This window comes from Coptis chinensis, chromosome 5 (assembly GCF_015680905.1).
Source record: "Coptis chinensis isolate HL-2020 chromosome 5, ASM1568090v1, whole genome shotgun sequence".
Taxonomy (NCBI): Eukaryota; Viridiplantae; Streptophyta; class Magnoliopsida; order Ranunculales; family Ranunculaceae; genus Coptis; species Coptis chinensis.
In genome coordinates, this window is record NC_141460.1 from 19,080,328 (window position 1) to 19,145,829 (window position 65,502).

The following is a 65,502-nucleotide window of genomic DNA, read 5'->3' on the forward strand; positions in this document are numbered from 1 at the left end:
AGCTTAGCTTTTTGTTAATGGTAGTTAGTTAGACCTAAAACAATATAGATAATTCTAGATCTAGTTTAATTAATTAAATTAAGTTTTAGTTCCATTTTCAATTCTTGTTTTAGATTAAGTCTTTGAATCATTGTTCTTGATTGATTAGATAAATAAAATAGTTATTTTATCAATTTCGAATTGTGTTATTTCAATCTATTAGATCTAGTTTTAATTATTGTTGGTTACTATTTCTTAGTTGTTAATTAGAATTTAATTATCGTTTAGTTTAGATTAGTAAATTTTGAATATTTGATAATATGTTTAGTTTAGATTCATATGGGAATGATTGCGGAATGATTCAAGGCTAAAACCTCCATTAGAGGGGTTGATGAAGCGTTGATGAAAACTTAGTGGTATAGTGTAGAAGCATTGTAGAATCTATTCCAATCTAGAAGGTCGTGATTCGCCATGAGAATGGGTGGATGACCTCACATGCTAGTTAGTATTCGGTAGAAATGCCATGAACACTAAGGATTAGAACTCGAATTCTTGCCGTAAGAACGTGAGAATCGAGATACAAGAATCTATACTAGGTTATTAAGTTGGATTCGAGGTGGATTCAATTCCCCTCTAATCCTTTATCTAGATTAAAAAACAATCGTATTTCCATAGCATTCATAGTTAAATTCACATAATCAATTTCATATTGTATCGTAGTATAACACCCTTCGTAAAGCTCTCATTAGACTTAAGACCGACTAATTATATTAGAAAACATTCCATGCTAGAGCACTAGGAGTGGAACGAATTTGTTACTCCACTCTATTTCGATAGATTCGAGAGTAGAAACTTTGATAAAAATAGACACGTAGATAGTTTTAGTTTACTTACGTTTTGAGTTCATCGTTCATTTCGTAGGTAGACTATTCAATTTTTATCTTTTATCAATTAGGTTCAATAAAGAGCTAACACGAAAGTTTCCTAAGATCATCTGTTATGGTTTGTTTTCAACTTAGCTTTAGAAATCATAGTTTTTGTACGAGTTATCTTTATAACATCTCTAAATAGTTTTTAAAAAATTAGAGGATATAAAAAATGAAAATCTTACGTCCCAGAGTAACCAAAATGATACTGGATAAACGTATGATTTTATTCTATTGTATAAACCCTCTATATGGTTAGAGATACATTTAGATTGAGAAAAACAACCTTAAAACACACACACACACACACACACACACACACACACACACACACACACACACATATTTCATATGTGTCTATATAGATAGTTGTTTACATACTTTACATTTCGCACTTTTAACTTCTTCAATTGTTAGTGTAATAATAATCATGTATGCATGTTTAGTGTTTGTATGAGGAATTTGGTATATGAGTAGAAGGTAATACAAGTACATCATGCCAAATTTTGAATTTCTGCATTATATATGTTTTTGCAAAAATAAATACAAAAACCCAAAAATTTCATGGTAGAATAATTACGTAACTTACTATTTAGATAAATCGTGTATTTCTTGTTCTATATCCAACAACCCACGCTCCAAACTTGTTTGGGGGTGGTAAATATTTAGCGAAGAACAAAGTACTGGTGTACTACTATTTTTGCTCATGTTCCCATGATAATCTCTTTCCTTATCACTTCATACTTTGAGGACAAAACATATATTTATATTTGGGGGTGGTATAGTAACATTTCTGCAAAAACTAAAAATTTCTTATATTAGGTATATTAGTATATTTCTTTCTTTCTTAAAATATTTTCGAAAAGACCACAAAAATAGTTTTTTGTTTAGTACAAAAAAAATCTTGTTTCCTTTTTCTATGATGAATACATGGTCTAGAAGTCTCAATATAGCAATAGAGTAAGGATTCGTTTTTCGAACTTAGACTAGTATACATACAATAGTACGTTTCTGCATCTTTTCATGAATGACATGCATAAGCATCATTGATTGTATATAGCAATAAGTTTCTGAGACCAAGGTTAGAACAATTAAGTTCCATATCTTGTAAGAATCTAGCTAAAAGCCTCAACTGTATGTTTATTGAGTGATGACACAAAGGATGTCCGGATAGAAAGACCACACGTCCACTTGCTTGATCACCATGCCATATCCTAGGAGAGAATTTTGGCCCTTTTTGGATCGATATAACCAGCTAAATGCTAAAAAAATTAATTTTTCCTCTAGTTTCCCCCCTTTTGAGCATTCAAAAATTCAATAAACCTTTTTATTCTTCGCCATCAAATCTTTCACCCATTGTTACACACAATAAAAAGCTTACCCAGCTGATGAGTTGAGAATTAGATGAACAGTAAAAAGAGAAGAGGAGACCTTGTACAAAAACAGAACAGTTAGTTACTTTGAAAAGAAAAGAAAATAAATATTCATATAAAAAATTGAAACTCCCCTGAAAGTTCAAAATCAAATGGAGTCAATTTCAAAAAAAAAAACAAAAGCAAAGTTAGAACTCCCAAAAATCAACATCATATGGAGTTACAAAGCCAAAGGGCTAAAGAATGAATCACAATTCGAAAGCAAAGAACAAAACGAGGTTCTTCTCTAGTTACAAGTATCTTGAAGACCCAATTTCTCAACTTATCATATTTTATTTTTCCTTCCATTTTTATTTCTAACCCACCGCCTTAGCCTTGTAACTCCTAATAAAAAACCTCTAGCTCGACTAGGAATAGGATGGTGTGATAGTAAGTGGCAATTGTGATCAATCGACCCTGATTTTCCTTGGACGTCATTTGTGTATGTGAGGAATATAAGTGCTCTTGCATTTAAGAGAATGAAACTTAAGTGAATCTATTAGAGAGTTTGTGTTTTAACACATCCCTGTGAGAACCTACCTTAAGGACGCTCCCCAAATGTTTCGGAAACAACTTTGCTTTTGCATTTCATTGCTCATGCTTGCGCATTTATCTTTAGATGATTAAATTATTGTACATATATTATCCTAAGTTCAAATGAGCTTGTCCTTGTTCGATCACCCGCTAATGAGATGTACGAACTTCTTAGAATAAATAAGAAGACAAGACCCTTTGTGCTAGATAGAGAAAGTTTGTGAGTACCTTATTTGGAAAACTCACACGAGGCTTAATCTCGTCCATGAGGGAATTCCTAATAGTTTAAGGCCTTATTGGATACGGTCAATGCAGTCAAACTCTGCAAAACGAGAATAGTATAATAAACACATATTTGACTTATTATGTTCTTATTTCTCATATTTGCTTGGGGACAAGAAAAATACTGTTTGGGGTACTTGATCAGACCTCAAATATGCATTTTTATTCTCTTATAATATCTGCTTCAATTTAGTCAAATTATATGATCAATAATATAGAAAACTCATGTTCTTATTATTTTTCCAGGATACAAGCCTATTCTGGACCAAATATGTAACACCCTCATTTTATTAAATGTCTAACATTAATTATTTTGCAAAATAATAATAATAATAATATAATATTAACTAAGTCTTAAGTTAAGTGAAGTGAATATGTATGTTTGACTTTATGAAAAAAAAGAGAGGAAAAATAGTTTGTTTGGTTTGAAAATGATTTAATAGGAAAGTTTTTAAGTTTTAAAAATAAAGTGTAGAGATTTTACTAATAAGGAAACATGGAGAGAATAATTTCGTAATTTATGGGAGAAAATATGGAAAGTTTCTTAAAGTAAAATATGGCAGAGAATTCTTTAGAATGGGATGGTTTATAAAAAATGGAGGATTTTTAAGAAAACTATTTTTTTTTTTACTTAGAACTAGACAAGTTAAAACAAAGAAGAACGGAGACATGGATCATGCGTCTTTTAGCTGGCTCAGAATCAATTTTCTTTCATATTCTATCTGCTCTGTTTCGGAGATACGAAAGGTGAGTAGTTATGTTGCTATTTCATCGAATCTATAGTTTTACAGTTTTGTGTATACATACAATTTCAATATCTGTCCAAGGTTTCTGCCCATTTTTACTGCTCATTCTCCTTGTTATTATTTAGCATCTTGTTGTATTGTTTAACTCTGTTGAACCTATTGTATTGTTAAACTCTGTAATTGAAATTGAACTGTCGAAGCTTTATGGGCCGTTAATGGCGACGCAAGCCCAACAGAATGAATCGTCCTCTATATGATTTGAACTTGTGTAATGTGTATCTTGTTGTTGTTTGGGTTGTTGGTTGATTTGGGTGGATACTGTTGAAGCTTTGAAAAGGCAGTAATGGCATCGGACGTGATTATGAGGAGTGAGGATTGTGGGGTTTGTGAGCATACCCAAAGGTTTGGTTTTGATGGGGATCAAAACCTAACCGGTTAGGGGTGTTTGGTGGTTGGCACGCAGGGGTGCTGTGAAGCTCCAAAAATTTTGTTAATGGCGGTCGATCGAGATCTATGGTTGGGGGAGTGATTTCAAAAGTTATGAATTTGAGTTTTTTCGTTAATTAAAGTTGTGGGGTTTTTCACCCTAACTAATTTCGATTGGTTTTTGTATGGTGGTGTGTGGAGGTTTGTGGTGGCTGGAATCAAGCTGCTGGTGATGGGAAGGAGATGACAGAGAGAGATATCCAGTGCTCCCGGTCGGTGTTTAAAAGTTATTAGATCTGTTGGTAATTAGTTGGGCTTGGGCCAAAATTTATCTTTTGTTTTTGGGCCGATTTTAAAAATTTTATGTGGGCTGGTCCATAGTATTTTAAGTGGATCACATAGTATTCTAAGATCTGTTTCAGTTAGATATTTCAAGTTGGGCCAAATCAGTTTATGGGTCGGGTTAAGGCTTAAGTTATTGAACCGGGTCAGTTTAGCCAAGTCGATTAGGACCATGGTTTGAACTATTTTTTAAATATGGGTTTGGATGAGGACCGGTTTGGTTTACCACCGGTCTAGGACTGTTGACTGTTGGGCTTGACCTGTTGACCAGTCAACCCTTTGACTGTTGACCGTTAACTATTGACTGTTTATTGTGTTACATTTTGATATATTAAATTTTATGGACTAATCCTATGGTAGAATGTTATGGAAGCTTGTATAAACTTGTTTGTCAGTATCTTATATAGATTTGACATTGATCTTATGTAACTATTGACACGTGAAGAGAGGGAAATTTTAAGATGCATAGATGCATACATTTGAATAAATTATGTAACGAAAATCCTAGAACCTAGCTACCACAACTCATGTGATTAACCCCTGTGTAGGGCGTGTGTAATTCAATTGGCCCTTCTGGTGTTTCAGTAAATCTGAATGGCCCTTCTGGTGTAGTCAAATAGTGGCTTGATTATCTTGTTCACAAAATTAGAACAAGACACGCGATATTTTATGCCGAATAGTGGCAGTACCCACATAATGGCAGTCGTGTGGGGGTTACCTGGTATGCGATATCGTGCTTAAGGTAACTATGCACGGAGTGGTTCATTATGTGAGGGGAGGTATGTGGATGTACATGTTCGGCGTTAGGGAGTGATTGTGGTAGCCAGGGAAACTAGGTAAGACATAGAGACGACGTGATTCTAGAGACACTTGAAGAAACTTTAAACAATAATTGTGATGATATATCAAAGTGTACGTTAAATCTATAATAAATGATTTATTGTAAGTTATGTTGCATTCATAATGGTTTTGCAAAAGGGTGGGTTGAATTAATTATTTATACAAGTGTGACCCACCCTGTGATTACACCAGAGTAAGTATAAAGTAAGTTCTAGTTTTGTTATTTTATTATTAGATGTAGTTGATTTAGTATGGTTTGAAGCTAAGGTGCCTCAGTGGAGGAACTAAATGCCTTATTATTGTTGAATTGAAACCTAAGGCGCCTCAGTGGAGAAACTACCTGCCTTAATTAGTGTATTTAAGAATATTGTATTAGTTGTTGGAAGTTAAGGCGCCTCGGTGGAGGAACTAACTGCCTTATGGTTTGTTTATATATATGTATAAGTATATTTTATATTTTAGGGCTACTCATTCCAGCATTGTTTATAATGTTGACCCGATTTGCATGTTTGCTTATCAGGTGTATTCATAAAATGAACCCAGTTGAAAAGTCTTTATAGGATTAGTGTTGAAGAAGGTTGGTTGCTGCTTGTGGTTTGCGTTAGCGTCTCATTACAGGATATGTTTTGTTTTCCCTTGAGGTGCAATAGATTTTCAGTTGAGACAAAGTTTTTTGTATTTTCAGTTGTAATTATAATTAAAGAGTTGTTGAAAGGAAATTTGTAATGTAATCATATTTGTGAATTTTTGGTAATGAAGAGGACTTTGGTTTATTTAAAAATTTTGTTGGTTTCAAATTATTAGAATAGTTAAACAGGTTATGAGTTTTTGGAAGTTAATAATGCAGCACATCTTGAAAATTGAAGAGTCAGGAACAAATATTATTTTTTCCGATTTTGTCAAAATTCGGGGTGTGACAAAATATCCCAAAAGACGTGTTCTAGAGCCAAAATGAGACAAAAGGAGCCTAAAAGGGACCTCATGGAACAACTGAGAAAAAGTGCCAAAAAGTTAATAGTCAAGGTCAAAGTCAACTCAAGGGCCCAAAAACTCAAAGCTCAGGAAATACTCCAAGGCTTCAAAGACCAATGGCTCAACCCTTTCCAAGGCAATGGCTAAGCACCTAAAGCTTCAAAAGACCAAAGTCTCAAACTTCTAAAGACATGGGCTTAGGCCCAAAAGCTTGGCTCTATCCACTCAACTCTAGAAGGCACAAGAAGGTTTTAGATTAGGTTGCTTAATGAATAAACAAAAGAGGATCGGTAAACTTGTACATCTCTACACATATATAAGTGTAGATATTTCCCACTAAGCCTTATGCCCTAGGAGTAGTGTAAATTAATTAGAAGTATGAAAAAATAGATAAATGTTTTTAGGGTTAGTTAGACTTACCACCTTTTTCAAAAAATATTAGTGATACCCCCCTATTTGAGTGATCCAACGGTCGATTTCTTCAAAAAAAAAAAAAAAAAAATTCATCTCAGAATGGATTGGATCTTGCATTGGTATCACTAATATTTTGAGGGGGGGTAACACTAATTGCAACTAGTCATGGGGGGTAAGTCTAACTAACCCATGTTTTTATTTAGTTTTTATTATTGGTTTCCATTTTCATTGTTTTCAATCCTCAAGCTTTATTGAATCAAGTTAATTTTCTTCCATTCAAAGTGTTTAAACTTGTCTTTCAACAAACTAGTTCTTCAAAACATCTTCTTATTCATTCATTCAACACCCAAAAGTTAGTTATACCCATTTGAATCAATCAAATGAGTATAACTTGCTAACTAAGCTATCTTTACATATCAATATGTACATGTTTTACACTTAACCAACTCAAGTATTCATGTTTTAATCCTTAAAAATGTTAATAACTAGTTGTTGTCTACATCTTCATACACTGAAAGCTTACTAATAGGAAATGAAAAGTTAAGAAAATGTTTAGTTTTTCTCTATCATACTTCTTCTCTTCAAAGATCTAATATGAAAAACTTCAAAACCCACTTACTCATACTTCACTTATCTATAAAATAGGCTGATCAATAATGCAAACAATCTGAAAGGACATGAACTTCATTAAGAAGTATTCAAACACTTTAGTCTAGAAATTCGCTGAACAAAATCAAAGACGACATTAGGGAATATAATAAATACACTCTAGTGTTATGGTCATTTGTTATTCACATTACAACGGTGCCCATGTTTTCTTCTCCACATCCGTGAAGACAATGCAAATACACAGACACATTTCACCAAAGCTTTTCTTATATTCTTAAGCTAGCATTAGCTAATAACCAGCAATACAATTTCGGTTTAAATCAGCCGGCCAACAACAAATAACTTAAATTTAAATTCCACCCACATATACTGGAATGTGAAAACAACACAATACCCTCACCCAAAAAGGTCACCACCTTAATCAAACTTTAAGAGTCGTTGTAATGAAAATAATGCATAATATAATGAAATTATGTATTTCACATGAATAAAGGTTATTTTTATTAATAGATATAAAAGGAGAAGCCCTTACTTAAATCATGAAGAGATACATTGCTAACGTTTTCTCCAGTTTCAATCAAAAAGGCTTTTCTTGCAATGAGCAACTTGAGGTATCAGTTCAAAAAATCTCACACCATCAGAGGCATATTTTAGACAAATAAATTTATTTATGAGAAACATAAACTATCCACATGAACAATTGTTGAAGACTAATAAAGCAAACACTTAAGTTCAAGGTAGAAAAAAATAAGTGCTCTCTGAATATTTCTTCTACAGCTGTGGCAAAAAAGAAAATGAAAAAGAAACTCAGAGGACTAACATCTTGTATGCATATATGAACAAATTAATTTTCTCCATCGACAAATCTAGGTATGCAAGCATCCAGTGAGTCTTATGTCCTAGTAAAACCTATTGAGCATGGACGAACCATAGTATACAAAATATCCGAGCTCTGTTAAGAAATAAGGATGCTTGAATTTCTAAGATAATGAAAAAAGTGAAGCTAGATACAAATGGTATCGAGATTAAAGCATGCCTATGGCTTTGTCAGTTTGAGAGAAGAGGCACCACAATTGAACAACTTGCATTTAAGTGAATTTCAGTCGTTTTACGCTTGCATTAGTGATCTCCTGGATATATACACGAAGATAACATATAGATAATAACATACCATCACGAAGAATACATCCTTGGCACATTTTCGCTTCACCATTAATTTAGGCTATTAGCTATTGGAAAAGCTAATTTAACACAATATAAGGTGACAAAAATACAGCTCCAAAAATCAATTTATAACATTTTGAGCATTTCGAGTATTTACTAAGAACAATGTGAAGTATACTTTGACCATCAAATAGCGAATACAAATTTCTTTATAGGCTAAAATGATGGAACATCCCTTTCATATTTTTTTATAAAAAATATATCATATAACTTTACAAAATCCTAACAAATCACAGTCTCACAATTTTTTTTCTTTAAGTAATGCTTGATATATTAAGTGCACCTTTATAAGAAAATGAAATATATGTGACCTTCCTCAATAAAACTTTATTAAGAAAACCAAATATATTTATTTGATCGAGAGAGCAAACCGAAACAACTGAATAGTGGATTTTGTTTTGGACGGCAATGAAGAAGACAAAGTAATCTAACCTCTTCTAATGTCGAAGCAATCCTTTGAAAGCGCAAGAGGATTCTTTAGAGATGTTGAGGAATGATTGGAGAAGAACAAACAGATCATAAAAAGTTAATCTTGGAAAAATTAATATATAATTATTCAAGGTGTTACTAACCTACACAAGAAGGCGTCTCCGAGCCATTATTATTCTTCCCCTTCAAATAACTTAACACATACACAATCTCTCTTATCTCTCTATGTGTTTATCTACAAGCTATAATAGTAAGTAATGGAGAGTAAATGATGTTTATTAAATTCTCTGTCTATGCTCCAGTAACATCAATATAATAAAAGAAAATTACATAAAACAAAGGTAAAGAAATAAAATCAAGAGTAAAAAGCGAGAACAGAGCTATACTTGGTTTTGAAATTGAAATTCATAGAGATGTCCACGTCTAACTTTGTCGGAAGAATGGGAAAGATGTGCACCGTTCAGTTCAATGGTAGGTGCTAGATGTGAGAAAAAAAAACTAAGAAGGAAGAAGGGAGAGATTGAGATGAAGTTATTGGAAGAGAAAAGGATAATATTTAAGAAGAATGATAGAAAATGGGGTTTAGGAAGAGAAAGAGATTTTTAATCTGCCACTAATTAATGTTGGTATGTATTTATAGTGCGTCCAATTCAAATGATGTGTGGATTTGGTTTTGTTATTCACCAACACATGAAATGACCAATTACTCCTGTTCAAAGTGCCTACACAATACTTTAATTTAAGGACAATATGGGTACAAGACAATTCACAAAAGCAAAAAAGACCAAGTAATCCTTCTAAATAGTATTTGGGTGTTGTTATTTAATTAGTCATTTAGGGGTATTATGGTAAGAAAAATACCCCGATGAATTTAAGAGCCTAGGTTAATTATAATAGAAGCTAATAATAGAGATAATCATTAAGTGCTATTGAAAAGATATTAATTTCTTCTCATTCGCATCAACTCATTTGCTATTTGGTTATGAAAAGTGACCATGTAAACTTTGTCTGCTTGTGTAAATAAAGCTGGAGCGGCTTGTGCATCACCAGCTTCATCAAATTCGCCAGCTTCTCCTAGAGGAGCCATTTCTTCTCCATGTTGCATTACTACGTCATTGTTGACGCTTACCCTTTTATTCTCATATTTCTTGAACAACTCATCATTTAGTGTAACTCGACGGAGGGAATTGTGTAAAGCCATACATGCTATTCCAATATTCCTTTGAGTTGGAAAGCTATAAGGAGGCATACTTTTCAATATCAGAAAGCAAGCCTTTAAAACACCAAATGCCCTTTCAATTACATTTCGTAACTTTGCATGACAAAGGTTGTACCTTTCCTCCTTTGTCCTCCACGTGCAAAATCAACTAACCAATATCGAGTGTTACGAAATGGAGTCATGAAATACCAAGTGTGTGTAGGCTGCGTCACACAAATAACAATACATATTTATAACAATTTCAAAAGAAAAGAAATATATATATATATATATATATATATATATAATATATATATATATATATATATATATATATATATAAGTAGCTTCTAATATACACAACAAATATACAACTAAATTAAAGAAAAATGAATTACCTCGTGGAGGAATTGGAAACTTCATATTTGGATCGCGCACAACCTCACTCAAAAGCCTTGAGTCATGGGCCACTCCTTCCCATCTGGCGACAACATAGATGAACTTCATGTCGAAATTGTTGGGTCATGGGACGTTACATAGAACGCAGCGGATTAAAAAATAAACAGCCTATGTAAACAACCCCAAAGCTAAAACATATCTTTTTACACATATAGTGTATGCTTTGAACATGTATGTAATAGAATATAGAATCATCAGTAAGAAAACTTACTTTTGAAGCGTGCTTTATCAAATAATCTCCTTGCTAAGCCTTTTGATTAATCCATCCAAAGATCCTTGACAATGTTTCTCCAAGCCAACAATATCTTCTAGTAAGCAAGAACTCAAGAGTATCTCGCTCTAATACATTCTGCCTTTCACTTCGCCGAATTGTTTCCCTATTTGTAGAATTGTCGTACAAGATAAAAAAAACCCCACATTTATCTTCCCATTTGTTTCTCATCCACTACCCATGTAGGTGCATGGATAAGTTATATAACCTCCCACTTCTATCTAGAGAAAATAAGAACAAAACTTCTATCTTTTGTTTCCCACGTGACGGATACAAAATAATAGGGATAGATAGTGTGGGTACATACTCTTGATACTAAATAACATCATATGCCATTTTATTCGGTGAGCCACAACCTATAATGAAAGGATAACATCATATGCCATCTATAAGATTGTATAAGAGAATATACTATAATTGTAGCTAGTGGAGCACATCATCAGATTACTTAGGGATACTTAATTACGGGCTAATCTTAGGCTAACCAATTGATCAATTAATCAATAAGCTTAGAGCTACGAGTGATGTGAGATAGCCATATCGCAACATAATTCCCAAATTAAGTATTACCTATAGCATAGGCCCTTCTGATCAGTCCCCAAATGTGCATTTTATTACCTTTACAATACTTCAAATATGCTATTCTTATTCTTAATGAACAAACAACATATAGCTTTCGCTACCATTTGTAGGATACATGCCATTTAGGATGTATATTCCTAAAACGTGCATTTTAGCGCAAAAGAGATTGCTATTGACGCTGCTTGGGAATATTCCAGTTTAGGAGCAAAAATCCAAGGAAAAGTCAACGGTCTAAGTCAAACTTTGAAGGACTCAAAGCCAAAACCTGAAGATTCAAAGACTTAAAGCCAAATCAAGAATTCAATTAGATGGGCTTAAGTCAGAAGCCCACAAAGCTTAATCTTATCCTCAAGAAGGGGCAAATATGTAATTGATGTCCTATATAAATCAAAGAGATGTAGAGAATTAGTTATCCAATGTTTTAGGGTCCAAACCATTTGGTTTGTTAGGAGTAGTGTAACCTAAATTTACATTTAAGTCATTTAATTAAAAGTCTTTTTATTTTCTTTTATTTGCTTTATTTCAATTTCCATTGTTGTCTTTAAGTTCTTATTTCAAGTTCAATCAAGTTTTCATTCTCTACAAGTTCTTTTCATCAAAGTTCTTTTTATCAAGTTTTTATTCTCTACAAAGTATTCTAAGTTATTCAACCTTGTTTTCATTGTTAGTTCATTTCCTTCACAACCCACATCCAAGTTGTGTTCATTTGACAAGTTCAAATGGAACAACTTGGTGATTTAGATACCTTTTCAAAAACCAATTTCATTTCATGTTTTAATCTAAACAAACAAGTTACAAAACAAGTTTTAATCCTTCTACATTTTTACAAACAAGAGTTTTACATTTAGTAATCACTTAGAACAAGTTAAAGAAAGAGTAGAAAGGTTTAGAGAGAGATTTTTCAAACCATCAAACCATTCCTACAAACAAAGGATTTAAGATGAACAACAAAATCCAATCCCACTATTCTAACAACTTCAAATGGTGCCACCGTCATGGATCCAAATGGAAAGAGGAATATGGACAAAAAAATCACTCTTTGAACTCTTCTTCTCAATCTTATTTTAAAATTTTTCAAATTTTTTTTCCTTTATTTCGTTACTGATGTTTCTTTTTTATGTATTTCCAGTACACTTCTGAGCAAACGGATTCGAGAGGATTCACCGGAGATTGCTGGAGAAAAATGAGCGCAAACGGAGCAAATTAACCCGTGCTTCACCTGTCACCCACGCGCCTGCGTGAGACATGCTTCCGCACCTATTAGACACGCTCCCGCGTAAGACACTCGCCCGCACTTCATTCACCCGTGCCCGCACCTCGTTAACCCGCGTCGCACCTTGATTTTCTCCAGTAAAGATTATGTTCGATCAGAATCTTCATATGTAAGGGATCTATAATTTCCCCTAGTTATTTTAATTTAACTGTTAGTAGATAAAAAGTAGATAGATTTGTAAAGTTTGAGTAAAAAAAAAAAAAAAAAACAGAAAAAAATTAGTTTATTTTCACTATTTGATAAATGTTAGATTTTTAGGATAATATCATATTTTAACATTATCTTTATTATGTTTTTTATTTTTTATTTTTTTAGTCTAAAAATAATAATAAAATAAAAATTAGGGTAAATACAAAATAGTTTAAGTTTGAAAGGTTAGTCTTTTGGTTTAAGTTTACTTACCAAGAGTTGGGGATTCAACTAACTTGGACCGGTTGGATTTGCGAGGCGAGTAGTGTAATATCACGCTCGCACATCTCAACCCAACTTGGGGGTTGGAGTTCCAATCTTTGACGAACACTTTCCAAGATTTTACATATTTTGTTTAAGTAATAATTAGTGAATAATTAATTAGCTAAATGTAGTTATTTTTCGTGTTTACCGCTTGCATAGTTTTAAGCCCACGAAGGCAACTTTGTTTTAGGCCCACGAAGGCAACCAATTGTATCTTATTGGCTTTGCCATATTTCAACCCGACTTGTGGGTCTTAGATAGATTAAACTTGTAACCATAAGGAAAAGCTCGAATGGTGGGTTGACACGCAAGACACCAAACACTTCTTCAACCCCACCACGTTGCCTTCACCCCAAGGGTCGTGTACGCACACTTGGGGTGGTACTTTCTAAACCTCCTCACTATAAAGTGTAAGAGGATACTTGTATATTACTAAGCATGCGTGCATGATTGTGTGATTTACGTTTCAGTCTCGTCTTTACATTAACGCTAAGGCTAAACCCAAGCCCTAAAGAACAAAAAGTGGGATTAAGCCCCACTTTAGAATGGACGTTGTGTGAACTGTTTGTTACATAGACTTAACTAAAAAGATAAAATCAATCAAGAAGAGCCAATCTAGTCACGTCCATCTAGACAAATATTTAGCACAAACAGAGAGAGTAGTGAGCTACCAGATTCCCATAGACTAACCACCTTACTCACTCCCCTCCCTCAGAAATACCGTGAGTGAGATTCCTGGTGGCACACCATCTGGTGAAGTAACGGTGTTCTCCCTCGACGTATGTAGTTCCCAAAACCCAGTTTTGTGCCAACTATTCGATTCGAACAGGGCATAGTTTCTAATCTATATACATTGCATGCAAACTTTTCAAAAACTTCAAGGTCACAAATGAATTTCTACAGATTGTGCATCATTCTTTTTTGAGCATACATGGCTTAATAATATGCATTGCAACCATCATGGAATTACAATGCAAACCCAGAACCATGTTCTTTCTGTGGTAGTTCGTATCATTGGGCATCTTAATGCACATCATATACCGAGTTCGAGCCTCCTATGGAATATTCTTACGATTATGAACCTCAATTTTCAAATTTTCCTAGTACCCAATACAACCCAGAGTTTTCTAATCATGCAAACAATTCATGGAGTTCCATCAAAGATAGTCAACCACCATTCATGTATCTATATGGTCAGTCAGAGTGTGGTTTCACGCAAAGCCCATTAACATTCACATGACCATTCATGTCAAATTCATTTCCAACTTCACCATCTATCACAAATTAACTTTATCAGGCAATGGTCGAGCAAACAATTCAAATACAATAAATAGCAAAGACCTTCTGTTCTCTCCAATCTATTTCAATCAATACCACGTCTGAGACTAATGTTCTTCCCACCAGTTCAAAAACCAACCAACAAGAGGAATAAGGTGTTGCTATAACAAAACCAATTGCTAAAGCTCATCCTGATATTTATGACCAATTAAAACCACACCACCATCCACTTGACTATCGTGCGAATTCCAGTTCTTATGGTGATTACATGCCTAAAGTTACAGTTTCTCCTATTTGTCTTAGTACACCCATGGATGAGAACACTCTGGCAGAAGAAACTCTAGAACATGTGTTGGAAAGTAGCTCAACAAACTTAGACGATGACATTGAGAAAATTTATAAAGTTCTAGATAAAGAGGATAAAGAAAATAAAGTGCCTGGAGAAGAAGATATAAATTATATAGTGGAAAATAGATCTAATTTTAGTTTGGTCGTTAAAGACTTATCGATGGAATATATTTGTGACATCCTTAATATTGCCGATATGAACCACAAATTTGTGGAAATGCCAAAGCTAGATGAAGAGTTCTCTGAGTCCTCGAGATCATATGAAGAACCACCACCCAACCATCATTCCCCTGAGTTAACACCTCTCGAAAGCCAACCTCCATTCATCATAAATCCACAAATTTCTGAAGACTACACCACTAAACCATTTCAAAGAAACCTCAAGCTCGCACTTAAGCCAATTGCCTTTGAAATCCTTTATAATTTTCTAAACCTTCCCAGTAAAGAGACTTTGCCCAACATACAAACTCCCGAGACTATCATTCCAGTTGAGAAGAGCCCTGCATTGATTGAAGTGCCAGAAAAAGAGCATACGATGATCCCTTTATCCAAGTGGTTGAAAAACCCAGTTTGCAATATGTTGCATCATCTAAGCCTCATAAAGAACAACTACTACCACACTCACACTCTCTTGGATAATTCAAATATGATGGGTTACTACATAAATTACATGATGTGTTACATAAGCTTTCTTTTATCATTCTGCATTGTACACTCCAAATGCATCATTTCATTCTGTTTGGGGGTATATGCTCTACTATGTTTTTCTATAAATATCCCCAACTGTTTAGACTATTAGTATATAGTTAACAACATATCATCTATCTCATATGTATAGTCTTGGGGAATCTGACTAAAATGACCCCCCATATATAGTCTTGAATATCTAACTATAAAAAATTCATATTATGTTTTCTCGATGCATTCCATGAGAGTGCATCATTAAGGTAACCAAACCACTCCACTTGGAGTGTGTGGTTGTAAATGCCAGAGCCTTAAGTCCACGTATACCTTGCATATTCATTGTTAGCACTTTTACTCGTAGTTTGAGTAGTGTACCCCTATGGAGCAAGTATGCATTTTCTTTTTCTTTCTTTTACACTTCTTTTTAGAATAGATTTTCTATTCATGTCATTTACAATTCCTGTCTTTAATTTCATTTCCCTATTTTCTGTTTTTACATAAGCATTTTTCTTTCAATCTCACCTTCGACGCTGAGTAGTCTTTCCTCTATAAAGAAGAGATGTGAAACAAAGCAGAGGGAGATGGTGATTGAGTGAAGGTAACTTATGGTTGCTTTTCATGGTTGCTTAGCGTGCTTCGTCTTATATAGGCATGCCAAACCATGGGATGGTTGGCAACTTGAGCCCTTTTATTTCAAATTTTTTTTCCTTCTGTGGGTGATTTCTAGTTGTTTCGAGTTTTGTCTTACAATCTAGTTGGAATGGCTTTAACAAGGGCTAACTAGAGAGTAGGAGAGGAAAGACTAGATTATCTAGAAATAGAGTTAGTCCTCTTCACTAGATTTGCCTACTTGCAAAACAATTGGGAAGATCTAGGGAGGCCAAACCATGGGATGGTTCGCAATTTGAATCGCTTAATTTCAAACATTTTTTTCATTCTATTGGGAGGATCATTTTTCATCATAGTGATGATTCTTAGTAGTTTTCTCTTTTTCTGTTATTGTTTCTGTCATTCAGTGCGACCAAATAGTGAGTGAGTAATGGGGACCAAAGGTTGGGTGAATGAATGTAAGATAACTTAAGTTACTTTTATGATCCAGTGCTCAAATGTTTTGCCGCTTTTAGTTAAAACAAGACAGGCGAAATTCATCTTATCTTCTCAACTCTCATATTCCTTCCTTTTCGGGTAAAATCCTTCACTGACTAACAGTGTAAGTTCTGGAAAGCATAAGGAATTCTCCCTTTTCGGTCAAATCCTCCACTGAGAACAGTGTTGAGTTTGAAAAAGGAGCTATTATATATTTCTCCATTATTTATGTCCTGTTCCTTCTTAGGTAAAATCCTCCACTGCCAACAGTGTTGAATTCTAAAAAGAACAACAAAGAATGGACCGTTATGAATTCGAGTGTCCGTTCAATGGTAGCAGAATTTGTCAAGCTCCTTCACAAACTGCCCAGGGGCATGCCATTGGAAAGGAACAAAATACTACAAACCAGGTTGCAACACAAAGCAACACCAGGAAAATTTCTTATGTTGAGGCAGTACAACAATCCACACAGCAACAGGTGGAAATTCAAGAGCTTCCAACCCCAGAGAAGATGGGGGACTATCGAGCTATTATAATCCCAAAAAAAGCATATGAGAAAGGTTTGCTCTACTGCAAATTCTGTCTGGTCGGTCGAATTTATCTGTAGAAAATACCAATTGAAAAAGTGCGTGAGATTGCAAGGAAAATGTGGCAACCTTCTGGGGAGTAGCTTTTAACTCCCATAGGCAAAGGATACCTTTTTCTGCGCTTTTCCAATGCTGAGGATCTTAACAGGGTTTGGGCGAAAGGAGCTTGGGACTTTGACAAAAGTCCCATGAGAATAAGTCAGTGGACACCGAACTTTTGTCCGGATAGCCAGAGGCAGTCTCATGCTTTAGTTTGGTTTCGATTTCCAGGACTTGGACAAGAATTCTAGGAACCGGAAACCCTTATGTCCATTGCACGAGGGATAGGGTATCCAATGCAGATTGATGAGAAAACATTTAACTGAGAATACGGTTATTATGCAAAAATTCTGGTGGATGTGGATTTATCAGAACCCATACCTGATAAGATATATGTCAAAACCAAGATGGTGAAGTTTTGGCAAACTGTGGAGATAGGGAAGCTGCCAAAGATGTGTACACACTGCAAAATTGTAGGGCATCTGGTTACAAAATGTAGGAAACTCAAAAGAGATATACAAACTACTAGGGGGAAAGAAAACAAAGATAAGGAAGTCATGGTAGACCTTACACCTGATGTAGACCCTCTAGGAGAGAAACCTAGAATGAGAAGAGGTCGGAAATAGACCCAAGTTGAAACTAGAAAGCATGAGGAGACAATATGGAGGCCAAAACCCTCTGAACCTTTTGTGGAAGCTCAAACTCATAATAGATTCGAGAGTCTAGATGTTGAGGAAATTATTAACATAGAAGAGCAGGAGCACTTTACAGAGAAAGCTTTGGAATCAAATGGCAGGACAAGCAAAGAAGGGGAAACTGCTCAGGCAGTAGAAAAGGATCAGGGTACTCATTCTCTAGTCCAGGAGAGAAGTGCAGAATCAGTGAGGGAGGAGACTACCTTTCCCTTGGAGAAAAGCACAGAGAATAATAGTGCAGTTTGTGAGCCATATTCATGACCACGAACATCACAGGTAAGAGGAGCGATAGAGAGACAAGTGGGCCTCAGATGGTATTGGGCCCAATAGATGGGCCCAAAGAGACAAGCAGGCCTCGTATGGTATTGGGCCCAAGAGACGGGCCCAAAGAGAAAGGCCCAATGACTTGGACCTAAAGGGGGATGAGGAGAGAGAGGAAAAGAAATGGAAGGCAGTGAAAGGAGGGAGGAAGGACGAACAGTGAGGGGACATCCAAGATTAGAAGGTATGAATCGGGTTCATACAATGGCGCCGTCTGTGGGGATCGAAGGATAACCAGAAGTTGCAAGTTTAATAAGTATTATAGAGAGAAAGTTTATTGGTTTCGTTCCAGTAAATTAGATCACGCATAGCATAACATAGCAGAGTGGTAGTAGCGCACGGCGTCTCGTATGTTTTGGATCTAAGAAAAACTTTTAGATTCTATGTATGGCAGAAATTTTTGGATTTGCTTGGACCAAAAATGGGTGGACAAGAAGGTGAAATGGGTCGGGCTCAACCCATTCCAGTTCTGCTGGTTCGTTCCTATTCGGTATCTGCAACCTGCGGTCCATCCTCACCGTGTTGCACTATGCTAGTTGATTTGGAGGTTTTGTTTCATGGGTGAAAAAGAACTGAATGGAACTTCTAATGCCCAGGAAACCACTATGAAAGCAAACCCCTTATTGCTCTTATCTTCTATGAAGTCTCTGGAGGACCTTTTGGGGTTGAAGATTCAGTCAAGGCAGGAGGGGGTCCCCTTTTATCGTTGCTTGGTTTTTTAATTTTTCCTCTACTTTGGAGTGTTCCAGAAGCCTTAGTTATAGCGAACGTGCTACAAGATTTCCAAAAATGGCGGGTATGTTCTCTGGATTTCAGCAGCGTTTGGGCCCTTTTAGGGTTTTTAGGAAGGATTCTGGAGGTGGTTCGGTGGAGTTCTGGATAATGCACTTTACCACATTTTGTTTCTAGATTACTTGAAACGTTCTTTCCCAATTTTCAACCGGTTGATTGCTCGAATTCTAGCTTTGTTGGGACTTACTGTGTCTTTGACATATTTGAATTATAGAGGACTCAATATTGTTGGGTTACAGTTGTTTCCCTTGCCACCTTCTCACTTTTGCCATTTTTAGTAATGGGACTTCTTTCAATTCCTCGAATAAGTCCTAAAAAATGGGTAGTCATTGATTTCAATAAGAGGGATTGGAGGGGATACTTTAATAGTATGTTTTAGAACTTAAATTACTGGGATAAAGCAAGTACATTGACAGGGGAGGTACAAAATCCAAGCTAGATATTTCCAAAAGCCTTTCTTGGGGTTGTGGTTTTGGTGGTTTTATCATATTTGATTCCACTCCTAGCAGGCCCTGGAGCTTTGGACACTGGAGCGACTGAGTGGAGTGATAGTTATTTTGCGGAAGTAGGGATGTTAGTAGGTGGATTCTGGCTTAAGAGGTGGATCCAAGCAGCTGTAGCAATGTCTAACTTGTGGTTATTTGAGGCAGAGATGAGTAGTGACGCCTTCCAGCTTCTTGGGATGAGTGAGATGGGAATGCTCCCAGTTATCTTTGCTTTAAGATCAAAATACCCCACCATCAGCATCCTGTGTTCTGCGACTGGGGTCATCTTCTTATCATGGATGAGCTTTCAAGAAATTATAGAATTTTTTAATTTCCTCTATTCAATTGGTATGCTACTTGAGTTTGCCGCGTTCATTAAATTGAGAATAAAGAGACCTGAACTTCATAGACCCTACAAAGTTCCATTATAGACGTTTGGGGTTACAATTGCTCGATCTTCAAAGTGTCAGAGTGAGTGGTTGATGAATTGCTTGGATGAGAGAAACATTGGCTGGAAATGCAACAATGGCGCTTCAAGTTCGAAATGATTAGAGTGGTGGATCAGTTCGAGATAGCAGAGTGGGAGCCGATGGCTATTATTGCTGTCATGTTCACTGCCCTTTTTACTACTCCGCAGCATGGAAGATGCAGTCACGACTATTTGAATGTTTGTGGGTTTGTAATAGATACCTCAATTTGTAAAGCATTTATTGATATGTACTCAAAGTATGGTAGGATAGATTTTGCAAGGGAGGTTTTTAACAGGATGCCAAAGCGTGATATCATCTCGTGGAATGCTATGATAGCTGGGTATGGAATTCATGGTCGTGGTAGGGAGGCACTCTTGTTATTCAACGATTTGCAGAATGAGGGTCCAAAGCTAAACTATGTTACTTTCATATGTCTCCTATCAGCTTGCAGCCACTCAGGCCTTGTTCCCCTCCTAGCTTAAGCAATACGAAACAGCACGTCCTCTCGATGTTTCTCGATTTATCTTTATGATGTGTTCCTGACTTTGCTTATTTTTTTCTTTGCCTTTCATGACAACAAGTGGGAGAATGGTTTGAGAATTACGTAGCTTCATATACTATGGTACTTTTATGCCTTTTGTGTAGTGTGCAGTTACATAGCTTACAAGATCAGACAAGTACGAGCGGAATTACATCTCCATTGTCAACTTGGGGGCAAGCTGAGTGGCCCGGGTAAACTCAGCGGCCTCCAACATCTCCAGTGTCAACTTGGGGGCAAGCTGAGTGGCCCGGGCAAACTCAGCGGCCTCCAACATCTCCAAGGTCAACTTGGGGGAAAGCTGAGTGGCCCTGGCAAACTCAACGGCCTCCAACATCTCCACGGTCAACTTGGGGGCAAGCTGAGTGGCCCGGGCAAACTCAGCGGCCTCCAACATCTCCACGGTCAACTTGGGGGCAAGCTGAGTTGCCCGGGCAAACTCAGCGGCCTCCAACATCTCCATAGTCAATTCTGGGACAAACTAAGCTACCCTCAACATCTCTATGGCAGCGGGAGGGGTAAGTCCACTGATAAAAGTGATTTTACGTATTCTAACTATCTATGCGTAAACACAAATAATCAATTTACGTAAATACGTGTTTATATCAATATTCCTACTCTCAATAACGAAGTAATATATTAGAGTCAGGATTTGTTCCACTCTTAAACCCTCAAGGCTTAATTAGAATTCAACTACTCGACACAAGGAACAATGGTGAACAATGAGAGTAGTGTGTGATGTGAAATTTCTAATATCATTATACTATCATTTCTATATGAAATTGAATACAACATAATCTAAAGATTCTAATTTTATGAAATTTAACTAAACAATAATCCAACCCAACATCAATAACTACGAAATGACTAACAACCAAGAAATGAAATTAGATCTAAGCAATAGATAAATGACAAAATCGAATTTGATCAATAATAAACTACTTTATTTATCTAATGAAGCAATAACAATATTTTAATACTTTAAATTAAAACAAGGGAAATGAAAACTAATTAAAATGGAGATTTAATTCTAGATCTAAAAATTATTCTAGATCTATCTTTTTCTAACCCTAAACTCCATTAACATTAGCTTCCTAACCTAACTTATTTTCTAACCTAACTATCTACCATTAACAAAGAGCTAAGCTTTTGTTTTTATATGTTCAGATCCAAAAATCGTGCATGGGCTTGGAGCCACATTTTGGGCCAGAGAATCAGGCCCAAAACCCAATACTTTTAGTCCAAAAAGGCCTCTTCAGCTGCAGTTGACTTCGACAGACTTTTTGTCCACTTCTGCTCCTCTTATTGGGCTAAGGCTTAGACTATTGGAAATCTCTTTTCAAGCCGGTCGTTTTGTCGTAAGGTATGCCCAATTCCGAGGTCTGAGTCCAAAGATATGGTCTTCGGAAGTTCTGTTGACTTTGTGCCTTTATTTTTACGCCCGCGTGGACTTTGACTTTTCATCTTTTGACCGGCTTTTCTGAGGCTTTGTCTTCTTGGAAATTGGCCTTTAATCACAGAACTCCTTAGCAACCGACCTTTGCTCCTTTATCTCGCTAAAGTGACACATTTCTCGCACATAATGGACTTTGAAGCCCGAAATGCATAAAACACGTGTCAGTATTAACTCTTACTTATTATTCACATAATTGGTCTAAAAGTACGATTGTTAAGGGGTTAAAACTACAGTTTTGGGCTCTTATCAAACCACCCCCAAACAGCATTTTGCTTCTCCTCAAGCAAATATGAGAAATTAGAATAAGTGACAAAAAATGGAGTTCTAACTACTCTCGTTTCACTGAGTGCGATTGCATTGACCATATGCAACAAGGCCTTAAACCACTAGGAATTCCCTAGTGGACGAGTTATAGCCTCGTGAGAGTTTTCCAGTGAAGGTACTCACAAACTTCATCTATACTACAACGACTAAGAAATAAAACTATTGTTCCTCATTCATGTCTCAACTATCTATACATCTCACTAGCAATTGAAAAAGAGTAACCAAGTCAAAAACCTAAACTAATATATGCATAATAATCAATCATCTATGATACAAATATATATACTATGAGTAATATTATGAAATGTCTAGCAGGTTCGTTTCTGAAAACTCGGAATAGCGTCCTTAAGTAGGTCCTCACATAAATGTCAAGACAAAAACCACTCTGATTTTTCCGCTCAAGTTTAAGCTACTCCGATTGTGCGGTGGGCACACTTTACCTTACAATCTCAATGACAAACAAGGAAGCCGGAGTCGATCAAACACATCTGCCACTTACTATCATACTAACCTATTCCTAATTGAGCTAGAGGTCTTTATTAGGTGTTGCGGGGATTAGGAGATGGTTTAAGAAGGAAGAAAATGGATATTCAAAAGGACAAGTCTGAGATAATAGAGTTTTCATATTATGTAACTTAGAGAAAACCTTGTTATTTTCTTTTTCTTCTGTACTTTGTTTCCATCCTTAGCCATATTTTTCTTTTTCTTTTCTTTGGCTTTTGACTCCCTTTTATTCTATTTTTGGAGTTTTTATTTATTTCTCTTTTTTTCTTTTCCTTGGATGGAAACTTCTTTTCTTTTTCTGAAGCAACTAACTAATTTTTGTTTACACAGGTTTTTCTTTTCTTCTTTCTTCACTCATTCTATTCTCAGACTTATTCTTGATTGGGTAAGTTGAATTTTTTTATTTTGTTTTGTTTTTGTAACAGGGTAAAGAAATTGTAGTTTATGGAAGGCTAAAGAAAGGCTCAGAGGGGTGACTAGTGGAAAATAATTCATAGGTTTGAATTTATGGCTATATCGATCCAAAGAGGGCCTAAATTCTTGCTTAGGATATGGCATAGTGATCAAGCAAGTGGACGTGTGATTTCTCTATCCGGATTTTACTTCTCTCTTGTGTCATTTCTCAAATGTTTCGCTCATATAAGGCTTTAGGCTATATTCTCACAGGATTTGTAGAATAAGTACTCTAGCCTAGATTTGAGAAACTTATCGCTAACAATCATAGATACTCATGTAATATATTTATAGATAGATGCAAAGATTATTACGTACATATTAACCTAAGTTTCTAACAATTATTCGATGCAAAAGCTACATTGAGACTTCTAGATTGTTAAGAGCATAGAGAAAGAAAACAATACCAATATTCCTAAGTGTATAGCATAAACTTATTTATTTATATTTTTGAAATTTTTAACTTGAAAACAAATGCATATTATACATATCTATATCCTAACGGATGCCTTAATTACACATGTTTCTATGCCCCCTAAAACAAGAAGCATGCTTTGTCCTCAAAGCATTTAAATAAAGAGGGTAGAAAAATACCATGGAAACGCGTGAAATTCTGGAACATCCGCAAAACAAGGTTAGAACATACAAATATAGGAAATAAAAACCGACGCGAACTCTATAAGAGTTAAAGCCCATTATGGGGTTAAGCAATTAAATTGCTTGGGACATAGCGGACACTAACTGAAACTAAAAGCTTACCTCCACTCTGGCGTTTTTCGTCATCCTTCCTTCTATAAAGAAGTGAGGTTCCTTCAAGATCTTGCCATGCCATTATAATTTTCCAAGCTTGCCGCCATTTATCATCTACGGATGCTAACTTTGTTAAGCGCCACTTGGTGGGATGGGGTGTAAGGTGCAACCTCGATGAGGTTGTATCCTCCACCCTTGCCAAGTCATTGCACGGAAAGATCGGATAATACAATTGGTGGGTCTCACAATTTCGACCCCAACCCAATCGTGAAGCGGGCACAAAAATAGGAAAGAAAAGAAACATAGCATAATACGGCAACTAAAAACAGGCATAAGAAGTTACTTATGCCTCATGCTATGGGCTCATGCTAAACTAGACATCAAGGTTCTGGGAAGGTCATGGCACATACGTCCCGTGGCTAAAGCAAGGAAGACGCTGCAAGTGGCATCATTCATAGAAGAAAAAACGCCATTCCCCTAAAATGTTTAGCATGATCCAAAACATAACAGTTCCTATGTTCATGGACAGGCTACCAAGGGCGACGTTATATTCGGGTTGGTCCCCGATACGGAAAATGCCTGCCCCATAAGCCTCATGCAAAAAGTCATAAGTGTAGACATGCATATTATCTACCTAATAGCATCATGGGTCTTGTATTTCAGCGGGCATGGCAAGTCCAAGAACAAATACTAGCAAGAACCATAAGCGGTTCCCAGCCTACGTGTGTGATCACCTCGCGAAACCAAGCACCATAAGTAGTGCTTTGAAACAAATCTTTGAAAGACTGTTTCGGTATTATTGTAGGAGATGTCATCTCAACACTACGCTCTGGAACAGCTGCAAATCACCCGGGAACAACCCGCAGAAAACTGGAATTTTCCGTGTTCACAAAAGGCGGTAGCAGGTGCGCTTCCACTTGGCTGGTCGCTCTCGAGGTTTTGGAGTTACACGGTGTTTGGCGCCGAGTCATACTCAAGTCAGGGGGTCGCGCTCGAGGTTTTGGAATTCCAGTGTTTGGCCGAAGTCGCCGCCACCTTACGCTGAAAAGCGCGCGCCTCTGTACAAAATTTCGACAAATGTGGGAAAGCTGAAGGCGCTCCTCAAGCGCTTGCTCCGAGTCTTGAAGATCGAAAAATGAGACGAAACGTGGGAAACGTGGGAGTGAAAGGTGAGAGATGGAAGTTAGGTGTAGTGTGGGTTGTGAGTGTAGAATGAATGAAGTTTTTATAGGTTTTGAATTGTTAAAACGAATCGGTAGGTTGCCAAAAGCTTTAAGGCAATTTCAGGAAACAATAAAATTTCCAACCCGAAAACGGAAACAACTCATATTCTTGATTCTATAACAACCCTAATATCTTTTATACTGGATTTAGACTAGTAAGTTTTAAACTCTCTTAGATTTCATCCTACAACCACATCTAATCATAGGTATGCCAATGACGACAATATTCTCAACCTTCACTCCAAAACAAACTCTAAAATGGAGGATCTTCTACAAATCATGATAGAATAAATAATACCACCCCCAAACAATTCGGGAATGTGGGATTAACAATAAAATCCATGCACAATTTGAAAAGAACAACATTATATTAAAATTCAAATTCAAACAACATTTAACTACCAAATTCAAAGTTAACTACGGAATTTAACAACGTAACATCCTATCTACTAAAAATAATAAAAACAACATCAAAACAACAAACAAGGAGAAATCTAGCTACTCTTAAAGGGAGCGAGGTGGGGATGAGAATAGGAAGTTTAGTGATCAAGCATGGAAAAACCAAACACTTTACCCCAAACAAATTTTTGAAAACAGGTTTGTAAAATTTGTTTTAAAACGTAAGGTCTTTTTAAAGTCGATTCCCTAGACTTAAAAGTGATATATATGTATTTACATGCAGTTTCCCATATATCAATAATCTAAACAATTGTGGATCTTTCCATAAATATTTAACATGGAATGCACCACCAAACAGAATTAAACTCCAAAACTTTCTCTCTGACCTGAACTTAGTTGAATAAGAAGGTGTCAAGTGAATGATCGTGAGTAAATGAATGGTTTTGGAAAATAGTTGGAATGTGGATAAGTGTTAGAAGAAAAGGGTGGGAAGAATGATTGGATTTTATGAGGGATTAACTCAGGTGGATGGTGGTAGGGTGGTGCTCTAGGTAGTGCTTGAGAAGGTGGATCATCACAGCTCTTAGAAACTCGTCGAATTCCTCATCTAGGTTGTTCGTGATCCATATAATTATGGTATTCATCTCCATCTTTGAGGAATTCATCTATCTCGTCTATTGTGAGGTTTAGTCCATCTCTTCTATGGTCAGAAGGTAGGGTTGAAAATTCTTTCTCTAGTTCAGTTATGTTCAAAGATTCAAAATTGTGATCTTTGTCTTCTTCCATAAGAGGGATATGTACTAGTGTAGGGACGACATCGTCGGAAGCACTACTGTGATATACAAAACTCTCAATAGACTTAACTTCACCTTCTACATGAAAATCTAGTTGTTCATGCGGTGTTTTATCCCTATACCTAATATGAGGGGGAACATATTTGTTAACCGTTGCTTTATCTTTTATCACTTTCCAAATAGGTTTCCATATTGGAACCTCTACAGGTGTAGGGTCTTCAATTTCTATGACCGTATTTGGTATGGTATCATTTATAGTTTCTTGGGTGATCTTTAGGCATAGTCACTTGGTTATCAACTACTCTCCCCGAACGAAGGGTAGTGATCACCTGTAGGTCCCCTTGGTTTATATTACCATTACACTGAATACTTTTTATTTCGAAGGCGGTGTTCGTTAACTTAGGATTAGGCACTGCTTGACTTGGAAACACGCCGGTTGGGTTATTATTTTGGTTAGAAGACATGTCAATAACCTTTTGGCGCAAAGATTGCATCATTTGCATCGTTTGTTTCATCATATTAGAGTTTTGATCATGCTGATCTTTCATCAAGTTGGAGTTTTGTTGCATAATTTGATTTTGTTTCTCCAACAAGGTCACTACTACTTTGTTTGTAGATGGTTGTATTGGAATTAAAGCTTGTTGAGCGTTCATGTCTTGATGTTGATAGTTTTGGGTTATGGATACTAAACCTCTATTCTGGTCACCTAAGTTCCCTTGTCCTTGATGTTGAGTTAACTGGTTGAAGTGTGATGGTTGTGGTGGTGTTTGTGCATAGACAAGAGGACAATAGAAGTCGGAATGCTCAAGACTACGACAGATATTACAACGAGTAGAGTAAAGGTTCATGACTGGAGTGGGTTGTTGTTGAACAAAGATGGCATCTACCTTTTTAGTGAGGGCATCGATAAGAGTTTTAAGCTCGGGATCATGTTTAACCTCAAGAGAAAAAGGAGAGGAGCGGGAGGAATCGTTATCTCCCCAATTGTTGTTCTTCTTAGATTGATCTTCTAAGAATTTATAAGCCTCCAAGGCTCCTTTACTAAGAAAACTACCCCCAGTCTTGATATCTAGAACCTCCTTATGATAATGTGAAAGCCCTTTGAAGAAAGCACGAACAAGCGTGTCTTTCGCAAGATTATGATGCGGGCATTCAATGAGAAGATCAGTGAAACGATTCCAGGCCTCTGAAAAGGATTCATGAGGATTCTGGCTGAAGAAATGAATCTTGTGAAGCATTTCATCTGTCTTTAATGGTGGGTAAAATTGTTCCATGAACAATTGAACAAGTTGAGCCCATGAGTCCATAGAGTTTGGCGTTTGGGCAGTTAACCAAGACGCCGCCTTATCGGCTAAGGTGAAAGGGAATACCCTCAGTTTAATTTGTTCCGCACCAACCGTAGGATGATGGAATGTTGTTATGACTTGTTCAACCCTACGCATGTGCTGATAAGGTTTTTCATGGTCTAAACCATGAAAAACGGGTAACAAATTAAAAATATTTGGGGGGATTTGGAAATCCCCCACTAGGTCTGCAAGAACGATGCACGACTTAGGGCCATCGTTTAGGGCTTTATAAAAATCAGAGAGAGGAGTCTCTTGTTCTTTAGCCATTGATGCAAGTGTAGTGTGTGAAATTCTAGATAGGCGTGTTGTATTTATTTCTACGAAAAACAAGCCTGATTATATTAGAATTAAAACTCCTCTGACAGAAGAGGCGAGGAGTGGAAGAAGGAGTACCTGAATGCCTCCTTGCTACACGTTTGAATAGCGTCTTGTATACTCGATCTCAGTGTATTTAATAAGTTAGAAACACTGAGTAACTTGAAGAAATAAAAATTTGCATTTACCTATGAAAATTGGGCTGTTCACACTGAATTTTCCTTCGAGGGCGCGGGTGCCCTCTGTTTTGTCGAATGTCCAGTGTTTTGGGCGCGGGTCGCGCTCCAGGGTTTTCAAGTTTTAGGCCTTTTATCGTACTCCAAAAAGTTTGAAATTTTTACAGTAATTTGCTAAGACATCTATCAAGTAGCCTGTAAAATTTCAGATCAATCGGAGCTATGAAACTCCCTCTACTGCCCTGCAAAGTTTGCAAAACAGTTTTCGGATACAATACAAACAACCGAATGGTTAACCCAGCAAAACAAAGCCAAAAATTTCCAAATTTTTACTGGAGACTCCTGACAGATCCTTCTTGTTCCTGTAAAACTTTTAGAGCAATTGGAGTTCTACAACCTCTCCTTATCGGCTGGTGTTCCAGATGATAAGTGTTTGCAACACTGCAGAAACACACTGGAAACACTCTACTATTTCGGTGGTCAAAACAAATAAAAAACTCGTAAAATTTTTACTACAAACTCCTGACTTAGGATAGATACTCCTGTAAAAATTATAGAATTTTTAGAACTCCCTAAGTAACCTTACTCGCCTGTTTTTCAAGAATATACGGTGTGAAAACTGAAATGCAGCACTGTAAAGATCGTATTTTTTTCACAAGGTAAAACAACTTTGAAAAATCTGAAAATATTCCAGTAAATCAACAACACATTAATTATTATTTATGAAAATTTTCAGAATTTTCGAAAATTTAGAAATACCTTCACCGCAGTGTTTTTTCTGTGAATGTGAATCCTATGCCTAAACTGAAGCGATTGAAGCAGTTCGAAAATTCAAGAAATAAGAATGAAAAATTAAAAGGGTGGGTGGGTAGAGAATGGGGATTGCCCTTGGATTCAAGCAATTGAATTCTTGTCATGAACGAGACTAAGATGGCAGCCATTTGGGATAAAAGTGATTTTTCGATTCTAACTATCTATGCGTAAACACAAATAATCAATTTACGTAAATACGTGTTTATATCAATATTCCTACTCTCAATAACGAAGTAATATATTAAAGTCAGGATTCGTTCCACTCTTAAACCCTCAAGACTTAATTAGAATTCAACTACTCGATACAATGAACAATGGTGAACAATGAGAGTAGTGTGTGATGTGAAATTTCTAATATCATTATACTATCATTTCTATATGAAATTGAATACAACATAATCTAAAGATTCTAATTTTATGAAATTTAACTAAACAATAATCCAACCCAACATCAATAACTACGAAATGACTAACAACCAAGAAATGAAATTAGATTTAAGTAATAGATAAATGACAAAATCGAATTTGATCAATAATAAACTACTTTATTTATCTAATGAAGCAATAACAATATTTTAATACTTTAAATTAAAACAAGGGAAATGAAAACTAATTAAAATGGAGATTTAATTCTAGATCTAAAAATTATTCTAGATCTATCTTTTTCTAACCCTAAACTCCATTAACATTAGCTTCCTAACCTAACTTATTTTCTAACCTAACTATCTACCATTAACAAAGAGCTAAGCTTTTGTTTTTATATGTTCAGATCCAAAAATTGTGCATGGGCTTGGAGCCACGTTTTGGGCAAGAGAATCAGGCCCAAAACCCAATACTTTTAGTCCAAAAAGGCCTCTTCAGCTACAGTTGACTTCGACATAATTTTTGTCCACTTCTGCTCCTCTGATTGGGCTAAGGCTTAGACCATTGGAAAGCTCTTTCCGAGCCGGTCGTTTTGACGTAAGGTATGCCCAATTCCGAGGTCTGAGTCCAAAGATATGGTCTTTGGAAGTTCTGTTGACTTTGTGCAATTTTGTTTACGCCGCGTGGACTTTGACTTTTCATCTTTTGACCGGGCTTTACAGAGGCTTTGTCTTCTTGGAAATTGGCCTTTAATCACAGAACTCCTTAGCAACCGACCTTTACTCCTTTATCTCGCTAAAGTGGCACATTTCTGCACATAATGGACTTTGAAGCCTGAAATGCATAAAAACACGTAATCAGTATTAACTCTTACTTATTATTCACATAATTGGTCTAAAAGTACGATTGTTAAGGGGTTAAAACTACAGTTTTGAGCTCTTATCATCCACCGTGGACGATGAGGTCCGAGTTCAACTTGGGGGCAAACTGAGCTGCCTCCATCATCTCCAGGGCAGCGGCTCTTTGTGTTAGGTGGGGTTCCGGATTCGTGGACCACAACTCTCTATACCTACCATCACCGCCCAAAGGATGGAGCCAGCATAGATGATGGGTTGTTTATTGTGGTTTATCAATCATCCCGTTTCATATTCTAATGGTACGGTATGTACAGGAGTTTACAACTTGTTGTTTATGGCTTTTATAGCTAGGGTGTTAGGTTGTTCATGGCTATTGATAAATTTTATTTGTGGCGTTGAATATATATGGAACCTAGTATATTTTGAGTCTGGTAGCCGAGTGGCTTCCCTACATAGGTACCCACCTCGTAGAGTTTTATGTTTAAGATGTGGATTGTTGTTTTATTTCCCAACCACATGCATATGCTGGAGTGTGCTTGGTGTGATATGGGGGATATGTTCAATGTTGGACCCTTACATATGTCGGTTACAAATAGGCAGATGCAGGAATTGCAAGATGAGAATGAGTGGCGCTATAAGGTTATTAGGTTTATGAAATGCTGAAAATTCAGAAGAGATGTTGCCAAATTTTTTCTAGAAAGGTCACGTCTTAGGTATATTTGTTTGAGTTTTGGAGTGCTACCAGTCAAGTTCTTCTCGGGTCCGCCGTCTTCATCGACAGACCCGAGAGGGGGCATCTGTGTGAGCCATATTCATGACCACGAACATCACAACTAAGAGGAGCATTAGAGAGACAAGTGGGCCTCGGATGGTATTGGGCCCAAGAGATGGGCCCAAAGAGAAAGGGCCCAGTAACTTTGACTTAAAGGGGGATGAGGAGAGAGAGGAAAAGGGGGGGGGGGGAAAGAAATGGAGGGCAGTGAAAGGACGGAGGAAGAACGGATAGTGAAGGGACATCCAAGATTAGAGGGTATGAATCGGGTTCATACAGCGACAGAAGCACACATCCTCATTAACACAGGCAAAAGTTCACCCTCTCGAGTGAATGATACTTCTACTGAGAAAAGCTTGGCTGAGATTGAAGAAGAGACAATTGCTACTATGAGTCCTACATCCATTAGTAGTAGCTCAAGTATTTTGGCTCCGGAAGTCTCTCCTGGGAAGAAACTTGCAGACTCATAAGCGGAAAAAATTCTAAAATATATAGGGGCCTTGACCACTCATGAGGAAGAGAGACCCCTGGATCTAGAAATCTCAGCACCTTCCAGATGGGCAGATTCGACAGAGGAAGTGGAACTAGAGGAACAAGGTAAAAACGTTGAAGGTCCAATGTCAGCTACTCGGGAAGGACAAGGACATAATACCAACAGTGGATTGAAACCATAGTGGCAGCTTCAGTAGCTGACTCCCCCATCCACTAGGTCCAGATCAAGGTCAAGGATTGGAAAGAGGGTGAATTAAAGGTGTTAAACCTTTCTATTCAATAAAACTCCAATATTCGCAATGAGGTGCATCTTTTGGAATATTAGAGGTTTCGGAAATGACAAAATGCAGAATCGATTATCGAAGTTAATCAATAAATGGGATCCTAATATTTTTAGCATAGCTAAACCAAAGATCAATCCTCAGGATATGTCTATGTCTTTTCTCCAATCACAAGGACTGAGTACAAATTTTCATCATAACTCAGAACAAAGTCAGGTTCCTAATCTATGGCTGTTTTGGAAGTCATCTATCACTCCTCCTAACCTCTTACATTGCTCATAGCAACATCTCACAGTGGAGGTAAAGGGTGCTCTTATCACAATAATCCATGCCCATTGTATATATATACAAAGGAGGCAACTATAGGCAGAATTACAGCATATCAGTATTGCTAATATCCTATGGGTCTTACTAGGGGACTTCAATGATTATTTGAGTTACTCTAAAAAGGAAGGGGGTAACAGACCATCAGCAGCGGTCATGAATGACTTTCGAGAATGTGTTAGTAATTCCCATCTTATGGAAGTCCCTTGCAATGGATTTCACCACACATGGTGGAATAAACAGGTGGGGAGATTTAAAATTGTGGGAAAACTGGATAGAATGTTTTGTAATGTTCTATGGAGTTCCAAATACCCAGGATGGAACTACAAAGCTTGCAACAAAGTTTGTTCGGATCATTCTCCTTTAGTGGGGTGCAGCATAGATATTTCGAAACCCAAGAATATACCATTCAAATTCTTTAATATGTGGTGTTCTTATCCTTCCTTCAGAGACGTTTGTCCAACAGAGTTGGGAAGCTCCTATCCTAGGACACTCGATTTTTGTTCTGACCCAAAAGTTGAAGAGATTAAAAGGGGCTCTGAAGAGATGGAACATAGAAGTATATGGCAACATCAAAGCTAAGGTGGAAGAGGAATCACGGATACTAGAACAGATGCAAGAACAATTTGATCAAGGAAACATGTCCGAGGTTTTCACTATGCAAATGCTGGATCAAGAAAACAAAGTGGAGGGGTTGCTGGAGCAAGAACAACGATTTTGGAGGCAGAAATCGAGATCAAAATGGGATAACGATTATGATAGAAGTACGAAATTCTTTCATGCATGCCCAAGCCAGTCTCAATAGAAGTAAATCAATGATCACCGAAATGAAAAATAATGAAGGGATTACTATGGACTCTCAAAAAGAGATTGGAGAATTCTTGGTCAAACATTATTCAGAGAAATTCAAAAAAGTTGAGCATGACATCAACTGGGACCTTATTCACACAATGCCTCAACTCATCTCTGAAACAGACAATGTATCTCTTTCAGCACTGCTAATAGCTCAAGAAGTCAAAGCAGCAATTTTTCATCTTAATGCAGATAGTTCTCCAGGGCCAGACGGCTTCACTAGGTTCTTCTTCCATCACTGCTGGGACATAGTGGAACATGATCTAGTAAGGGCGATAAGCTATTTTTTCATGAGGTTTAGATTACCCATTGGTTTTAATTCTAACTTCATAGTTTTAATTCCAAAAGAAAAAAATGCAAATCAGGTGAATAAATATAGACCTATATGCCTTTCTAATTTTGTTTACAAGGTGATCACTAAGCTTCTTGCTACAAGATTAAGTCCACTGGCAGAACGGATTATCAGTAAGGAGCAATATGGATTCATTCCGAACAGAAACTCACAGCAAGCTATTGGTTTAGCCTTGAAACTAATCAGTGAACTTCAAACTCCCAGACACAAAGGTAGCATTGCCATAAAGATTGATATCTCTCAAACCTTTGACACAATGGATTGAGAATTCTTATGGGCAGTACTCTAGTAATTGGGATTCTGCGAGACATGGATATAATGGCTTAAAGGTGCATTTGCAACCAATTCTTTATTTATCATGCTCAATGGAGTCCCCCAAGGTTATTTTACAGCATAAAGAGGTCTTAAGTAGGGTGACCCCCTCTCTCCCATGTTATTTGCTCTGGCCGAAGATTGTTTAAGTAGAAATATCAGCCAACTGGTTCATGAGAAGAAGCTACTTTTAATGGTGGTGAATGTGAAATATTGTAGCCCTTCGCATCTTATGTTTGCGGATGATGTGTTCTTATTCAGCAATGCTCACTTGAAATGCATCAAGCAACTAGTTAAGACTTTGAACAGTTATCAGGACTCCTCTGGACAGCTCATCAACAAGGACAAATACAAGCTCTTTCTCAGTCCTATGAACAATAAAAGAAATGCCCTTATTCAAGGGACTCTGAACATCAATGAAGGTACCCTACTAGAAAAATATCTTGGGGTACCTCTCATCAAGGGGAAAGTAACTAAAACGACTCTAACTCCTTTGGTGGATAAAATCAGAAAAAGAGTCTCAGGGTGGGCTGGGAAACTGCTATCATTCAGAGGAAGGGCCGTGTTGGCAAGACAGGTTCTCAACAGTATCCCTGTTCACAACATGGCCATTTACAAATGGCCAATCTCAGTGATAAAAGAATGTGAAACCATTATCTGGAACTTTATATGGAGTGGCAATCCAGCGGAAAGGAAGGAAATCACGGTCTCTTGGGATAAATCATGCAAACCAATTGAAGAAAGAGGTTTAGGGATCAGGCAACTCAAAGATATTAACCTCTCTATGCTTATGAAATAAGCCTGGTGCTTGCTCACAGAGGAAGGGGATTGGTCAATGTTCATGAGAGGTAAATATATAAATAGAGCTGGTGGATGGTCCAACTACAAAACCTCAACAGTCTGGAAAGGAATCAAATGGGCTTTTACCGAAATGTCCCCTCTACATGGACGGGTGGTTGGTAATGGAGAATCTATTAATCTTTGGAGGGAGAATTAGTTAATGCAAAAGCCAATTTGTGAGTATTTCCAAGAGGAAAGAAAGGAAATCATGAAATTTCAATCAAGACTCTGTGAATATATTCAAGATGATAGATGGTAGTTCTCTACTGAAATGACTCAAGTACTACAGCAGTTTGGAATTGAAATTTCTTCAATACCACAGCCGAATAGCTCTAAAGAAGATTCCAAAATCTGGATAGCTTCTACTACAGGGCAATTCACAGTGTTAGTGGCACATGAAGCAATCATGAAAAAAGTCGCCAAACCACCATGGTGTCCATTCATTTAGAATACTAAAGTCATTCCCAGAACACAAGGAATCGCATGGAAGCTTACACATGGGGCAGCTCATACTGATGATCAGCTACAGCGAAGGAAAATTCAGCTCGCCTCACGATGTTGCATTTGTCTAAACCAAGCGGGATCTCTGGCTCATGTCCTACTCCAATGCTCTTTCGCTAAGAAAGTATGGAGATATGCAAGGGAAATCTTCAACATTTAGAATGAGCTGGAATCTTTTAATGATGTGCAACAACAGAGTAAGCACTATAGTTCACTGATATTGGACATGTGGAAAGAATGCTCTTTGACAGCCATGGTAAACCTCTGGAAGAATAGGAACAAGGTGTTGTATGATGCTAAGGAGTCAAGTTTCAAGAAAGTGACCTTTTTTATCAGGAGAGCAACAATAAGAGCCCACCACAAGTCATCAGGTCAAATAGAGAATTCAGTACATGATCTCAAGGTACTGAAATGCTTTAATCTTCAACACAAACTCTGCAAATCCCCCAAAATCTTTGAATGTTATTGGCTCTTACCTACTCCGGGAATTCTTAAGATTAACATTGACGGATGCTCGAGGGGAAATCCAGGGAGGTCGGGATGGGGTTTGGTCCTCAGAAATTATAAGGGGAATTTTCTTGGTGCAGCAGCAGGTGGAATGGGCATAACGACTAACTACTTGGTTGAAACCATGGCAATTGTGCAAGCCATTAAAAAAGCTTTGGAAATGGGTTGGAGATATATATGGGTGGAATGTGATTCCTCCTCGGTGGTTAAAGCTTTCCAGAATAATACTGTGCATTGGAGATTCAAGCATATGTGGTGAAGGATGGAGGATGCAGCTGCATGGATCAATGTCACTTCAATATGGAGAGAGACTAACTTGGGAGCTGATAGCTGTGCGCGACATGGAGCTGCTCTTCTTCAAGGAGAAAGTATGTGGTGGGACTCTAGACCTCCTTTCATGAAGAATTTAGAGAACCACTATACTATCTATTTCAGATTTCTCAACTAAAGTCTCTTGTACTAGGAAAGATACACATTTGTTGTTGTTACCTTTCCTTAGCTACTCTTTTCTAATTAATTTTCATTTCCATGTAACACTTATTCTTTTATTATTAATCAATTACCTTTTAGTAAAAAAAAAAAGTAATTTAGGAACATTAAAGCCAAAAAGAAAAACCCTTCTCTCACCCTTTCTTAAATATTTGTTTTTCCCCATTCTCATAATAGAAGATTCTTAATACAACACTAGTCATGTGATTTTCTATAACACAGGCAAGGGATTCCACATAAACCAACCCTTAGAAGTATGCAATCTCTATTTTTCTAAGGGCGGTTTGAGGATCAGTTATGTGTTACTAAGGGTCACCCATATCACCATGATATTCGTACAAGATATCTTAAGTCTTGTACAGTAAATCCCCCAACACACATAACTGAAGCCACAGTCTGACTGGATTAGGTTAAATAAAGAGCCCACATGAAAATTGCCTAAGATCACCTGTTATGGTTTGTTTTTCAAACTTAGCTTTTGAAATCACAGCTTTTGTATGAGTTATCTTTAAAACATATCTACATAGTTTTTCAAAAACTTGAAGATATAAAAATTTAAAATCTTACATCCCAGAGTAACCAAAATGATACTAGATAAAAGTATGACTTTATTCTCTTGTATAAACCCTCTATATGGTTAGCGATAAATTTAGATTGAGAAAAACAACCCAAAACACACACACACACACACACACACACACACACACACACACACACACACACACACACACACATTTCATATAGATAGTTGTTTACATACTTGCATTTCCCATCTTTTTATTTCTTAACTTATAAGTATAATTCTGCATGCATGTTAAATATTTTAGAGTAGAATAATTACATAAATCCCTAGGATAATTAACTCATGTACATCTTGTTCTATATCTATCAACCTACTCTCCAAACTTGTTTGGGGGTGGTATATTTCCATCACGAAGAACAGAGTACAGGTTACTACCATTTTTGCTCATGTTCCTATGGTAATCTCCATCCTTTTTTTCATACTTTGAGGACAAAACATATTTATGATTGGGGGTGGTATAATAACATTCTGCAAAAACTAGGCATTTATTATATAGCAATCCTTATATTAGATATACTAAGTATACTTTTATATTTCTTTATTTCTTAAAATATTTTGAATAAACCTAAAATATTTTTTCTGTTTAGTACTAAACGTCTTGTCTTCCTTTTTCTATGATGAACAAATTGTTTAGAAGTCTCATTACAGTAATAGAGTAAAGATTCGTTCTTCGAACTCAGATTAATATACATACAATAGTTTCTACATCTTTTTATGAATGGCATGCATCAGCATTTGATTATATATAGCAGTGAGTTTTCGAGACCAAGGTTAGAACATTTAAGTTCCATATTCTGTAAGAATCTAGCCAAAAGCCTCATCTGAATGATTATTGAGTGATGACACAAAGGATGTCCGGATAGAGAGATAATACGTCCGTTTGCTTGATCATCACACCATATCCTAGGAGAGAATTTAGGCCCTTTTTGGATTGATATAGCCAAATAAACGTTAAAAACCCAGAAAGATAGTTTTTCCTCTAGTTACCCCCTTTGAGCCTTCACCAATTTCTAAAAACCTTTTTATTTCTTCGCTATCAATCCCTGAACTGTTACTACACACAATAAAAAATGTATCCAGCTGACGGGTTGATAACTGGATGAAATGTAAAAAGGGAAGAGAAGGCCTTGTACAAAAACAGAATAGTTAAAAGCTTCAAAAAGAAAAGATTCAAAAATAAAAATCTCCCAAAAGTTCAAAATCAAAAGGAATCGATTTCAAAATAAACAAAAGCAAAGTTAGAACTCCCAAAAATCAAAATCATATAGAGTCACAAAGCCAAATGGCTAAATAATGAATCACAAATTCAGAAGCAAAAGAACAAAACGAGGTTTTTCTCTAGTTACAAATATCCTGAAGATCCAATTTCTCAACTTATCAGAGTTTGTTTTCCCTTCATTTTTATTTCTAAACCATTATCTTAGCCCCGTAATTCATAATAAAAGACCTCTAGCTCAACTAGAAATAGGATGGTGTGATAGTAAGTGGATATTGTGATCAATTGGCCCCGATTTCTTTGGATGTCATTCGTGTATGTGAGGAATATAAGTGTCCTCTTCAGTTGAGAAAATGAAACTTGAGTGAATCTATCAGAGAGTTGGGATTGCAACACACCCTTGTGAGAACCCACCTTAAGAACGCTCTCCAAAAGTTTCGGAAACGACTATGCTTTTGCATTTCACCGCTCATGTTTTGCACGTTTATCTTTAGATGATTAAATTATTGTGTATATGTTATTCAGAGTTCAAAGGAGTTTTTCTTTATTCCTCCACTAACGAGATGTATAGACTTCTGAGAATAACAAGGAGACAACACCCTTTGTAATAGATAGAGGAAGTATGTGAGTACCTTCTATGGAAAACTCTCACGAGGCTTAAGCTCATCTACTAGGGAATTCCTAGTGTTTTAAGGTCTTGTTGCATATGGTCAATGCAAGTGCACTCCGCAAAACGAAACTAGTATAATAAATCACACATTTGTGATCTTAGTTTTTTCTCTCTCATCTTTTGCTTGAGGACAAAGAAAATGTTGTTTGGGGGTAGTTGATCAGTCCCTAAATGTGCATTTTATTACCTTTACAATGCTTCAAATATGCCCTTCTTATGCTTAATGAACATACAACTTATAGCTTTTGCTACCGTTTGTAAGATACATGCCATTTAGGACGTATATTCCTAAAACGTGTATTTTAGTGCAAAAAGGATTGCTATTGTCGCTGCTTGAATTGGGAAGATTCCAATTTAGGAGCAAAAGTCCAAGGAAAAGTCAACGGTCCAAGTCAACTGTCAAAGTCAAACTCTAAAGGACTCAAAGCCAAAACCTGAAGACTTAAGGACTTAAAGCCAAATCAAGAATTCAATTAGATGTGCTTAAGTAAAAAACCCACAAAGCTTAATTTTATCCTCAAGAAGGGGGAAATATGTAATTAAAGGACTCAAAGCCAAAACCTGAAGACTTAAGGACTTAAAGCCAAATCAAGAATTCAATTAGATGTGCTTAAGTCAAAAGCCCACAAATCTTAATTTTATCCTCAAGAAGGGGCAAATATGTAATTGGTGTCCTATATAAACCAAATAGATGTAAAGAATTAGTTATCCAATGTTTTAAGGTCCAAACCATTTGGTTTGTTAGGAGTAGTGTAACCTAAATTTACATTTAAGTCATTTAATTAAAAGTCTTTTTATTTTCTTTTATTTGCTTCATTTCAATTTCAATTGTTGTCTTCAAGTTCTTATTTCAAGTTTAATCAAGTTTTCATTCTCTACAAGTTCTTTTTATCAAGTTTTTATTCTCTACAAAGTATTCTAAGTTATTCAACCTTGTTTTCATTATTAGTTCATTTCATTGACAACCCACATCCAAGTTGTCTTCATTTGACAAGTTCAAATGGAGACAACTTGGTGATTTAGATACCTTTTCAAAAACCAATTTCATTCCATGTTTTAATCTAAACAAACAAGTTACAAAGCAAGTTTTAATCCTTCTACATTTTTACAAACAAGAGTTTTACATTTACTAATCACTTAGAACAAGTTAAAGAAAGAGTAGAAAGGTTTAGAGAGATTTTTCAAACCATCAAACCATTCCTCCAAACAAAGGATTTAAGATGAACAACAAAATCTAATCCCACTATTCTAACAACTTCACCTTCCACAAAATATTTCTTTTATGAGAATAAATTCCTACCAACCTCAATATCTCTTATAGACCTTTCGGGATTCAAATCACTGTCGAACCCATAGTCTATAGAATGTCATTTGGATTCTTAAAATAATGTTATCAAATAAGAAACCCTTTCTCATAAAAGATTTACCCTATAAGCAAAAACATTTTGATACTTTTAATATTATGTATAATAGTTTTAGAAAAACTATGAAAACATTTAACCTGCAGGACTATTTGATAATTGATAACATCTATTCATTTCCGAATTGTAGATATTCTCCCATTTAGTATGGGCATGGATCTCTTGTTGGAGTTTCATTGTTACTCAAATAACTCATCTACTATTCAATATAAACCATTTAATGATTCCCATTTTTGGATTCAATATGATTTAATCAAGATAATAGACTACTATTTAGTGACTAATAAAATCCTCAAGTCTAAGGACTTATTGACTAATATTTTGTGTGTTAAAGATATCTCTTCTTGACAGTAAGTTTAACAAAGACATTTTTCACTTGCAATCGGTTAGTGTACATTTAAGCACCCACGTGTTGATGAGTAGTACTCTTCCTACATAGGTTGAGATATAACTATTTTTCAATAATGATAATCATCTAACACCATGGAAGCCATATAAATAGAGTGCCCAACTCTATCCAAAGTTGTGACACTTTTAGGCATAAGAATCTGGTAGGCTAAATCTCCCGTATTAGCTTAATGCTAACTACTTAGCCATCCTTTAATATACCTAGGGACCTTAATGGTATCATATACCTCATTGAACATCTTATATTCAATAGAAATGGTCATTACCCTTTTAAGGATGATCTAATCAAACAATAACTAAATATGATGTCACACTATTTTATTTATTATAAAACAATTACAAACTAAAATGATTTTTCAGGGCATAAACTCTAACAGAAATCGCATACTCCAAATACATTTTGCCAACATTCTTTACCACCTCTTCCACGAAATACAATTTCCTAGCTTCTTAGGTGGAACCACTGCTAGAATGAGGGTGCCATCCAATGCTACGACTTCACCCTTGAACGACCCTTCTCTAAGATGATGGTGATTTTTTATTTCACCATTGGCTCGGTCCACAAAGGTAGCACTATCAATTCTTTTGAAAATTTTAGCATTTCCCATAGAATTTCATGAAAATACTTACTAATAGTATGCCCTGAATGCTAAAAAATCCACTTCAAATATATGCTGGTTCGAGCAATTATGAGTAATAGTTAAAAGAAAAATCATCATCTTCTCTTCCACGACGAGGTGCTTACTATTAGTTAAGTATCCTCTCTGACGAAAATGATTGCACAGTTATATGAAAGGTTGCTTCTCCGATCCATCTGGCCTAAAAGAAGGGGCGCCATATTGGCACCCCACTTTATGGGATTGACACCCCTTTCGCAAAAAGTAAAACAATAATGGTTATTTCTTATATGTCCTTTTACACCCCACATGCCCGATAGTTCTACTACATCGGGTTGCCGTGAGATCCCATATCCCACGGCAGGAAGTTGCCGCGAGATCGCACAATCCATGACATCGGGTTGCTGCGAGATCCCATATCCCATGGCAGGGAGTTGCCACTGAACATTTTTTTTTGTGTTTTTTTTTTTTTCACTTCAAATTTTGCGTATTGAATGCACACGACATATGGATACCTCATTTTATTCTTTAAAGCTTCTTTATAGATTCCAAGAGCAACACCAAAACTATGACAAAAAAATGTACAATCGAGGCATAATTTTGCTATCTCGCGGCAAATATATTTCATATGCTATAAGAAAATTTTGTGATCAAATTAATGAAGAAGAGTTTTTGATAATTAACACAAGCAAAAACTCCATTTTAGTGAACACAACCATCTCGCGACAACTAACTTTTTTTACTGTGGCTATTAAAAAAATTTAAAAGAAAAAATGACCCACGGCAACCACCTTTCATGGGATATAGGATTTTGCGGCAATCCGATGCCGTGGATTGTGCAATCTCGTGGCAGCTTCTTGTCGTAAGTGTTTTTTATGTGATTAATGGAGGGGTGTTAGTACCTTTGAATTGGTCAAAGGGGTGCCAATTCTAAAAAGTGGGGTGTCAATACCGCGACCCTAAAAGAATGGAAAAGTTGTGTTGAAGGGCCATCCAAGAGTTATTTTAAAGCTTGACCGTTTATTGTGGAGACACACAATTTTTGTCGAAGTCTGCGTTGTCGAGGAACTTTTACCTTAAGGCTAACACTAGTAGTAACATAATTAACAACAAAGAATCCTCACAATTGTCCATGGTCCCTGCATATCACATTGTTATTTCATTAAGCAAAACAAATAAGTTCTCATAGATAACCAAAAAGAACTGACTTCATATAAATTATCCAACAACCAAATTATGGTAAGTATAAAAATTAGCTATGCACCAAGCTTATAAAATAGCATCCATTTAATTATTCAATTATTGACTACAACCTAAATACTATGTGTCCATCACAAATAAAACTAACTACCAATCCGAAAATGGAATTCTAATTATTAAAACCAACAAATAAAGAAAAGGAAGGACAAACATTTTGCACAAAAACCTTCCGATATTCTGTATTGTTACAGAACTTCAACAAACATTTTTGGTGAACATCTACGGGCAAGTCCTCAAATTCGCAATTTTTCAAAAGACCAAGGGTCTCCAAGCATCTTAGTGTCGAATAATTATCCATCTCGGCCTTTTCAGCTAGTAAAGCCTCCCTCTAAGCATTCGTACTTTTATGTTGATCTTTGATAAGCTCGATCAACAACTTCTTTTATATATGGATCAAGTGTATATGAAATTATTTTATGCTTCTTCTACTTACTTTTTGCAATTAGCTTATCCACTTGTTCTCCAATGGGAGTGTTGTTGTTAAATTTTATTTCATTCCAATAGGAATTACCTTCATTAGTGGGATGATCTTTTGATTCACCAATGTTGATAGTTTGAATTGTAGCATCACTATCAGTGGGCATGCCATCCGTAGCAGGCCGGAGTTAGTTTACTCTCACCATTTGACAAAGTAGCTTCAAACAAGTTATACAACTCTTGTGCGTGGGGTAGTGGAGTAGTGGGGTTTTCCTATATTTTTCGGCCTCGGGATGCCTCTGGTAGTCAAAATGATCAATGTTAAACATCAATAATTAAATTACATTTGAAAGAATAAGTGCTTGCCTTGATGATTTCATCCTACTTTTCTTGTGGCCAATCCAGTTCTCCAGTTACTGCGTTGAAACCATGCCCACTCCTTCCAATGCAAGCCACCCAAGCATTATACATTTTCTTCAAGTGGTTCCAATGATTTTTAAGAAACTTTTGATCAAATTCAATTTCACGAGTCGAATACATCGTACTGAGTTCTTCCTTTAAACGGTTCCACAATACATCCATAAGGGATGTTCCTTTATATCCCACTCGTACGTGCTGCCTCCTAAATTTTTTTAATGAAATCAACATTAAGCCCAGAGATTTCTTCCCATCGTTTTTTGGTTTTTTGAGATGACATGATCTATAAAAAAGACATAATAAATAAAAACCCAAAAATAAACATGATAAAAAGTAATGACAATAAAAATGTTCGGTAAAATTATCAAAAAAAAAAAAAAAATGCACCTAGCTTCATATACACAATAGACTACTATATATATCAAAAAAGTATCACAAAGAGCATAGCAAGGAAAATGTTATATATGTACATGCATAGTCAACTGTAACTAACGCATAACACCTCTAAAGCTTTACATCATTTTGTGTTTGATTATCTTCCAGTTTACAACACCCAAGGTTTTAAAAGTACAACAACTCATAAAAAAAAAAATCACTACTATATATCGCATAAAAAATGAGAAGAAGCAAAACAAATAAAAAGATAACTAGAAGAAACCATCACCTTCTTAGCCGTATCCACTTTCTAGTAAGAACCCTAAACCATTCAAGGAATAAGTTTAATGGTTTTTATGTGTCCATAGGTAGTTATATAATTTTATGTCTAATCCCTACTTATAAGTTGGCATATGTAGGATTTTCTCGGTTACAACTTTCGGCCATACTTATAAGTTTTTTTGACCGTTGGCTACTTATAAGTGGGAAAAAACAAATGGGTAAAAACAAGTGGTCCACCACTTATAAGTACTTATAAGCGGTCTAGCACTTGTAAGTAGGAAAAACAAACACCCCCTAACCCCTAAGTTATAGAGTTTATATAGAGAGGAATTTTATTATGTGCTTTACTTTTTTTTTTTTTCGTTGTAACTTTTTATAAATATTGTCTCATTGATTACAGATATTGACTTTAATTACTTTCAAAAGTAATTTTGTTTCTAAATCATTATGCCCATTATCAAATTCATAAGCAAAAAATTATCCAACTTATACATTACGAAATGTTGTTATTGAAGTTTAATTTTAATCATGCGAAGTCCGTGTACTTGCACAGTACACTAGTTTAGATTTAAGTCAAAAAATTAAGGGTTAACGAGTATCCCCTCCCCCGCCTAAATGGGAAATTAGGGTCTCCCCCCCCCAAATACACACAAAAAACAACCGTTTTTTTTTTTTTTTTTTTGTGTATTTGGGGGGGGAGACCCTAATTTCCCATCTAGGAGGGGAGGGAATACTAGTTAACCCGAATATGAAATAAATGGTTAGCTTGTCGAAATTGGTCAGATAGTTTTAATCCAAATTTGGACATTGATAAAAAAAATCCGGAATAGACATTTCAAATACCTAAATCCTGTCATATCATAAAAATCAAAATAACATAATCCTTATAGATCAATGCTTACAAGATATATATAACTTTACATATTTTGAAAACTGAAACATACATATATACAACACTATCCAAATATATACAACGCTATCCAAATATTATGCAACACCATCCAAAAGATAGATTATATGCTATTGCAGAAGGCCTACAACAAGCTCAGGAACAAGGCATCTTAAACCTTGAAGTAAACTTTGATTCACTTGGAGCTATAAACATCATCAATGGCTCTGAAAAAGGTCCATGTTATTGCTCCAATATTGTGGCTTTAATTGCCTCCCTCAAGAATCTTTTTAACAAATGTTGCTTTAGCTAGGCATATTTTTAGAGAGGGTAATCAGGCAGCTGATTACCTTTCAAAGTTGTGTAGAACTCTTGATGATTGTAATATTTACTTTTCTCCTCCTCTTGTATTTAAATTACACAATCTTGTAGAAAAGGATAGGAAAGGAACTTTGTACTTGAGAAGTTTGTCCAATACAGGCTGAGGTCTCCCATAACTTCTAATCTTTTAAAAAAAAATTGATGCAGGACATCAAGCATAGAGTACCATCATTTAGTTAATAATAATAATAATAATAATAATAATAATAATAATAATAATAATAATAATAATAATAATAATAATATTATTATTATTATTATTATGAAATTATAATTATTACTTATTAGGAATTTGGAATATATAGTATTTTCTATTTAGAGTTTAATTAGCTTTAGAACCCTAGGTTAGATGTAGAAGTCTAGTTTCCTTGTTAATCAAGTATGACTTATCTATATAAATTGGCAATTGTAGTTTAGATCATTCATTCAATTATCAAACTATCAAATCTCCATAAACAATATATACTTTTCTCCCTCAACTTCTACAATTCTTCAATTCAATCTTCTTTATTTTTAAATCTATTACCTCTTTTGAGGATCTCCACATCCTTTCTTCTAAATCTCTGTGTACTCTGCATCATATCAATTGACATCAAGAGCCTCACTTTTTAGATTTTAATCTAGAAAGCGATCCACCACCACCATTTCGACAAACCACCAATTTTTTTTCTCTCAATGAATGAATATGTTACAAAGAAAGAACTCATACACACTATTTACGATGCTATCAACAAGCTTAATTAAGTTAGAATTGACCATTGATTGAATGCTTGAAGCTATAGAGATGAGACTCATGAGTATGTTCAAAGAAGCTATGGTAGGAAAACCAACCCTTGATCTCCCTCCCAACCCTAAATACCTTAATTCTTCCACTTCCACTGAACCAAAAGAAACCCCACAAACACATGATCCACTATTACCTGATCCAATACCCAAAATTCTTCCGCAAAATGAATCAAAGTTTCTTAATAACCCACCCAAAACCACATCTTTCCCCCACCAACAAAATACAATCTTTCAATGATGATGATGATGATGATGATGTTTTTAGAGTTGAAGATGATCAAGTTGAAGGTCATCTTGATTGTCGTTTTGAAGATGTAAAATGTCTTAACCAAGATATCAATCGAGTGAATTATGGCACTCTTCTAGAGTACAAACTCAAGGCCGACATCCCTAATTTTCCAGGTAATTTAATAATTTCAGAATTTCTAGATTGGGAATATGAAGTCGATTCTTTTTTTGATTTTATGGAAGTACCAGAAGATTAAAAAGTAAAGATAGTTGCTTATAAATTAAAAAAGGAGTTGTTGTAGCTTATTGGCTCTCTTTTAAAGAAGAAAGATGCCGACAAAATCGACTAATATTAAGAAGTGGTATAGGATGAAACAAATTCTTCGACATAAATTTTTACCTAAAGACTATACGCAACAATTGTTTACAAAATTACAGAATTGTCGCCAAGGAGGACGATCCATCGAAGAGTATGTGACAGAGTTTTATAGTCTTCTTGCTCACAATCAGGATATTGAGACAAAATCATAATTGGTATCTCGCTTTCTTAATGGTCTTAGTCGGATTGTCAAAAAATCAGCTAGCTAGTTACTCCTGTTCGTACAATGGTTGATGTTGTTCAAACAGTGATAAAAATTGAAGCTACCTTGAGTTCTTCTTCCCAAACCAAATGTTCTTCTTACAACCAAAACAATTATTCTAGACCTTACCAACCCAAATCCTACAATTATTCACAACCACAACATTGCCCCGCCCTTCATACATATACCAATTCTCTTTTTGACATTTTTAACTATTCACCCCAATCCCCCTCTTCCTTTCATCAACGCCCATCCTACCATACCACTTCACCCCAATATTCACCACCTTTACTTCCTTTAACTACACCACCACCGTCAAATCCGGCCTACCACTCTTCCCTTTACCTGTCATACCTTTCAACAGCCTCAACACAATACCTGCAACAGCCAACCCTAAACCCAATCTTTCAACTACCCAAATCCTAAATCCAATAACCCTTATGCTAAGCATAGATGATACCACTGTTTTAAGTGTGGAGATACTACTCATACTTCCACTCAATGTCGTGAGCAACAAGTTGTTGGTTATGTGGCGCATGACACTGAACTCGATTGTGAACATGTTGATGATTTTTTTAATGAGAAAATCGATCAAGATACAACTTGCGAGATTAATGAAGTTGAAGGTGATCCCATACTTGTTATTTTTTTTGTCCTTTGTTACTTGTGCAACCTTCTCCATCACAAAGGCACAATATTTTTCATCTCTAAGTGCTTCATTAAATACAATGTTTGCACTTTAATTGTTGATAGTGGCAGTAGTGAAAATTTCATTTCTTGCACTTTGGTTTAAAAACTTCAATTGCCTATTACTCTTCATCCTAAGCCATATTCTATTGGTTGGATAACAGATAATTATTCTATTAAGGTAACCCATCAATGCCTTATTGAATTTTCTTTTGGCAATTATTCTGATTATATTGTTTGTGATGTTGTGCCTATAACTGCTACTCACTTACTTCTTGGATGACCTTGGCAATATGATGTTTGTGCTGTGCATAATGGCTTTGAGAATATTTACTCCTTATGTAAGAATGGAGCAAAGTTTCTTATGTGCACACCCATCTCACTCTTCTATTCTTGCTCATTCCCAAAGTGATGCTCAGACACAAGCTTTGGTTGCTACTGTTCTGAAATCTTTACATCTGCAAGCATCTATTCTGTATACTCTCATTCTTCTATTGTGTGTAAAGTCTTGAATTCTCATTAAGGGTAGATTGGTAAATTTGCACAATTTAATAACATACATGCATGAGCGTATGATCACTATGCAATGATATGGGTCTAAGGAGTGTATGTGGGTGATTAAAATTAGTCTTAGTATGATTGGATTTATTCTTGCATTTTCTTACCATCCTTCTCAGTCTCGTCTGCCATACCCACTTATTCTATGTCAACTTTTCTGCTTTCAAATGATAAGTACAGCCAGTAAGACAAGCTTAATAAGAAGTTCGTATGGCAGTCTAACCCTAAAAAAAGTCGTAATCTTCATCTAATCAATTGGAGTACAATATGCTTTAAGAAGAGCATTGGAAGCTTGGGTATTCAAAGTATGAGACTCCACAATATTGCTTTACTCTCTAAATTTGGCAGCTTGTTAAATGATCACAAAATCAATGGTGTACTATGGTAAAGCACAAGTATTTTCTAAATAAATCTTTCCTGAGAGCTCCTTTGAAGCTAAATGCATCCAGATTTTGGCGAAATTTGGTTACTATTCGAGACGAGATTCAAAGATTCATATGTTGGCAAATTGGGTTGGGGTGTAATGTACTTATCTGGGACGAAAATTGGATCTTGTCTCTTGATCATAGAAGACCTATCGGACCTAACCCTAACAAGCTTGGTATTCGATATGTTTATGATATCATCAAGGATAACTCATTATGGGATGAACCACTTATTTGAAGCAATTTCTTACCTCATGAGGATAGCTATACTTGCAATTAAATTGCCTCGTAGTGGTTCAAGTTGTCCTGAGAAGCTTGTATGGCTCTCTGAGAAAAATGGAAAATTATTCTCGGTTAAAGCAGCTTATAATGGCCTCACCTCCAGTCTTACTCCGACATAAAAGTCAATTATGCAACCCCTTTGGAAGCATATTTGGAAGATCAGTGCCCCACATTGAGTGGAATTATTCCTCTAGAAAGCAATGCACAATTGTCTTCTGATCAAAGAGTTACTTTAAATTAGGAACATAAGTTCTAACAACATATGTCCAAGGTGCACGACTCAACCAAAAATTGTCGCTCATGCCTTACTCACTTGTCCTTTTGTAAGTAGGGTGTGGTTCGCATCTTCGTTTTGTTGGAGACCTGAATTTTGGTAGCATGACATTTCTATCTCTGGGATCGTGAGAAAAATGAAGCACTCTTCACCATCAATGTCGTCTTTTATCTCTCTCCTTACAGACTTTGCCCTTATTGCTTACTTTATTTGGTTAAGCAGAAATTACTTTATATTTGGAGGGAAGGAGGAATATATCCCTGTCATCCTTGCACAAGCTAGAAACTTTAATACTACAATGGATAGAACCCCTACTCCATTTAGAACCATGCTTATTGAACTTTTTGCCAAGCTTCATCTAGTCTTGAACAATGGTTATTTGCTACTTTTATCTGATGTGCATCATTCTGCTTATCAAAACATGATGCTGGTTTGGGCTTCATTGCATATGACTCTCATGAGAGCACCCTAAAGTTGTGTATGTGGTCTATAACTTAAAAAAAGTTTTGTAAGAAGTGAGGTTCATCCTAAATTGTTTAGAGTTTGAGTGTGGGAGTTAAGAAGAAGAAAGGTAGACTCTTGGTATAGATTTGATTAGTTTTAAGCTAATGAAAACATGAAAACTCAAGTTGTTTGGTATGGAAATGACATGAAAACATTGAAAGAAGTATTGATTGAAGATTGAAATAAGAACAACAAGATAAGATTGATTGATTAAAACAAATAAAGTAAAATAACAAGATTAAATAAAGGAAATGAAGAACAATAAAGTAAAGGACTTGAATTGAAAAACAAAATAAGAAAATTAAAACAAACCAAATAGTTTGGACCCTAAAGCAATGGATGCTTTCTCTCTCCCTAGCTTTTATATTATATACACCTACTTTTGCCTTTTACTGATTTACCCTCCTCCATCACTTTTGAGACACCTAACACTTCATTTTTGCTTTTGCTTTTTGATTTCTTCTTGACCAATATAGGTTTTGGAGAATGTCATATTTTGAGATAAGGGCCTCCATCTCTGGTCTTATGAGTTGAGGGCTTTGACCTTTGACTTTGACTGTTGACTTTGACTTTTTCAGCACTTTTCCATAGCAACTTCTGGTCTTCATAATAAGCGTGATTAAGGCTCCTTTTGGTGATAAGACGTAACTTTTATGATAAGTTGTTTGAAATTCTCTATATCCTGAAAAAGGCAATAAAAGCTATGATAGGTTGTAATACAGTAATATAAGGGTAATAAAATGCACATTTGGGAGTTGATCACCACCCCCAAATAGCATCTTGCTTGTCCTCAAACAAGGATGAGAGAAAAAACTAAGATCACAAATGAGTGATTTATTATAAGTTATACTAATCTCATTTCGCAGAGTACGATTGCATTGACCATATGCAACAAGGCCATAAACCACTAGGAATTCCCTAGTAGACGAGCTTTAAGCCTCGTGAGAGTTTTCTAATGAAGGTACTCACAAACTTCTTCTATTTAGTACAACGTGTCTTGTTTCCTTATTTATTCTTAGAAGTTCATACATCTCATTAGCGGATAATACGGACAAGCTCTTTTGAACTTAGAATAACATATGTATAAAAATTTAATCATCTAAAGATAAATATGCAAAATATGAGCAATGAAATGCCAAAACAGAGTTGTTTCCGAGGCTTTTGGAGAGCGTCCTTAAGGTGGGTTCTCACAAGGGTGTGTTATAATCACAGCTCTATGATAGATTCACTCAAGGTTCGTTCTCTTAAGTGTAGTGGGCACTTATATTCCTCGCATTCTCAAATGATGTCCAAAGAAATCGAGATCGATTGATCGCGCTTTCCACTTACTATCACACCATCCTATTTCTAATTGAGCTAGAGGTCTTTTATTTGGAATTACGAAGCTAGGGTGATGGTTTAGAAATAAAAAAGGAAGGAAAAAACAAAATCTGATATGTAGAGAAACTGGGTCTTCAAGATACTTGTAACTAGAGAAGAACCTCGTTTTGTTCTTTTGCTTCCGAATTATACATTCTTTTAGCCCTTTGGCTTTGTGACTCCATATGATTTTGAATTTTTGGGAGTTCTAACTTTGCTTTTGTTTCTTTTTATTTCTAATATCGTCTCCTTTTGATTTTTAACTTTTTGGAGAATCAATTTTTTTTCTGACTCATTTGATTTTTTTTTGGAGTTTTGGTTTTTGATGGGTCTTTCTTTTCTTTTCTTTAGGAAGAAAATAATGGTTATGTTTTTGAACAATGTCTTCTCTTCTCTTTTTTTGATGTCCATCTAGTTCTCAACTTGTCAGCTGGGTAAGCTTTTTATTGTGTGTTGTAACGGGTTAGGAATTTTTTGTGAAGAAAGAAAAGGCTTTTAGAAAAGGGTGGAGGCTCAAGAGGGTGACTAGAGGAAACTATCTTTTTGGTGTTTTAACATTTATTTGGCTATATCGATCTAGAAAGGGCCTAAATTCTCTCATAGGATATGGTGTGTTGATCAAGCAAGTGGACGTGTGCTCTTTCTATCTGGACATCCTATGTGTCATCACTCGATCAATAATCATTCAGATGAGGATTTTGGCTAGATTCTCACAGGATATGGAACTTAATTGTTCTAACCTTGGCTTCGGAAACTCACTGCTATATACAAACAAATGCTGATGCATGCCATTCATGAAAAGATGCAGAAACTATTGTACGTATATTAGTCTAAGTCTGAAGAACGAATCTTTACTCTATTACTATAATGAGACTTCTAAACTTTTTATTCATCATAGAAAAGGAAACAAGACTTTTTAATACTAAATAGAAAAATATTTTTGGTCTTTTTTGAAAATAAATTTAGAAAGGAAGAAATATACTATTATATCTACTATATAAAAGATGCCTAGTTTTTGCAAAATGTTACTATAACACCCCCAAATAGAACTATGCTTTGTCCTCGAAGTATGAAAAGATAAGCAAAGAAATTACCATAGAAACATGAGCAAAATCGGCGATACACCTGTATTATGTTTTTCATGATAAAAATACGCCACCCCTAAATAAGTTTGGGGCGTGGGTTGTTTGATATAGAATGAGAAATACATGGTTTATTATACTAGGGATATTTATTCTACTATGAAATATTTTTGGGTTTTTGTATTTTTTTGAAAGCATATATGAAATGCATGAAAGAAAAATGGAAAAATTTGGCATGATGTATCTGCTTTACATTCTACTCATATACCAATTTCCACAAGAAAAGCATAATAAAACAAGCAGATAATATTAAGCATATAATTTAACTTATACTACGTCATACACATAAGAAAAAAAAATATATATCAAACTATACGGACACTAGGGAGAATCCTAGTCAGAATCCGTGCGTGACTCGTATCGATGTCGAGAAGATCCTTCTCCTTTATGATGTCCGCTCCTAGCATGTCTATCACTATGTAGGAGTGCATCTCTGATGCTCTGCAGTGTTCTAGTGACATTGTGCTAAAAACATGGCTACTCCTGCTTAAAGGACCGCTGCTTTTCTCGGATGGTATGATGTTCTGCTCTGATAGTCTGTTGTTCCACTATAATGTTCCCCTGAGTTTCCCTGAGCTGGTGGAGATACGAATGCAAAATCCTCTGGCCGCCATGGAGGAAGTGAATTCTGTCCATGGGCTGAGTGAACTGTTGAGCGACATCTTCAGTGAAGTAATCCACTTTCTCAATCGGGCGTGCTTGCTCAGCAACTCTGGCTTCAGTTGGAAGCCATAACTTCTAGACGCAGGCGGCATAGGTAGGACCTGTGGTAACGTCCTTGACCTCCACTAGGGCGTCTGTGGCCTAAAACCCCAAATGCTGCATGATCCTAGTAACTAGCACTGGTAAAGGAGTAGTGGACTTCTTCGGTTTGCAGAGTTGCTCAAAGATAAAGGAGACGATGCAGAAGCCATTCTTCTTCTTTTAAAGAATTCATAAATGAAGGAGCATCGCCTTACCGATATCAGCAGGCTTGGCTGAGCCTAGCAAGTTGTAGGCTGTCCACTAAGATACTGCCAACTGATTCCTTCGCAGTGAACTCTAAAAAACGTAGTGAGACTTGGTTTTTCACCCCCTTGAGAAGTGTCTCTACCATCATCACGACAATGGTCTTACTATTTGGGGACTGTTCCGTCTGAACATAAACCTTCAGAGGAATTCCTATAACTCTACTCACCACCTCTTTGGTGAGCTCTAGCAAGCGACCATCCTTGACAACCTTGATGCGGTCATCCTCCCCTCTAAGGATGCAGTTATAAAATGAAAGAGTAAGAGAGGGAGAATACGCCGCACCTTCCAACAAAACCAAGGGTTCTCATCCTCTTCTTCTAATCTCAGCCTTGAAGTTCACTTCAAATAGATCGGAATTGCAAATTTTGCGCCAACACGATTTTTAGAACTCGAGCCATTTAGATTAGGGATTGATAAAATTGGGGTTTTGAGTTGGAATGAGGGTTGAAAATGGAGCAGGCTGCACAAATTTGGAGTGGTGGTGTTTTGGGGTGAGGTTACGGTCGCGAGATAGGAAGGCGCGGTTGTGAGCTGGTGTGGGCGGCTAGGGTTAGGGATTTTGTAAGGAAGAAAAAGGGAAGTTGGGCGGTCGCATGGGTTAAATAGTTTGATGGCATGTGCTTCGCACGAGCCTCTTTAATGACATTGAAATTTTGGCCCAAGCCCAAATGAAATTAGGAAATTCCGATCTTGTCCTCAGTGCCTTGCCAACTTCAAGAGCCGATCCGCGCTTCATTACTCTTCCGATCTTGATTTATGAGGTACCAAAATGATCAACATTGAAAATTCAACGTAACGGTATAGGGTATACTCACATCTAATGGTGGATGAAAAATAGATGATAGAAAGAACTGTAAAGGAACTGTTAGAAAATATGTATAGATAACAGAAGGAAAATTTTAATTAATTTTTTTGGGTTTTGAATAAGTTTGATTGAAATTTTAAAAGGTGGGTCATTTTAAGTCAGATCTCCAAGACTTGGAAGTTTTTGAAAACTTGAGATCCCAACCAGATGGCTGGATTACTCTCTTAGACCGAGCGTAATATACTAGAGGATAACACGTGTAGACTTTATAAATAGAATTATTATGAGGTTGAAGACCGGGGGAAGTTGGTGTTTAATAGTTCAAGCACCAACCTTCTCTCATAGCTCGTTTCTTACGTGCGTAAGAACTTTTATCTAAACCAGGAATGTTTTTCGGTATATGTGTCCATATCTTAAGCTGCAGTTCTCTTGGAAGTGCTTGCACACGATCATTGAAACTTATCCATCTAGTCTTGCTAGGTGGAGGTTTTTTGTTTGCTATAGAAGACATTTTTGAAAAGTTTTTCAGAAAAGAGAGAGATTGAGAAAGGAAAATATATTTAAGAATGGAAAATTTTGAAAATTTTGTATAAGTTTGAGTCTTTTAACATCAGATTCTCGAGGCAAAATAGAGAGGTGGAGGCAAAAGATAGAATTAAACAGATAATAGTATCACTTTGGGTTACTCTATTTGTTTAATTCTTGTTTGGAGATGCCTCATTTTTTTTTTAGTTGGTTTTCTCAATCAATTATATCTCTAACCATATAGAGGTTTTGCCAATAAAATAAAATTATACATTAATCCGATATCATTTTTGTTACTCCAGGGAGTATAACTTTCATTTTTATATCCTCTGGTTTTGAAAACTATGGAGAGATGTTTTAAAAAACTCGTACTCAAAAGCTGTGATTTTAGATACTACTATTTGAAAACAAACCATAACAGATAATTTTAGGCAACTTTCGTGTCGGCTCTTTGGCGAACCCAATCTAGATAGACAAAGCTTCAGCTACGTGAGTTGGGGGATTTACTGCGCAAGAAATGGAATGTCTTGACCCGGGTGAATAGCTCGGTGATATAGGTGACCCTTAGGAAGCAAAGTTGATATCAAACTGCCCCTAGATTGCGTTGTTCTAGGGGTTGTTATGTGTAAAATCCATTGCTAATTTTGAAAAATCACTTACTATTGATGTATCGAGAATCTATCATTAACAGAACAAAGAAAACAAACATTTTTGTAAAAAAAAATATAAAATAAAGAAAAGAAAAATTGTATACTCGCTTAATAGGTTCACACTTACTCCAACTATGAGTAAAAAGTGTTTTACAAATAATATGCGGGATATACTGTGAACTAAGGCTCCAGCCTTAGTTCTATGTTGGAGCCTGCGTAAGTAAGTTTTATGCTCGTTATAAACTAATAATCTAAACAGTTGGGGATCAACCCATTAAAACATATAAAAAGCATACACCCTTAAATAGAATGAGATGATGCATGTGGAGAGTAAGATGCATAATAATAAAAGAAAGTTTATGTAACACCTCTATTTTTATTAATGCCCACAATTAAATACTTCACAAAATTTAATATATTATTGACTATGTCTTAAGTTGACTATTAAATTTAAGTGAATATTTATGTTTGACTTTTTGAAAAAAAAAAATAGTTTGTTTAGTTTGACAATGGTTTAATAGGAAAGTTTTTAAGTTTTAAAATAATGTGTAGAGATTTTATTAATAAGGAAACATGGAGAGAAAATTTTCGTAATTTATGGGAGAAAATATGGAAAGACTTTGATGAGAAAGAAAATGTCTATAATTTGTGGAGAGAGAAAAGTTTTTATTTGAAAAGAATGTGTAGAGAATTTCTAAATATGAAAATTTCTTGAGTTTGTTTTAGATTTAAAAGAAAGAAGAAGAAAACAAAAGAGAGAAAGAAAAACAAATGAATATTAAAAGAATAAAAAAAAAAAAAAAAAGAAGAATAAAAAATGAATAAATGAAGTATTTCTATTGCTTGGTGATATGGATTTTACATAGCGTTTATTCTTTTCTATGATTGTTATTTCGATGGCAACAACAAAAGGGTGAGTAGATATATTTTTCTCAAAATATATATATAAAATTTTTTTTTTTGTGATTTTTATCTTGTTTGCTTCATAAATGCTTCATTATCATTTTATAAAAGTTCCATATTTAATTATAAATGTTTGCTATTTGTTTTGAAATTTTAATTGTCGTTTGGAACGATGATATGTTTGTAGAATTCTGCACAAGGACTGCCTTGTGACTTGAATTCGACTAATTAAATGATGTAACTAGTTTTTCGATAGAACTAAACAATTTTAGTTCTCTGAGTCATCTTTCATTTCCAATTAGCCTTGATTGATTCCAGTTTATATTCTATTTGATGTTAATTTTACAAGAAAGTGAGTCAGAAAATTAAATAGCAAAATTTAAGCTATTGGGTCTATTCTATCACATAGTTTAGGGTACATACTAAACAAATTAGTGTTTAGGAATTTTTGTATTGAAATAGATTTTCTGTCTAATTTTCATAATGGTATATGTAGTGGTAGTATGGGGGCCCGAAGTGTCAAAGGGAGGATACGCCCGAGTCAACGAAAGGTATTGAGCCGCGGCGTACAGGATCAATGCTAAGGCACATGGTCGCAGTACGGAAACCCTACACACGGAGAGAAGGAGACCGCGAGATGGAAGGACAGGTGGAAGGCCCGGATGGAGTAAGAAACCGATATAAAGAGAAAGAGAGAGAAGAAAAGGAGGAGAAAAGGGGGAGTGAGCGGCCATCAGAGAAGAGAGAGAGGGAATAGGGCTTCAAGATCTAGGGAATAGTGACAGTAACAAGGTTTGAGTTGTAACAGTATAATTGATTCAAAACTTTGATTATATGAATTCTCTAGAATTTTTAGAATGGACAATGGTCAAACTGTCCTAACCAATTTCTCATGCATAGAACAATAAACGTAACTTATTAGTGTAGGTTTTAGTTGTACAAGAAAAAATGTAATAATTATGCAATTTGTATAGTATTAATATTTCAAATAAATGTGTATTTATTGGAGGAGTAATTATTTTATTTGTCTAAAGAGTTCTATTACATGTATTGGAATAAGAGTTGCATGCATAATTGTTTGATGAATATTGTATGTATAGAGCGTATATTGATACCAGAATAAATTAAAGATTTTTAGATGATGACAATATATGTATTAAATGTTTGTTTCATATGAGTATAATTATTTATAGATTTTATTAGCATGTGATATACATAACAAATTGGAAATGTTGTAATTGGGAAATTTATTTATTTTTAAGACGTGTTTGATGGCTAAATGCGGTTCAGATGGATTAATTAGAAATCTTTGTAATATAAATCAAAGTGTACGTATGATTTCAGTGTGACATGACATCCTTGAAATGTTATAAAAATATAATGTAGTTTGTTTAGAGCAATGGTGACATAATGTTGTATGTTCTAATTGTTGTTATGTTAAATGATATGATATGTTATGATATCTATTAAATGCGACATTTTTCAAAAATAACTGTAAACGCTCCATTATTATATTTGTGAGATGATAGATGAGGTATTATAGTCTTTGTGGATATTTCCAAAGGAATTGTGGTTTAGTACAATAATTTTATTTTGCACGTGAAGGAATAAAATGGTTATGAGATGGATGGTGATATTTCCAAACGTTGTGTTTTAGTGCAATATATTTTATTAGCACATGATAGAATGTGGAATGATTACGAGATATAATGGTAAGATATTTGAATAAATTACGTAACGAAAATCCTAGAACCTAGCTACCACAACTCATGTAATTAGCCCTTGTGTAGGGAGTATGTGATATGATTGGCCCTTGTGTAGGGTGTATAAGATATTGATTAACCCATGTGTAGGGCAATCATAGCTGAATAGTGGCTTGATTATCTCATTTGCAAAATTTAGAACGAGACGCGCGATATTTTATGCCGAATAGTAGTAGTACTCACCTAATGGCATTCGTGTGAGGGTTACCTAGTATGTGATATCATGCTTAGGGTAATTATGCATGGAGTGGTTCATTATGTGAGGGAAGGCATGTGGATGTACATGTTCAGCGTTGGGGAACGATTGTGGTAGCTAGGGAAACTAGGTAAAATATAGAGACGACGTGATTCTAGAGACAGTTGAAGAAACTTTAAACAATAATTGTGATGATATATCAAAGTGTACAATAAATCTATAATAAATGATTTATTGTGGTTATGAAATTGGTCATTGAGATGATTGGAATTATGCATACGATATGTTTGTTTTATTGTAATTTATTTTGCATTCACAATGGTTTTGCAGAAGGGTGGGTTGAATTGATTATTTACGCAGTTGTGACCAATCAGGCCTACACCAGTGTAGGTATAGAATACGTTTTAGTTTTGTTATTTTATTATTATATGTAGTTGATCTAGTACGATTTGAAGCTAAGGCGCCTCGGTGGAGGAACTAACTGCCGTATTGTTTGTGTATATATATGTATAAGTATGATTTGTATTTTATGGCTACTCATACTAGCATTATTTATAATGCTGACCCAATTTACATGTTTGCTTATCAGGTGCGTTCATAAAATGAACATAGTCGATAAGTCTTGACAGGATTACTGTTGAAGAACGTTGATTACGGCTTGTGGTTTGCATTAGCGTCTCATTACATAATATGTTTTGTATTCCCTTAAGGTGCAATAGATTTTTAGTTGAGACAATATTTTGTATTTTCAGTTGTAATTATAATTAAAGCATTGTTGAAAGGAAATTTGTAACTTAATCATATTTGTAAATTTTTGTAATGAAGAGGACTTTTGTTTATTTAAAGTTTTTTTTATTGGTTTCAAATTATTGGAATAATTAAACAGATTATGGGTTTTTGGAATTTGAGAGTGCATCACACCTCGAAAATCGAAGAGTCGGGAACAAATATTGTTTTTCTGATTTTGTCGAAATTCAGGGTGTGACAGTTTATATAACCTATCATGGAATTTATGTAATAACCCGTCATAGTTGAATTGTCCAAAAGAGTGAGAGGTTGGTAGTAGATGTCCTTCATGAGGTTCAAATGATAGGGAATAGGACATATCAGGTTTCTCAACTACTGAAATGATGGACTCTTATGTTTGTATATTGGGCAAAGTATATTTACTAGGAAGGTTTAGAAAATTATGAATGATCTCAAAGGCAATTGGCTTAAGTGTGAATTTGAGGTTTCTTTGAAATGGTTTCATGGTGCTGTCCTCCGAAATTGGTGGACTTTTTATGAATGGAGGTTGGATTTCAAGAGGTGTTAAATTTGGATGGTGATGGTTGGGTGGTGGTTCTTCACATGATCTCGAGAACTCAGAGAATTCTTCATCTAGTTTTGGCATTTCCACAAGATTGTGGTTCATATCTGTAATAGTAAAGATAACAAATTTGTTCCATCGATAAGTCTTTAACGGCCAAACTAAATTGAAATCCACTTTATACCATAGATTTTACTCCTTCTTTTCCAAACACTTTATTTTCTTTGTTCTCTCTGCCTAGATCTTCATAAAAAATTTCAATGTCATTTTCCAATTGTGGCGAGTCCACTACATGCTCTTGAGTTTCTTCTGCCAGAGTTTTCTCCTTTATGGGTGATGATGCATTAAGACATGTGAGAGAAACTGTGACTTCAGGCATATAGTCATCATCATAAGATTTGGAATTCACACGATAGTCAGGTGGATGGTGATATGATTTTAATTGGTTATTAATATCATGATGGGCTTTACCAATGGCCTTTGTTATAGTAACACCTTGTTTCTCTGGTTGGCTGGGTTCTAGATTGGTGGGACTAATATTAGTCTTAGATGTGGCATCATTTGAATTGGATTGGAGAAAACATAAGGTAGTTGCTATTTGTTGTGTTAGTATTGTTTGCTTGGCCATTTCCTAGTAGAGTTGGTCTATGATAGATTGTAGACTGGAATATAAATTTGATATGGATGGTGATGTGAATGGTAATGGGCTTTGGGTGAAACTGTACTCTGACTGACCATATGGATAGATGAATGGTGGTTGACTATTTGTGGTGGAACTCCATGAATTGTTGACATGATTAGAAAACTCTTAAATGTATAGAGTATTAGGGAAGTTTGAAAATTGAAGTTCGTAATCGTAAGGATTTCCCATAGTACACTAGAATTCGGAATATGATGGACAATGGGATAACCAGTGATAAGGACTACCGCAAAAAGAACAACGTTCTGGGTTTGCATTATAATTCCATGACGATTGTAATGCATATTGATAAGACATGAATGCTCAATCAATGATGATGCACAAACAGTAGAAATTCATTTTTTTGGCCTTTTGAAATATTTGCTTGGTCTATAATTTACATGCCCTGTTCATGGGAACAATTGGGTACGAGACTAGGATGGCTCTACTACACGCCTCAGAAGAGTAGGCAGTCACTTCACCAAGTGGTGTGCTATCAAGAATCTCACTCACGATGAATCTGGGGGAGGGGAGTGAGGAAGGTAGTTGGTCTAGGAATCTGGTCACGGATTACTCTAAATCCTCATGGCTATATTTTTTTTCTTTTCTGGAGGAACGTGACTACTTTGGGCTCTAGTTGATTGATTTTAATTAATTTTTTTTGGTCTAGGGCTTCAAGAATCAAGCAACGTCCAATTTACCTACATTGGGGAATGACTTCCCAATGGTTGTTATGTGGCTCGAGTTCAGCCTTATGCGCGAATGTAAATTGTAGTGTGGAAATTAAATTTCAAACAATCACGTAAGCATGCTTGAACACACAAGGTATCCTCTTACTTCGGATTCGAGGAGATTTAGAATTTACCTCTCAACCTGTGATTGCACGCTGCTTGAAGAGAAGGCGACGTCGGTTGACACATGATCTAAAAATCAAGCCCAACCTTTCGAGCTTTACCCTGTTTTAAGTTACAATAAATACCCACTTAAAAAGCCCACAAGTTGGGTTTTTGATAATTTATACAACTTTGCCTTCAAGGGCCCAAACTTAAAACTAAACTAATACTATACTAATCCATTAAACTAACTAGTTTTAGATTGATAATCTAGATTAACTAGAGTCAAATGGACTTAGAGTGTTGATTACCAAGTTGATTCAAAGTGTGTGAGCTATGATTCATAACTTGCCTCACACACTTGAACTTCCCAAAGCAATGAAAACTCTAATCCCTTGGTAAGTGTACAACTTCAACCAAGTTTAACACATGTTCATCTACAAAAATCAATCAAAAACCAATTTTTCCTAAATTTTTTCGTTTTTCTTTTTATCTCTAAGTATGACAAACAAGTTTTACTGATTTATCCTACTCTATTACAAAATCCGGGCTCGATGTTCAACTATTCATCAAAAAACAACTGAACTACCAAAAACTAGACCCCTTGTGCCTAGAGGTGAGTGGGCAGTCGCCAGCAAGATCGCCTCCCGGCTCCGGTGAAGTCTAGTCGTCTTTCGGCTGTAGCTTCAGCTCCTCTCAAGCTTGTTTGTCCCGAACCCAAATTTGAAAGAAATTAAATCAGTAATGAGAAACAACAAAATAAAATGATGAAAAATAAAAAAATATGGAAAAATGAGAATGGTGCTTCCTCTTTAGATTCTCAACCAAACACTCTTGCTCCTCCAATCCATGATGGTGGTGCTATTTGAAGCTGTGTATGTGGTGTGTAACTTCAAAAAAGTTTTGTAAGAAGTGAGGTTCATCCTAAATTGTTTAGAGTTTGAATGTGGGAGTTAAGAAGATGAAAGGTAGACTATTGGTATAGATTTGATTAGTTTTAAGCTAATTAAAACATGAAAACTCAAGGTTTTTGGTATGGAAATGACATGAAAACATTAAAAGAAGTATTAATTGAAGATTGAAATAAGAACAACAAGATAAGATTGATTGATTAAAATAAACAAAGTAAAATAACAAGATTAAATAAAGGAGATGAAGAACAATAAAGTAAAGGACTTGAATTGAAAAACTAGACAAAAAAATTAAAATAAACCAAATGGTTTGGACCCTAAAGAAATGGATGTTTTATCTCTCCCTAGCTTTTAGATTATATACCCCTACTTTTGCCTTTTACTGATTTGCCCTCCTCCATCACTTTTGCGACACCTCACACTTCACTTTTGCTTTTACTTTTTCTTTTGCTTTTTGATTTCTTCTTAACCAAGGTAGGTTTTGGAGAATGTCATATTTTGAGATAAGGGCCTCCATCTCTAGTCTTTTGAGTTGAGAGCGTTGACCTTTGACCTTGACCTTTGACTTTGACTTTTTTAGCACTTTTCTATAGCAGCTTATGGTCTTCATAATAAGCGTGATTAAGGCTCCTTTTGGTGCTAAGACACAGCTTTTATGTTAAGTTGTGTAAAATTCTTCATATCCTGAAAAAGGCAATAAAAGCTATGAGTTGTCTTTTTGTTAAGCTTAAGACGGGTTGTAATGCAATAATATAAGGATAATACAATGCACATTTGGGAGCTGATCACACCCCTTTTTCAGGATGTGACAAGGTTAAAGTGTTTGAAGTTGAAGAAGCCGAAGCCTTAGTCGTGTTTAATGGTTTACAAACATCTTTTAACCGTGGCGTCAACAAAGTTGTAGTAGCCTCAAATTGTTTATGACTTGTTAATGCGCTTTCAGGGAATTTGGATGACTTGTCGTGGACAAACAGTATCCCCTGGTTCATGACATCCTCAAACTAGTTGAGTCTATCTCTTAGGTTATGTTGTTTTTGTTTATATTATTCCTCGCTTTTGTTATATTGTTTCTCATCATCTCGCTTCTTAGGGCTTTTTGTTTGGCCGCAACTATTGGATGGAGGATGTACAACTTATCTCCAAGTCCCTAATAGCGAATGATTGTACTATCTTATTTTCTAGTTGTTATTGAAATTATCTTTTCATTGCAAAAAAAAAACAAAAAAACAAAAAATAGTCTTAGTGAGTAAAATCCTAGTTATGATCCTTAAGCTTGGTATATTGATTGTGGACTTGGGCTTTAGTCCACGAGCGAAGCGAGTTCTTGGGTTAGGGGGTCAAAAAAATAAGGACACGTGGAGACATGGAAATATATGGACGTCTGCCCTTCCTCTTTCTCAATAATTACACACTGACACAGAGAATTTAACACAGTTGACCGACATAATGATGTACGTGGCACTACAACATCAATGTTGCACTATAAAAACCACCACTACAACATTAATGTTGCATCAAGAAGTACCACTGCAACATCAATGTTGCACCATGAAACCCATTGTAAAGTCAATGTTGCACTGAGAAATATCACTGCACTCAGTGGCGGAGCTAGGGGGCTAGGGTACACCCTGGCGTACCCTCAACTTTATTAAAAAAAATGTACTTGTCACTTAACTTGCTTGGAAAGGAAACCAAATAAAAGGGTGCACATGTACTGACGTACTTGATGTTTATCACTTAACTTGCTTTGAAAGTAAACCAAACAAAAAGGTGCACATGTACTGATGTACTTGATGTACAGACATACCAAAAAAGCAAAAAAAGCAAAATAGAAAGCCCAACAATCACTCAAACTAAAAAGCCCACCCATATATAAACCCAAACAAAGTAACCCTCTCGTATTTATCAAAAAAATAGAAAGAACAAAAGCCCCTCACATACTCTATTTCTCCTGTCTCATCCATTCTCTATTACTCTATATTAAAATATAAATCTTTTACTCTTCTACCCAAACAAACACCTTTACACCTACCAGTTTTGTGGAGGTAGCTAGGTAACCTTTATATTTTTTATATTTTTATCGTCTTTTTATTTTTTTTGTACTGATTCCTAAACCATATTATTTAGATTTTTATATGTTTGTGATTATTATTTTATTTTGTGAACATCATTGGTGCTTTATTTTAAATCGTGCAATTTCAATTAAATTGATTGGTGGTTTATTTTAATTGTTTAAATAGCTATGCTAAAGTATTTGATCAAAGAAAAGTTGTTGCCCGCTCAACCAACTAGTTACACAGATCATGTTGTTAGTGTTGAAGTAGGATCCTCTTCAAAGCGTAGTCACCAAGAAACTGAGGATGGTAGTGTTGAACAACCTACGACAAAGCGGGTTCAACATGAAAATCGTGAAGAACTTGACTTCTCTAGTCTTCCGAGAGACCCTGGATTGAGGAACAAGATTTCAGATTATCATTCTAATGATCATGACTCAGTGCGAAGAGCATATTTGCTTAGGGGTCCTTGCCAGCCTAATTATAGTTTTCCTCCAAGGACAATAGGCAAGAGGAACTGTCGCTTTCAGAAAAAGTGGTATGGAGAGTTTAGTTGGTTGGAATATAGTATTCCCAAGGATGCTACGTTTTGTCACAATTGTTATCTCCTTAAACCTGATCAGGAGGCACAAGGAGGGGGAGATGTTTTTTCACACAAAGGGTTTACTAATTAGGAAAGGAAATCCAAATTAAAAGAGCATGTTAGAGGACCAAATAGTGCTCATAATATTGCTTACAAGGTAGCACGGACATTGCTAAATCAAGAGCAGCATATCGAAACATTTCTTGAGAGACAATCTTACCAAGTTCGAAGGGATTATCAAATACATCTAATTGCAATAACTTATTATATTATGTTTCCTTTGAGATAAGGTTTAGCTTTCTGTGGCCATGATAAATCAAAGGAGTTAATCAATAAAGGCAATTTTCTGGAACTTATACGATTTTTGAAAGATCATAACGTAGTCATTAAGAACATTCTTGATAATGCTTCTAAAAATTGGAGATTGACCTCGCTTGATATACAAAAAAAGATTGTGAATGCAGGTGCTGTAGAAACTACAAATGCTATTTTAAAGAATTATGGAAATTCATTGTTTGCTATTTTAGTTGATGAAGCATGTGATATATCAATTAAATAGCAAATGGCAGTTGTTTTTCATTCTTTCGACAAGAAAGGTTGCGTGATTGAGAGATTTTTTGGAGTTGTGCATGTTAAGAAAACTAGTGTAGTGATCATCTTCCAAATGTGCGTTTTATTACCCTTATATTACTACATTACAACCATTCTTACGTTTAACGAAAAGACAACTCATAGCTTTTATTGCCTTTTTCAAGTTATAGATAATTTCATACCACTTATCATAAAAGATGCATCCTAGCACCAAAAGGAGCCTTAATCACGCTTATTATGAAGACCAGAAGCTGCTATGAAAAAGTGCTAAAAAAGTCAAAGTCAAAGGTCAAAGTCAAAATCAAAGGTCAAAGCCCTCAACTCAAAGACCATAGATTGAGGTCCTTATCTCAAAATATGGCATTTTCCAAAACCTATCTTGATCAAGAAGAAATCAAAAAGCAAAATCAAAAGCATAAAGTAAAGTGTGAGGTGTCTCAATTGTAATGGAGACACGCAAATCAGTAAAAAGCATAAAGTAGGGATATATAATCCAAAAGTTAGGGAGAGAGAATACACCTAGACTTAATCTAGTGTCATGTAGGATTTAATTTCTAGTCTTTTACATTTTCAAGTCATTTTACTTTATTGTTCTTCATTTTAATCTTGTTATTTTGCTTTATTTCAATCAATCAATCAATCATCTTTTGTTGTTCTTTGTTAAATCTTTCATTTCAATACTTTCTTTCAATGTTCATGTCATTTAAATCTTAAACAACTTAAGTTTTCAATGTTCTT

The 65,502-nt window shown here is 35.7% G+C and overlaps 1 protein-coding gene and 1 pseudogene across 1 annotated transcript; both read left to right on the plus strand.

Annotated features, from left to right (window-relative positions):
- The first annotated feature begins 18,966 nt into the window (after window positions 1–18,966).
- LOC147496994 (putative polyamine transporter At3g19553 pseudogene) lies at window positions 18,967–20,909 on the plus strand (annotated as a pseudogene).
- Window positions 20,910–35,446: 14,537 nt separating this feature from the next.
- Window positions 35,447–35,959, plus strand: LOC147496995 (uncharacterized). The gene has a single exon (XM_086562721.1). It carries the CDS (start codon window positions 35,447–35,449, stop codon window positions 35,957–35,959), a length of 513 nt encoding a protein of 170 aa, XP_086418847.1.
- Window positions 35,960–65,502: the final 29,543 nt, after the last annotated feature.

What these genes read in the sequence shown, in the direction of transcription:
- LOC147496995 (XM_086562721.1), top strand. Translation starts at nt 35,447, where the DNA reads ATGGTAAACCTCTGGAAGAATAGGAACAAGGTGTTGTATGATGCTAAG.